Below are 72,089 nucleotides of genomic sequence, written 5' to 3'. Positions count from 1 at the left end.
TTAGTTTCAGGTGCACAGCATAGTGACTCAGTTTTACGTATTTAGACATTCTCTTTTTATATTCTTTCCATTATGGTTTATCATGGGATATTGAATATAGTTCCCTGTGCTATGCAGTAGGACCTTGTTGTTTATCCATTCTGTGTATCATAGTTTGCATCTGCTAGTCCCAAACTCCCAATCCATTCCTTTCCTACAGCCTCCCTCCACCCCTGCTTTGGCAACCACAAGTCTTTTCTCTGTCTGTAAGTCTGTTTCAGAGAAAAGATCATTTGTAGACAGTTGAGGGTTGTTAAATGAATCTTTTATTTTTAATTTTTAAAAATATTTATTTTTAAAATTTATTTGGCTATACTGGATCTTAGTTGTGGCATGTGGGATCTTCATTGCCACATGCAGGATTTTTTAGTTGCAACATGCAGGGTGTTTCGTTACAATACAAAGTATGTTTGAGTTGTAGTATGTGGGATCTTTATAGCAGCAAGTGAGATCCTTGCTGCAGCATGTGGGGTCTTTGTTGTGGCACACAGGATCACTATTTGTGCCATCTGGGATTCTTAGTTGCAGTACGTAGGATCTTTTATTTGCAACTTGGGATCTTTTAGTTGCAGAATGTGGTATTTTTGTTGTGGCATGTGGTATATTTGTTGCAGCAGGTCAGATTTTTGTTGTAGCACGTGGGATCTTCAGTTGCCACACACGGGATCTTTGTTACAGCCTGTGGAATATTTAGTTGTGGCACATGGCATCTTTCCTTATGAGTGCTGAATCTTTTAATTGCGTCATATGGGACCCTTGTTGCACCATGTGGGATCTTTAGTTGTGGCAGTGGGATCTTTTGTTGGGGCATGTGGGATCTTTGTTGAGGTATCGGAGATCTTTTAGTTGCAGCACGTGGGAACTTTCTTGCAGCAGGTGGTATCTTTAGTTGCAGTATGCAGGATCGTTGTTGGGGCATATGTAATCTTTAGTTGTGGCATGCAGGATCTTTTAGTTGTGGCATTTGAAGTATTCTTAGTTGCGTCATGTGGTATCTTTCATTGTGGCATGTGAGATCTTTGTTGAGGCATGTGGAACTTGGTTGCGGTGCTCAGGATCTTTAGTTTCGGTACGCTGGCTCTTTTTCTTGTGGCAGGTGGGATCTTTAGTTGCAGCATGTAGGCTCTTTGGTGCGGCATGTGGGAACTTTGTTGCCGCCCTCAGGATCTTTAGTTTCAGCTTGTGGCAACTTTTATTTGCAGCACGTGAGATCTTTAGTTGGGACATGCAGGATCTTTTAGTTGTGGTATGTGAGATCTTTGCTGTGGCATGTGGGATCTTTTAGTCTGGGTATGTGTGATTTTTGTTGGGGCAAGTGGTAACTTTTGTTGTGGCATTGGAATCTTTGCACCATGTGGGATTTTAATTGGGGCATATAGTATCATCTTGGTTGTGGCAAGCAGGATCTTTAGATTGTGGCATGTGGAACCTTTTATTGTGAGTATCTGGGATCTTCATTGTGGTATGTGGAATCTTCACTGCAGCATGCATGATCTTTTAGTTGTGACATGTAGGATCTTTTATTTGGGGCATGAGAGACCTTTGTATTTGCAGCATGCAGGATCTTTGTATTTGTAGCATGTGAGGTCTTTTTAGTTGCAGCATGTGGGATATTTATGTGTGGCATGCTGTATCTTTATTTGCAGCATGTGGTGTACTTGGTTGCAGCATGAGAACTCTTAGTTGTGGCATTTGGAATCTTATTTACCTGACCAGGGATTGAACCTCAGCCCCCTGCACTGGGAGCAGAGAGTCTTAGTGAGTGGACCACCAGGGGAGTCATTACACTTGAGACTTTTTTGTTAAGTTGAATAGAGCAGAACCACAGCAAGCCATCCCTACCATGTAACTTACCAGTGGCACTCCCCCAGGCTCTACACCTTTGCTTCTTGAGATCCTACTTTCCTTCCTTGCAGAGTTGTGCTTTGGGGTACTCGCAGGCTCCAAACCTCAGGATTTTTGCTCAGGCCCTAGAATTTCTCACACTTCTCTGGCTTCATATGTGGGAGCCCTTCTGCTCTGTCTTCACTCCCTTGAGAAGAACCTGAACCTGAAGCACACTCCCTGGTGGCACTGGAGGAGCACTACCCACAGAAATGGATGTGCAGGCCAGAGGGCGCAGTGCTGCTCAAGATAGGATTTTTTTGCTCCATTTGTTAGGCTCTATGGGGAGGGCACTTGAAGACACATTCTCTGCACGCTGGGTACTCACCCTATTGAGTTTGTTAAAAACTGAGCACATAATCCCTGTCTTGTCTACCTCACCTACCCAGGCCCCAGGTGCTTGGTACTCTGCCCAACAAGCCTTTAACTACTACTGCGTTTGATTGGTTTTACCTCCAGATACATTACAACTCTGCTTATCTCTCAGTTGATCATGAGCCACTGCCAGATCACTCTATGGGCATTTTCCTCCTGAATTAGTGCAACAGTGTCCCAACTTCTCTACTCCCTGATATTAGTGTTGGTCTGCCTAGTCCATTTAGCAGACTGCAGTCAGTGTGCTAAATGATATGATCTTATAAATCAAGCCTGATTATGTCAAGAACTTTTGATGACATTAACTGTCAAATAAAATCCAAATTCTTTAGATCTGAATTCTAGCATTCAGATTGATAGAGCAGGATGAGAAATGGCAATTAAATGGAAAGACAAACCACCAGGAAATCAAGGAGGCAGTTTCTTTCTATATTCCCTCTGAGCCTTCCTTTGGAAAGGGCAGCTAGTCTGTGCCCCAGAGCTTAAAGTGATAGGAATTCCACCCTGAGCCCGCAGAACAGGAGTAGTATTCTCTGGCCAAGGGTCACCCAGGAACCCTAAACCAATGACAGACAAAAGAAGGCGTACATTGAATAGAGGTTCTATAGGAGGTTGAACTAGATATGAACACTAAAGGGTTAATGATGCAAATAGCTTACATCTGTGGTGGTGAATATAGGTCTTCTGAATGTCCAGAATCTCTACCCTAAAGAGCGCATAGCTCTGAGGATTTGGCACCTATGGATAGACTGAGGGAAGACACCATGTTTGCCCTGGGAGCTACCTTGAAAAGCAAGGCCACTGCCCTGGTCCCTGAGCTTTGGAGGTGAATCACATGACTGTTGCTTTCCTTTTGTTCCATTGTTCCCTCCAGAATGTTAGAGGATAAAGTGTGGGGCACATTTTCCAAGGTGAATTTGTACCTAGGAGCTGGGAAGCTAGGATGGAGAATGCAGAGCAAGCTCCTCCTGTAGCCTTACAAGGACAGTGCTTCTAGGTTGGGTTCTTAGGGAGGAGACTGAGGGTGAGAGGGCTGAATGTGGAATAATTCAGGTGTTGAAGCACAACCAACCCCCCTTGGATGATAATGTTTGACTCAATTGGGCCAACCACCAGTGGGTGTCAAGGGAGTTGCTGCCTCACGAGTGAAACTGGTGATACTGGTGGGTGTCACAGGACACCATGCAGTCCCTCATGAATTGCCACCTCATGTTGTCCGGTATCTCAACAAATGCTGACAACAACAACGAAAAAACCCCAAGCACATTCTCCCAATGTTTTAAGCAAGAATGCATCTCAGCAGGCATCCAGAGCCAGAGGGAGGGAGCAGGGGCCAGGGTCAAAGTCTGGGGATTATCAGATGTGGATCAGTCCAGTTCAGTTGCTCAGTTGTGTCCAACTCTTTACGACCCCATGGACTGCAGCACACCAGGCTTCCGTGTCCATCATCAGCTCCCGCAGCTTGCTCAAACTCATGTCCATTGAGTCATTGATGCCGTCCAACCATCTCAACCTCTGTCGGCCCCTTCTCCTCCTGCCTTCAATCTTTCCCAGCATCAGGGTCTTTTCAAATGTGTCAGCTCTTCACATCAGGTGGACAAAGTATTAAAGTTTCAGCTTCAACATCAGTCCTTCCAATGAATATTCAGGACTGATTTCCTTTAGGTTTGACTGGTTGGATCTTTTTGCAGTCCAAGGGACTCTCAAGAGTCTTCTGCAATACCATAGTTCAAAAGCATCAATTCTTCGGCGCTCAGCTTTCTTCACAGTCCAACTCTCACATCCCTGCATGACTACTGGAAAAACCATAGCCTTGGCTAGATGGACCTTTGGCAAAGTAATGTCTCTGCTTTTTAATATGCTGTCTAGGTTGGTCATAACTTTTCTTCCAAGAAGTAAATGTCTTTTAATTTCATGGCTGCAGTCACCATCTGCAGTGATTTTGGAGCCCCCCAAAATAAAGTCAGCCACTGTTTCCCCATCTATTTACCATGAAATGATGGGACTGGATGCTATGATCTTTGTTTTCTGAATGTTGAGCTTTAAGCCAACTTTTTCACTCTCCTCTTTCACTTTCATCAAGAGGCTCTTTAGTTCTTCTTCACTTTCTGCCATAAAGGTGGTGTCATCTGCATATCTGAGGTTATTGGTATTTCTCCCTGCAATCTTGATTCCAGCTTGTGCTTCATCCAGCACAGCATTTCTCATCATGTACTCTGCATATAAGTTAAATAAGCAGGTTGGCAATATACAGCCTTGACGTGCTCCTTTTCCTGCTTGAAACCAGTCTGTTGTTCCACGACCAGTTCTAACTATTGCTACCTGACTTGCATACAGATTTCTCAAGAGGCAGGTCAGGTAGTCTGGTATTCCCATCTCTTTCAGAATTTTCCACAATTTATTGTCATCCACATAGTCAAAGGCTTTGGCATAGTCAATTAAGCAAAAATAGATGTTTTTCTGGAACTCTCTTGCTTTTTTGATGATCCAGCGGATGTTGGCAATTTGATCTCTGGTTCCTCTGCCTTTTCTAAAACCAGCTTGAACATCTGGAAGTTCACGGTTCATGTATTGTTGAAGCCTAGTTTGGAGAATTTTGAACATTACTTTACTGGCATGTGAGATGAGTGCAATTGTGTGATAGTTTGAGCATTGTTTGTCATTGCCTTTCTTTGGGATTGGAATGAAAACTGACCTTTTCTAGTCCTGTGGTCACTGCTGAGTTTTCCAAATTTGGAGTGCAGCACTTTCATAGCATCATCTTTTAGGATTTGAAATAGCTCGACTGGAATCCCATCACCTCCACTAGCTTTGTTCGTAGTGATGCTTCCTAAGGCCCACTTGACTTCACATTCCAGGATGTCTGGCTCTAGGTGAGTGATCACACCACTGTGATTATCTGGGTCATGAAGATCTTTTTTGTACAGTTCTGTGTATTCTTGCCACCTCTTCTTAACATCTTCTGCTTCTGTTAGGTCCCTGCCATTTTTGTCCTTTATTGTGCCCATCTTTGCATGAAATATTCCCTTGGTATCTCTAATTTTCTTGAAGAGATCTCTAGTCTTTCCCATTCTGTTGCTTTCCTCTATTTCTTTGCATTGATTGCTGAAGAAGGCTTTCTCATCTCTCCTTGCTATTCTTTGGAACTCTGCATTCAAATGGGTATATCTTACCTTCTCTCCTTTGCTTTTTGCTTCTCTTGTTTTCACAGCTATTTGTAAGGCCTCCCCAGACAGCCATTTTGCTTTTTTGCATTTCTTTTCCATGGGGGTGGTCTTGATCCTTGTCTCCTGTACAATGTCACGAACCTCCACCCATAGTTCATCAGGCACTCTGTCTATCATATCTAGTCCCTTAAATCTATTTCTCACTTCCACTGTATAAAACTTTAAGGGATTTGATTTAGGTCACACCTGAATGGTCTAGTGGTTTTCCCTACTTTCTTGAATTTAGTCAGAATTTGGCAATAAGGAGTTCATGATCTGAGCCACAGTCAGCTCCTGGTCTTATTTTTGCTGACTGTATAGAGCTTTTCCATCTTTGGCTGCAAAGAATATTATCAATCTGATTTTGGTATTGACCATCTGGTGATGTCCATGTGTAGAGTCTTCTCTTGTGTTGTTGGAAGAGGGTGTTTGCTATGACCAGTGTGTTCTCCTGGCAGAACTCTATTAGCCTTTTCCTGCTTCATTCTGTACTCCAAAGCCAAATTTGCCTGTTACTCCAGGTGTTTCTTGACTTCCTACTTTTGCATTCCAGTCCCCTATAATGAAAAGTACATCTTTTTTGGACATTAGTTCTAGAAGGTCATGTAGGTCTCCATAGAACCGTTCAACGTCAGCTTCTTCAGCATTACTGCTCAGGGCATGGACTTGGATTACCGTGATATTAAATGGTTTGCCTTGGAAATGAACAGAGATCATTCTGTCGTTTTTGAGATTGCATCCAAGTACTGCATTTCGTACTCTTTTGTCGACCATGATGGCTACTCCATTTCTTCTAAGGGATTCTTGCCCACAGTAGTAGATATAATGGTCATCTGAGTTAAATCAGAGGTAGATAATCTGCATTATTTCTAAGGTCCCTCACCACTGTCTTTCAGACATTGATCTTTTTACATCTGATGTCTAAGGTGGAATAGGGTGGGACGGATTACATTTTTTGTCATGTAGACCTGGTACAGGTGGGAAAAGGAGGTACCTGGATTGATATGGTCAGCTGTTCTATGAAGAGAGGAATGTAAGATAACTTCAGACTCGTTTAGACAGAAGAAGGCACAGCCAGTGCTAAGTCTGGGGCTGTCTTGTGTGTGTGTGTGTGTGTGTGTGTGTGTGTGTGTAGTGTGGAGGCCAGTAGGTGGGGCAGTTGTACTCTGAATGGAGTGTGTGGCAGCATTGGGGGAAGCAGAGAACAAAGCTGAACACTGATAGAAGTGTGTGTCCTAGGATGTAGCTTCTCTGCCTGGCCTGCAACTGCAGCATGCTCTGGAGAGGAAGGATGCTCAGTCCAGGGGAGCAGGAGAAGAGGATGGTGAGAAGCTGCAGAGGCCAGTGAGTACCGCTGGGCAAGGGTAAATTTGCTGGGGTGTCACACTGGGATAAAAGAGGACCTGGGAAGAGATTTGCAAGTTGATTCTGAAAGAGAGTGAGACTCAGTGAATCAAGGAGCAAACATTACTGGGTGTGAATTGCATTTATTTGAAAGAAGGAAGAGCATCAGGAGAATGAGAGCTGACACTGGACACAGATGAGTAGAGAAGTCAGTACAGAGAGGATGAGAGATGAGGGTAAAGTAGAACAGTGAGAATGGGAAGGAAACCACTGCCCAGATAAGTGGTAGTTTAAGACCCCTTAAAACCCCATTTAAATCATTGTCTGCTCCACAGGTAAGTTGAGCCCAAGCCCATCCCCTGGTCTTTGAGATTATCAGTGGCAAACAGGATCCAGGTAGTGTCACATGCCCATGAGAGTTTCCTGTCCTCCCCCCTCTTCCTCTCTTCAGGCAGGACTTCGGGGAATTTGTGCTTATGGCCTCAGAGTTTGGGAACTCCTAGATCTCCCTCTAATGCTTTAGACTAGGCTGAGTCAACTTTCTCTTTGTGTCTGAGGTGGAGTAGTGTCTCAGGGTTTAACTTATTCTTCCTGTTATCCACAAGTTCACAAGCAGAGGCCTTAACAACTTAGTCCTGTTTTGGTTCTTAACGTTTGTTGACAAAGAAGGGGCAATGAGAAGTGGAGGAGGAGGAGTCAGAGTAAAGTTAGCAAAGCTGCTTCCTTAGACCTGGAAGCCACAGTGTTGTGAAAAGCAGCTGCCTGAGGGCTTCACCCTATCCAGCACTTGCTATGACACAGGCACTTCCATATTGTGGAGTAAAGGAATAAATGAGACATTTTTTATTATTCCTTCATCCATCTTTCCTTTGAACACTGAAGCCATGATGAACACTGGGGAGAGAGAGAAGTTGAAGCAGTAAAGTTCAAAGAGGTAGAGCAGCGGTTACCTCCACCAGTTTTCTTGTTTCCTGAGCTCATCAGAGAAGACAGTGATGGGATATAGAGCTGAAGTCATCACTTGAAAGATTTGGTACCTTATCTGGAGGTTTCTTGTCTTAATTCTGGATGTTTTTGTTGTTTAGTGGCTAAATCACGTCCATCTCTTTGTGACCCCATGTACTGTAGCCCTCCAGGCTCCTCTGTCCATGGGATTTCCCAGGCAAGAATACTGGAGTGGGTTGCCATTTCCTTTTCCAGGGGATCCTTCCAACCCAGGGATCAAAGTAACATATCCTTCATTGGCAGTCGCATTGTTTAAAATTGTGCCACCAGGGATGCCCTACGTTTTGGCTACTATAACAAATATCTCATAGACTGAGTGGCAACAACAGATGTTTTTTCCTATACTGGAGGCTGGAAAGTCTAAAACCAAGGTGTTCACCATTTTTGCTCCTGGTGAGAGCTGTCTTCCTGGCTTGTTGATGACTGCCTTCTTCCTGTGTGCTCATATGCAAGATAGAGTTCTGATATCTCTTCATCTTCTTGTAAGGGCACTCATCCCATCATGGGGAGCCCACTGTCATGACCTCATCTAAGCCTCATTACTTCCAAAATACCATTACATGTTAGCCTTTCAGCATGCATTGTCAGGGGTACACAAACATGCAGTCCATAATAGTTTTAATTTTCCTTTAGAGATGTATGGATACTGTGGGTGCTTAGGTCTTATACTGATCACTGAAGGCACATAGGGCGTCCCCTCTGGGCAGATTAATAGAAGTGTCCCTTCTTCTGGGCTGCATCTTGGAACCAGAGCACACAGCTTGATGAGGGAAATGTGGACTGCATTTCAATTCCCATTTGCTTATTTAGCTGGGAGTCTTTGGACAGGGCTCTGTGCTGTCCCTTTAGGGTCCTCACAATTCCATCAAAAGGGATGGTCTTGCCTGAATGGTACTGAATGATCTAGAATGTAAAATATGACCCTGAGATCGCTGTGGTCCCTGACTCCCTGGCCTTGCTAGGGTTTGTTAACTGCCTTGCACAGCTTCGATTCTCTAAAGGCATGTGGGGACCTGAAAAGTTGTAATTAAGGACTTTTTTTTAATAGCAATCCCTGTCATTACATAGCACTTTGCTGGGGCTTGTTCATAATGAACCTAAATGCTGGAATCTTGGATATGAACTAACACAGATACCCATGTACTTCTAAGTTGTCATTCAGACAGTTATTCCCAATAGCTGTTTTGTTTCTGAAGCAATAGGCTTGGAGTAACTTATTTCTCTGCATCTCAGCTTCTGGGCAGTTATCCTGCAGTGAAGCCAGCAGGTTTGAGTCACGAGAATCATACGTGTTTTTATAGAAGCAGTGTGATGTAATACACAGAAGATAATGTGGCATAGCTGTACAGATGGTTATAGACAGCTTTGAGCCAATAGAGAATAAAAACTTACTTGTGCACGGTGCCTTACAATTCACCATGTGGACATGAAGTCTTGAAAAAAAACACCCAGGAGGAAAAAACACAATCACATGCTCACACATTCAGTCACAGTTACACATTTAATCTATAATATACATAAACATTCTTACACATTAACTTACACAGATACATTCACATACTGACACATTCACTCATGAACATATTTACTTATACGCTTACATTTTCACATCAACATGCTCACATATGTGGACATGCTCATACATTTTCTATGCATGAACATGCTGGTACCTTCACACACACAGAGACTCATATACTCACATTCACTGACACATGAGCATTTTCACACATGGACATACTTGAATATTCATTGAAACATATGTGCTCACACTCATACAGTCACAAATCACTCACATGTCAAGTTTACACGTTCACACAAATGATGGTACTCAAATTTACATGCATATAAACTCAATAACACACAACAGCATACTAACACATTGCCAGACACAATGACATACACTCACAAACTCAATCACTTGCACACAGACATGCTCACATACATTTACACTCACTCACACACATGAACATACTGATATCCTCTCACAAATAAACATAAAAATCATACGTTCCTTTACACTTGCATGTGAACATACCCTTATAGGCTCACAATTATTTCCAAAAACACACTCATGCATTCAGACACATACAGGAACACATTCTCACATTCATACAAATTAACACATTCACATTAACCTGCTTACATGCACAAACATGCACACACATTCATTCACACATAGATAACACTCAGATCAAATCACAGGACACTCAAACTTAGTCAAACTTAGATGTCAACATTTTCACTGACATGAACATGCTCACACACACAAAACTGCTGATAACATTCACTCACACATGAACATGTTCATATATCAATCCACACACGAATTAATCACAGAGTCATGTACATGAATGTACACATAATAAAATACATATCAATATAGTCACACATATAGTTAAATGTTTATTCACACATATACCAATATTCACACATTCACTTAATGAACATCCTCACATTTTAACATACCCAAACACTCAGAAACCTCACAAATTCATTAAAGAAAAGAAAAATTTCAAACAAATGCACATACTCTATTTAGTCACACACATAAATCCACTCAGACACCCATGGACACATGAAGACATAAACATGCTCAAATAAACATTGATATATTCACTCAAATGAACTTGCTCCCAGATTAATTCATGTACACAGACACACCCACAAATACTCACAACTTCATTTACAGTTTTACATCATGCTCACATACATGAACTTGCTTACACATTCAATTGTACACATGAAAAATAGTCATACATTACTACCTTAACACACACAAACTTGCTCGTGCCTTAATTTACATACATGGCCGTGCTCCCATACACGCACATTCCTGTAAACTCATATGAATGAACACAAATTCAATTATACACAAATTTTCACACTTGCACATTAGCATGCTCAAAATATACATGTGTTCACACTTTGATTTATTAATGCATGTATTCATGTTCACACACACAGTTACTTAGATGTTCACTCAAATGTGAACATACTTTAACATTCCCAGATGCACTAAAATGCTTATACATTCACTCACAAGTGTACACTCTATCACTCACAATCCCATATAAACACACACATTCTCACAGACTTACATATGAACGCAGTTGTACACTCACACACACTCACTCCCCATGTCCACTCACATTGACACACAGACATGTTCTCAAACTGACTTAAAAACAATATGCTAATACGCAAATTGCTCACGCATGAACAACTTCATACGTATGAACAAGTTCACATATTCACAAAGCCTATATGCTCATAAACATACATGCATGTCTATTAACACAGTCACGGACACCCCAAAAATACTCATGCACAGACATGGATATGATCACACATTCACATACAACCTCAATATACTCCCACACTAACAGATGCATATACACATGCACATGTTATCACTTCCACACAAGTGAACACACATTTAGTCACATACAAACATAATTATATTCACTCACAGAAAAGAACACACACATTAACATGCCCTTACACACAAGCATGTTTACATATTCATTAACACACACATTCACTTAAACTTTCATTTTAATTATATATACCCATATATATGTGTGTATATGCATATATGCCCATGCATTTACTGACAAACTATTTTTCTTATTTACTCAAATACAAATGTACAAAAACACAAATACAAAGCATATATTCACTCATAGTTATGAACATACATGATATGCTTACACATTCATTAAAAAACAGGAACATGATTACATATATATACTCACAAAATCATTTACACATAAACATGAACATGTTCCTATATACACACAGTGTACCTGCTCACAAACTCACCAGTACACTCATTAACACAGTCATGTACATGCATATGAACAACATTCACACATACATTCATGCATTGACTTAGAAATCGATGTAAACATTAACGAGCTTGCAGAAATGAACATGTTTACATATTCACTCACAGGTGAATGTGCTACCATCATGCACATCCTTACAAATTCTTTCACATACAGAAACCCTTACATATTGTAAATTTCACAGACACATTAACATGCTCACATACACAAGTGTGGTCACTAGTCAAATTCACAGCATAGTCTTGACATGAACACATTCATAAATTCTTTGAGATACAAGATATGCTTATATACAAGTGCACAGACCCAAATTCTGTAATATTGGAGCATATTCCCTGACTTAAAAACATATCCACACATCTACTCGTATGCTTAGACACACATATACAATCATACTCTTTCACTCACACAAAAGGCTCACGTGTCTACTAACGCATGAATGTACTTACAGATTCATTCACAGACACCCATACATGCTGACAACACTACACTCAGATTCCCTTATAAGTGCATATTAATATGTTTAGAAGCAACATTTTCATGCATTCACTTGAACAGATTTTCTCAGATGCATTACAAAGCTCATCCTTTCACACACAAATGCACTCATATAAACTCAGAAGCACATTCTCCTATGGTCTTCACAAACATTCACTCACATATGAACAAGCTTACACAAACGAACAGTTACACACTCACTCATGAAAATGTGCTTACACATGCATTCCCTCAAACTTGCTCACACATTCACTCACAAAAAATCTCCTATATGCTCCCAGTCACATACTTGTACATTTCCACAGATACAACATAATCACAAAGAGCATCATACTCATATGCTTACAGATGAATATGCTCATACTTACCATGAAGTTCACACATTTACATACACACACAGATGCTCTAGTATATTTACATGCACACGCTTGCACATTAACTCACAGAAGTATACTCCACTTTCATGTGCTCTCACATGCATTCACTCAGACACATGAATATTTTAACATTTATGCCCATGGTCACAAATGCACCGATCCATAAGAAAAGTCCCATTCACTTTCCACCTGCAAACTCATATTTGAATAGGCACCCACAGTCACTCTCACATGTGCTTATACACATGCACATGGTCAGATTCACTTGCTCAAAATATTCACACATTCATTTGCTCAAAAAACTGCTCACACATTTACTTGAATGCACTGGAAATTAAGTCATAATCATGCTTACATACATACACTTATATTCACTCACGTACACATTAACATGCTCAGAAGTAGAAATGTGTTCACATGCACCAAAAAGCTCTAAAGAGACTATCTCTTTCCCATTATTGGAATAGATAACCTCATGAAACAAGCCTAAGGCACTTATGCTACTGGTAGGCCCTGGCTAGTGGGTATGAGTTAACCTTCCTCTACCTGTGTGAGAGGTACTGAGTAAAAGTAAAGGACCGAAGGGTTATGGACTGTTATAGGTGAGTTAGTAAAAGGATACGGATCCCCACCTTTAAGTTTCCTGCTATGGCCAGTCCTCAAAGCCACTACTAGTGGGTAGAGGCTGTCTATAGACTAGAGAAAGTTAAAGAAGGCTTCTCTCTGTAGTAGAGCCCCTCTCCTGGGTATTGACATTATGGATTTCATACCTTAATGAATGACATTCGAATAATATTGGTAAATGGTTTGGAGTCCTAGACTGGGATAATGTTTTCTTTGTTAAATATGTCATAGGATAGCTGATCACAATTTGCCTTCCACCTTTGAGGATCAACAGTATACTTTTTTCCCAGATACCTGTGGGCTACATGAATACTTCTGTGATTGTAGGTTGGATTTGCCATCTGGATCTAGATGCCTGCTCTGTACCAGCGCCACCTGCAGAAATGAAGCTATGGCATTTTATTGATGTCATCTTCATCAGTGGACCTGGCCAAGACTTTGTGTCATACACCGCCACAACTGTGAGTAAATACCTCATTGAGGGGATGGGCAGTTGCTCTCCATAAGGTACAAGGCACCTCATAGTTTGTTAAATTTCTGGGCTGTAATTGAAACTCTAAAGGCTAAACTAGTCTAAATTTGGTAAAAGAAAAGCTTCTGCTTCCCCAACCTCCCATGTTAGTAAAGGAGATCCAGCATTTGGTAGGAATGTTTGGCTTCTGGTGCCAGCCTCCAATATTTGCTGGTCCCCATCTATGGAGTCACTCTTAGGGCTTCCACTTATCCGTGGGGACCCCAGCAACAACACATACTAGATAAACTAAAGAAGGCTATCATTTCCACTTTCCCACTAGTGCTCTGAGGGCAGGACTTAGAGGTAGAAGTTCAGCCACCCTAATATTCACTCTGTGAGCCACTGGACCAAATGTCCCTGGGCATTTGACATAAGCAACTCAAAGAATCAGTCCAGAGTTATTCACCAATGGAGGGGCAACGTCTGGAGTTACACTGAGCCCTTATTGAAACTCAAGTCTCGACTGGAACAGAGCTATTTACCTTATGGATTGAGATTCCTGTTATGCCCTGGGGAATAGCAGAAGCTCCCCATATGGCAACAGAAGTCTCTATTCAAATGGTAATGTATCTACTGGATGGAGCTAAACCTGAACCTATTTAAGTGTTGTAACTAGATGAGAAACAGCCACATTGCCTGCCATAAAAGTTAATTTGCCAAAACCATCCCATCTTCTTTTTATTAATGTTTAATTAATCACATGCATATAATACTGAATATTTTATACTTTTAATTGCATTTTATATTACTTAAATATATATTTTTTATTAATTTATTTAATTGGAGGCTAATTACTTTACAATATTGTAGTGGTTTTTGCCATATATTGACATGAATTCAGCCATGGGTGTACATATGTCCCCGATCCCAAGCCCCTTCCCACCTCCCTCCCCATCCCATCCCTCAGGGTTGTACCAGTGCACTGGCTTTTAGTACCCCGTTTCATGCATTGAACTTGGATTGGTGATCTAATTCACATATGGTAATATACATGTTTTTCTGGAACTCTCTTGCTTTTTCGATGATCCAGCAGATGTTGGCAATTTGATCTCTGGTTCCTCTGCCTTTTCTAAAACGGGCTTGAACATCTGGAAGCCCATGGTTCACGTATTGCTGAAGCCTGGCTTGGAGAATTTTGAGCATTACTTTACTAGCTTGTGAGATGAGTGCAATTGTGCGGTAGTTTGAGCATTCTTTGGCATTGCCTTTCTTTGGGATTGGAATGAAAATGGACCTTTTCCACTCCTGTGGCCACTGCTGAGTTTTCCAAATTTGATGGCATATTGAGTGCAGCACTTTCACAGCATCATCTTTCAGGATTTGAAATAGCTCAACTGGAATGCCATCACCTCCACTAGCTTTGTTCATAGTGATGCTTTCTAAGGCCCACTTGACTTCACATTCCAGGATGTCTGGCTCTAGGTGAGTGATCACACCATCGTGATTATCTTGGTCGTGAAGATCTTTTTTGTACAGTTCTTCTGTGTATTCCTGCCACCTCTTCTTAATATCTTCTGCTTCTGTTAGGTCCATACCATTTCTGTCCTTTATTGTGCCCATCTTTGCATGAAATATTCCCTTGGTATCTCTAATTTTCTTGAAGAGATCTCTAGTTTTTCCCATTCTGTTGTTTTCCTCTATTTCTTTGCATTGATCGCTGAGGAAGGCTTTCTTATCTCTTCTTGCTGTTCTTTGGAACTTTGCGTTCAGATGTTTATATTTTTCCTTTTCTCCTTTGCTTTTCACTTCTCTTCTTTTCACAGCTATTTGTAAGGCCTCCTCAGACAGCCATTTTGCTTTTTTGCATTTCTTTTCCATGGGGATGGTCTTGATCCCTGTCTCCTGTACAATGTCACGAACCTCATTCCATAGTTCATCAGGCACTCTATCTATCAGATCTAGTCCTTTAAATCTATTTCTCACTTCCACTGTATAATCATAAGGGATTTGATTTAGGTCATACCTGAATGGTCTAGTGGTTTTCCCTACTTTCTTCAATTTAAGTCTGAATTTGGCAATAAGGAGTTCATGATCTGAGCCACTTTCATACTTGTTAGCATTTGCCTTACATATTGTGGTGCTCCTATGTTGGGTGCATATATGTTTATAATTGTCATATCTTCTTCTTGGATTGATCCTTTGATCATTATGTAGTGTCTTTCTTTGTCTCTTTTCATGGCCTTTATTTCAAAGTCTATTTTATCTTATATGAATATTGCTACTCTTGCTCTCTTTTGGTCTCTATTTATGTGTAATATCTTTTCCCAGCCCTTTACTTTCAGTCTCTCTGTGTCCCTTGTTTTGAGGTGGGTCTCTTGTAGACCTCATATATAGGGGTCTTGTTTTTGTACCCATTCAGCCAAACTTTGTCTTTTGGTTGGGCATTCAACCCATTTACATTTAAGGTAATTATTGATAAGTATGATCCCGTTGCCATTTACTTTGTTGTTTTGGGTTAGAGTTTATAAACCTTTTCTGTGTTTCCTGTCTAGAGAAGATCCTTTATATTTGTTGAAGAGCTGGTTGGTGGTGCTGAATTCTCTCAGCTTTTGCTTGTCTGTAAAGTTTTGGTTTCTCCTTAATATCTGAATGAGATTCTTCCTGGGTATACTAGTCTGGTTTGTAGGTTTTTCTCTTTTATCACTTTAAGTATGGCCTGCCATTCCCTCCTGGTCTGAAGAGTTTCTGTTCAGCTGTTATCAGATCAGCTGTTATCCTTATGGGGATCTCCTTGTGTGTTATTTTTTGCTTTTCCCTTGCTGCTTTTAATATTTGCCCTTTGCGTTTGATTTTTGTTAATTTGATTAATATGTGTCTTGGGGTGTTTCCCCTTTGGTTTATCCTATTTGGGGCTCTCTGGATTTCTTGGACCTGAGTGAATATTTCCTTATCCATTTTAGGGAAGTTTTCAACTGTTATCTCAAGTATTTTCTCATGGCCTTTCTTTTTGTTTTCTTCCTCTGGGGTTCCTATGATTCAAATGTTGGTGTGTTTAACATTGTCCCAGAGGTTCTGAGATTTTCCTCATTTCTTTTAATTTTTTCTTTTTTCCTCTCTGCTTCATTTATTTCTACCATTCTATTTTCCACCTAACTTATCCTGTTTTCTGCCTCAGTTATTCTACGCTGCTTCCCTCTAGAGTGCTTTTGATCTCAGTTATTGCATTATTCATTATTGATTGACTCTCTTTTATTTCTTCTAGGTCCTTGTTAAACATTTCTTGCATCTTCTCAATCCTTGTCCCTAGTCTATTTATCTGTAACTCCATTTTGTTTTCAAGATTTTGGATCATCTTTATTATCATTGTTCTGAATTCTTTTTCAGGTAAAAGAACTCCCTATCTCCTCCTCTTTTGTTTGGTTTGGTAGGCATTTATCATGTTCCTTTACCTGCTGAATCTTTCTCTGCCTTTTCATTTTGTTTAGATTGCTGTGTTTGAGGTGGCCTTTCTGTAGCCTGGAAGTTTGTGGTTCCTCTTTATATTGCAGCTTGCTCTCTGTGGGTGGGGTTGGACGAGTGGCTTGTCAAGGTTTCCTGGTTAGGGGAGCTTGCGTCTGTGTTCTGGTAGGCAGAGCTGTATTTCTTTTCTCTGGAATGCAGTGAAGTCTCCAATAGTGAGTTCTAGAGTGTCTGTGGGTTTGGCATGGGTTTGGGCAGCCTGTCTTTTAATGCTCAGGGCTGTGTTCCTGCATTGCTGGAGAATTAGCATGGTATGTCTTGCTCTGGAACTTGTTGGCTCTTGGGTGGAGCTTGGTTTCAGTGTAGTTATGGAGGCTTTTGGATGAGTTCTTGTCTATTAATGTTCCATGGAATCTGGAGTTCTCTGGTGTTCTCAAGTTTTGGATTTATGCCTCTTGCCTTGGCTTTCAGCCTTATTCTTACAGTAGCCTTAAGAGTTCTCCATTCATACAGCACAGATGATAAAACATCTAGGTTAATGGTGAAAAAATTCTCCATAGTGAGCAACACCCTGAGAGGTTCACAAAGTTACATGGAGAAGAAAAGAGGGAGGAGGGAGATAGAGGTGACCAGGAGGAGAAGAGGGAGAATCAAAGGGGGAGAGAGCAATCTAGCCAGTAAACAGTTCCCTAAATGTTCTCCACAGCCCGGAACACCCAGAGAGAGTCACAGAGTTAAGTAGAGAAGAAAAGGGAGAGGGAGGAGATAGAGGTGACCTGGGGAAGAAAAGGGAGAGTCAAAAGGGGAGAGAGCCATCAAGCTAGTAATCATACCCCTAAGTGAAAATGGATACTGAAGATTAGATTCTTAAAGGTACAAAATTGATAACAAATACCAAAAAGCAAAGATTAAAAATCTAGAGTAGAGGTTAGTCTCACAAAAATACAATATTAAAAGTACAAAACAAAAGCAACCACAAAAAGTATAAAAAAATATATTTAAAAATAGGGTCTTTTTTTTCAAGGTAATAGTATGTTATAAAAATGAAAATTAAAGGAGTAATAAAGAACTTAAGAATTAAAAAATGATAATAGTCAAAATATATCTAGAAATTTCTCTGGAGCTTTTGTGGGCAGTGTGGTGTCAGTTCAGTTTCAGATAGTTCTTGTTTCAGCTTGTACTTCTTCTCAAGGTCTATAGGCCCCTTCCAATGCTTAGTCAGTGCTAACCACAGGGTTTTAAATCTGTTCCACCTGTCACTTCCAGAGAGGTTCCCTCTTCTTTGTTTATTTTGGCTTCCTCTGTTTTCAAGTCTGTTCAGTATCTAATTTCCGCCCTGACACAAGGGGTGAAGGTAGTCACTTAAATAAATAAGCTCACTTGTTCAGGTGTGTTCTGGGGAGGGAGGAACACTACAAACAAATATCACTGGCTTGTGTGGGGAGTGCTTGCAGTGTATGGATCACACTGGGTTTGACATAGCTCAAGGCGACATGTTCTTTCCAGGACTACACTGCTTAGGGTCCAGGTTGCTCTGCAGGGTTACTGTCCAAAGCAGATGCTGCGTTTTGTGCACTTCCCAAGTCTAAGCTGCTCAGATTTAGTTTCTCGGGTACTCTGCAAGGGCACAGACTCGATTGGGTGTGCGTTTTGTGCCCTTCCCAGGTCTGAGCAGCTCAGGCGACCAGGTACTTGGTGAGCACACTGTTCCAGGTGGGCCGTGGATCTTAATCACCTCACCAGTCCCAGCCACTCGCTTTCCTGGGTGTGGCACGAGAGCACCATCTCAGGTGTGCCATGTAACTCTTCTGGGGAGCTGATCTCTGGCTGTGACCGTCCTGGCAGATGTTATCAGTCCAGGATCCCAGGAAGACGTGGTTAGAAGAGGGAGCCTGCTCACAGTTTGGTGGAGGATGCTGGTCTCTGGAGCCAAGATTGCCCCTTGCCTTCCAGCTCTGACTGTTGCATGCCTGCCTCTCTGCCTCCATTGGTGGGGATGGGCCTGTATGCAACTGGCTAGCTCTTCCTTGGTGTTCACTCAGTCCTTTGTTCTGTGAGTAGGCCAGGCTGCACATGAGGTTAGAGCCTTTCACGGGAAAGTTCTCTTTTTTTTTTTTTCTCTCTCTCTCTGGCTATCCCACAGTTTCGGTTGCTCTCTTATGTTAGCTCCCTCAGATGGTCCTCAGGGCATTCAGGCCTGGTCCTTATCCTAAGCATACAGCCTGCACCTCCTTATCCAGCCCCTGCTCACTGGTGGTGGATGTGAGCATCTGGGCTACTTCTCTGTTGGGAGTTGCAGTTAGGCGTGTTTTCTGTTTTTGTTTTTGTTTTGTTTTTTTTTTTCTCCTGGTTATTTTGCTCTCTGAGATTCCAAAACTTCCCACAGACCCACCCGTGAGAGGGTTTACTGCTGTGTGGAAACTTTTCCTCTTTCACAACCCCCTCCCCAGGATGGGTCTCCGTCCCTAACTCTTTTGTCTCTCTTTTTGTCTTTTATATTTTGTCCTACCTCCTTTTGAAGGGAATGGGCTGCCTTTCTGGGTGCCTGGTGTCCTCCGCCAGCATTCAAAAGTTGTTTTGTGGACGTTGCTCAGCATTCAAATGATCTTTTGATGAATTTGTGGGAAAGAAAGTGGTCTCCCCATCCTATTCCTCCGCCATCTCGGGACTGGCCCCCTTATTTATATTTTTATTGAAGTACCATTGATTTAAAATGTTGCATTAGCTTCAGATATACAGCAAAGTGATTCAGCTATATATATGTGTATATGTATATATTCAGCTACATAAAACTGTGTGTGTGTGTGTGTATATATATATATATATCCCTTTTCAGATTCTTGTTCCTTATAGATTATTATTAAAATGTTGAGTAGTTCACTGTACTATATGGTAGGTCTTTGTTGATTGTCTACTAATATATAGTAGAGTGTATAGTTTAATCCCAAACTACTTTTTATTTAAAATTTTAGAACTCATTGTTTTAAATTCCACCTTTGTTTCTTTTATTAAATATATTTTTAATGGAGCATGATTACTTTATAATGTTGTATTGATTCCTGCCATAAAACAAGGAGAATCAGCCATAAGTATACATATATTCCTTCTCTCTTGAGCATCCCTCCTACCTTCATCACATCCCACCACTCCAGGTTGTCAAAGACCAACAGGCTGATGTGGAAGAACCTAGAACCTGTTATACAGAGTAAAGTAAGTAAGAAAGAGAAAAACAAATATATTAACACATATATATGGAATCTACTGATGAACCTATTTGCAGGGCAGGAATAGAGACAGACATAGAGAATGGACTTATGGACACAGAGCGGGAAGGGGAGGGTGAGATGATTGAAAGAGTAGGATTGATGAATATATATTAACACGTGTAAAGTAGATAGCTAGTGGGAAGCTGCTATATAGCATGGGGAGCTCAGCTTAGTGCTACTGGCCTTCTGCACAAGTTCTTCCAATAATTTATGCATGCAAGGCACTAACTTCTCCTAGTGTTACTGCAGTCTGAACAAAATAGCTTTTACAGCCTTTGGGACTGCCGTACAAGTGATACAGCCAACCCAAAGTTGCCACATCAGTGTAAAGTGATGTAAGTATGGGCATTACAAGAAAACATTGCTTGGATTTTTAGCTTTCCTGTCATCCTCTAGTGGCAGGTATCATGAAAAACATGATGGACTTTTAAGGGTTAGTGAGAGAACGTGGAGGGCAGTGGTCCTTCAAGCGGTCAAAAATACTGCCCATGGTTTAAATTATATTAAATTCATGTCCTTATGGCATAACTCAGCAATATTTAAATTTACAACAAATGAGGAGCTCAACCACAGAGACATTTCTATCTCTGTTTGTGTATATATCCACACCAGACACAACCCAATTATTGTTTTTACTAACATGGAAACCCAGGCACTGCTATGCATAGAAAAGAAACATTCACCTGGTACTTTTATCTTTCCTTTCTTCCTTATAGAAAACCCAGAGCTTAGGCACCACCTTCTTGATCCTGATAAGAACCTGATGTGGACCAATGATTCTGAAACCATCCTTAGCCCGTGTTCATCATCATCTAGTATAAGCCAAGAAAGTACCCACCACTTTCTGGAGAAAGAGGTGACCTTATATGCCATCCATGTACTTTGGTCCACTGAAGACACTGTGGAAGCCAAAAGGTGGACCTAAACCATTCCCTCAACAGGTAACACCATATGAATACCCGGGGACAAGTCAGGTCCCCTACAGCTGAGTACAAGGTGACCTCCAAGTTTAAGCCATACCTTATTATTATGCCCCGTCTCACCTGAGAATTTCCTACACTTGCCAGTGTTGACTTCATGTCTATTGGTGGTTCATCCAGGCCTAGTAATGTACACTACTGTTGACAAGGTCTGTCCGGACACTGTACCACACACATGTAACAGGGAGTCTTATAACACAAGTCAGATTGGACACAATGGGAACCATGCTGTTGTCTGTTCGGGTTGGTCAGTCCTACTATCATGACCCCAGATACCACCACTGAGGCTAGACCTTCTCCTGTCTCTTCTACTAGAGCAGCATTCATCCTGGCTAAACCAGACTCTTTGGATACAGCTTATGACTCATAGATGCTTTGTAAACCCTCAGAGCCAGTTTTGACTTAGGATCAAATGAGACAGACACACTGTTATTAAGTAGTGCCTTTAATCACATCGAGCCACTGTCTCTTGAGTCTTATTTGAGGAATGCCCAGAGATAGCATGCACCCAGTATTACAGCCAGGATGCTTGTGGTCAGTGCAATCATATTAAATGTGCAGTAATGCAGAGCCATACTAACAAAGTCTATGGGATTACAATTAGATAAAATTATAGCTCTTAGTAATCCCTGGTGTAATTGAGTCATTTCCTAGGCAGGTTGATAAGAAGTCTAAGGGTCCCCAAGCAGAGAGGGGTCTGGAATTCTCAAGGAGGAAGAAAGGACAAACTTTTTCCCCTCTAGATTCCTTAGGATTATGTATCCTGCCTGAGGACAATCTCTGGATTAAACCTTCTGGCTAATCCTGTTATCTTAAAATGTAAATTATGGGAGTAGGTTTGGTCTTTACAAGGACTTCCCTGGTGGCCCAGATGGTAAAGCACCTGTCTACAATGCGGGAGACCTGGGTTCGATACCTGGGTCAGGAAGATCCCCTGGAGAAGGAAATGGCAATCCACTCCAGTACTACTGCCTGGAAAATCCCATGGACAGAGGAGCCTGGTAGGCTACAGTCCATGGGGTCACAAAGAGTCGGATAGGACTGAGCGACTTCACTTTCACTTTCAGTGTATCCTGCCTGAGGACAGTCTCTGGATTAAAACTTCTGGCTAATTCTGTTATCTTAAAATGTAAATTATGGGAGTAGGTCTGGTGAGGTCTTTACAACCTCCAGACATTCTTTGGATTCATTGGAGAGTGTATAACTCTATTGCTAACACTAGCAAGCAGGGTACTCTTTCTACCCCCTTCTGATGTCTATGTCAGAAGCTTTCTCTATCTCCTTTATACTTTAATAAAACTTGATTACTCAAAAGCTCTGAGCAATCAAGCCTCCTCTCTGGCTCCGGATTGAATTCTTCTCCTTCGGAGGCCAAGAATCCCAGCATCTTTGCGTGGTTCAGCAACAACCTTTCATAATGATGAATATAAACCTTGCCAAAACATATACCTTTACAACTAATTGGTTTCTTTTTTTATATGTTATAATGATTTTTTTCTTTATCTAGTGCAAGTCCCATTTATTGATGCTTGCACTGGAAAAAATTGCACAAAGTGACTGAGCACAGCTTACCATGAATTTCCTTCCTGTTTGGGAACTTATATTTTAAATATATATACCCACACTTGATATATTGCATATATGTTGCATACATTCCTTTATTTATAAAGGAATATATATATTCTCTCTCTGCAAATAGGTTCATCAGTTCTCTCAGGAAAGGCATGTCTAAAGGGTCAGGCACTTCATCCAGTTTGGGAGTTCTTTCCTAACCTAACTCTTCCAATACAAACTTCCAGATTTACATCACATTCAGTGGGAGGTGGCTTTTCAACAGCTGCAGCACTTACTGCCCACAGGAAACAATCATAGCTTTTGGGTGTGACAGCAAAGACAGTTCTCATGAAAACATATTTGATTCCATGGAGAAATCTAACTACAGTTATGTGGGACTTTTTCCATTCAAAATGACGGCTGAAGTGAAGTGTTAGTCGCCCTGTCGTATCTGACTCTTTGCATCCCCATGCACTCACATTAACAAAATCACACAAATTTGCATGCATATTTATTCATACAAGGGGATGCTCAAATATTTCCTGTCTCACAGCAACATGCTCACATTCATGAACACACATATTTATCGTACACATGTTCATAAATTCATGGACACACTTAAACATATGTACTCAAAGCTTCATGTTTACATATATGACAGTGATTGTTCATTCATCTGCCAAATATAATCACATACACAAAGTCATTCACACATTATGTCAGACACTGACACACTATCATCCTCCATCACAAATATAGTTTTACATGGTCACACACATTGAGACATTCACTCACACACACACACACACACACACACACACGTATACTTGATGTTAATGTGCTCACACACTCAATAATCTTAAATACACAAACATGCTACAGATTTATTCACATACATAGCTGCTCTCACATAAAATTGTTTTTACACATGTCCATTCTCACTCTCCCATTAACATGCTCACATATACGAATACCCACCATTCATTCACTAAGATACTCAAGAATTCATACAAACACAAACTCACATATATTCACATGTTCACACAACACTCAGTTGCATGAGTTTGCTCAGGAAATCACTTACACACTGGCAGATGTTTATTTTCTTTCATGTACATGCCTACATATTCAATTATACATGTGCATTAACATACAAAAAATACATATACTGTTACTTACAAATATATTCTCACCTTATCATGCTACTCAGTGCAGTCAACCATGAATATCTTTACACATATATACACACACAAACACACTCTATCCCTCATACAAACAAATATGATCACACATTCACATATTTACACCCTCAAGTGAGGACATGCTTGTACAGTTATTCACTCTTTTTCTGAGGCAAGGAAAGCGACTTTATTCGGAAAGCAGCTGATGGATAAGATGGCAGGCTAGCACCTCCAAATAACCATCTTGTGGGTGTCTGGATGCCAGGTTCTTTTGTAGATCAGAGAGAAAGAAGCAATGAGGAACTAAAGACAAAAGGCAGAATTGAGAGTGAGAGGCAGTGAGGAAGTAAAGTGAAAGGGTCTTCAGCCATGCAAAACATCTCCAAGTGAATGGCAAGTCTTTGGAAGGGGTATGTGAATCTCTGTTTACAGATGGGAAGGGACAGATTACCTTTCTATGAACTGAACAAAAGCAGTTTAGTTTACAGTCAAGCAGAGGGACAGGGTCCTCTGAGACAAGCTATGAAGTATGATTATAATAACAAAAGCAACAAAAAGCAAGTCAAAGAAACAGTTTACAATATGGATTGAGAATTGACTTCCTCCCTGCAACACTGTCGCAGTCTCTCCCACAATCTTGTGGAAAAAAGGGGTTCTGACCATTCTGCTTAGTCAGATGGATCTTTCTGGGAGTGTCTGCCATCTTTGCCAGTGTTTCAAATATTGAGATTTGTCTTCTTTTTGTTCCTCTTTGGAAGTGTCTTATTTCACACCTGTAGACTTAGAAGTACTGAACTTCAGATCCATGAGACAGCATCTCAAGTTAAGAAATTTAGCACTTTTCTATGTATGGGAAGATGCAAAAGTCAGGTCTCACTAAAATTATTTCCTTGGTATGTACCTCAGTCATCTGGGGCCTGAAATCCTGCATTCTCAGGTTCCTCAGGGTTCACCATAGGGAGTGTTTGCAGCGTGATGACTGCCAGGTGGCAGGCATTCCCATTCACTGGGGCTCACTGGCTCACATTGAAGGACTGGCTCACATTGAAGGACACAGATTTCATGCCTCAGGTCTTCCCCTCTTGGTCATGAATGACCATTATCTGGGAAACATTATGTGATCAACCTTTGTCCCGCGGTGCTGGGAGGCTCATCCTAGTTCAGGCAAACATTCTTAATATGCCACTTCAGGTGTTAAGTTTTGGACCAGGCCCCATCAATAATTAAAAATTCTCTGGATTCTAACTACAATCTAGGAGACATTTTTCCTTGTTGCCTTTTCCCTAGAATCACACTACGGCAATTATTTTATGTTACAAATGTGATTTCCTCAAAACATTTAACCATATACGTTTTGTTGTAGGCCTAATTACACATTGGTTACTGCATGATACAATAATCTTATAAATTAAACAGGATATAAGTAATACAGACAATGACATAGTACAGCAGGGAGACCCAAGGCACAATTGGAAAACAAAGAACAAATTTAAACACTGATTAGTATAACTAGTTCTAATCCAGTTGCAGTAATCAAGTGACTAAAGGAGCCATGAGTGATTTAATGAGCTTTCTGCAGTTTCATTTTACTGGCCATGCACACTCATGCATGGCTTAATCTTTGAGACAAACATATGTTACTGGCAGGATCAACCAGGTAGAGAGAAAAAGATAAATATTCCAAACAGCATAATCTACCAAATTATTACAAGTCATATTTAGTTGAAGGGGAAGGTTTTTATTACACCTGGAAAACAGATTTCAACCAATAATCCTTTTGGATAGAAACCATAAAAATGGCAACCGTATTTACCAGTTTACTCAGTTCTATGTAACTAATCCTTTTTGTTAATAGCTTTATGAAGTCATCAAGTTTCTCAATAGAATTCTTTGATTTTTTACTCAGTTTACTATTATGTTTTGAAATTCAGAAATCTGTAAAGTCCTTTTTATAAATCTTCTTAAACAGGAGGCATTTTTACAAAGGCATCTTAAACAAATTTCCCCTCACACATAGACACATATACCCACAAACACATACTAATGCTCAACAGTCACACATATAATCTTGATCACATATATAGTCATAGTCAATATGTAAATTTATTCATATGTTAATTCCCTAGACTGCCTGGTTCCACATATGAACATACATGTTCTCTATCGAAATTATTGTGCTCACATATTACATACTCAACACATTCACTTGAGTACAAATTCACTCACATAGTCAAATATACCCATACAACAGTTATCTGACAGATAAATAATATTCATATATTGATTCATAGGCAGGAACAAAGATACCTGTATACTCTGTGACACTAATAAAATTTGTTTACCCATGTGTTCACTCAAACTGGCTCACACATTAATTTACAAGGGCATGGTTATAATAGCACTCATACATAATACATTCATATGTTACAAGTACACACACATGCTTTCATATATGCATGCACACACAAATAGAAACATGCTTACACATTCACTTGTGAATGAACATGCTTCTGTTAGGTAGGTAGAATGGGGAAAAGGAATCCAAAATGGCGGTGGCTAAAAGACAAGGAAGGTCAAAGGAAGGTCCGAGGACCAGAGTGAAGACTTCAGGCAGAACAAACAGCACTCCTGGCTAAGCCCAATTTGCATAGGGCAGGCCCAGGTGGAGGAAAAAACATATAAAAGGAGGAGCCAAAGCGCTTTCTCTCAGACTCTCTCTCCCGCGTGCATGCGCACGCTCTCTCTCTCTCTCTCTCTCTTTCTCCCTCCCCACGCACTCCTCCACTCTCTTCTCTTCGAGTCTTGGATTCTCCTGCTATCTTCTAAATAAAATAGAGCTGTAACACTGATTTGCCTAAGAGCTGTAACACGGTTTGTCCAAGACCCGAGAGCTGTGACGTGCCGAGGGCTTTAATGTCCGTTGCTCCAAATCTTTGTTGTGATGAGACAAAGAACTGAGGAACATACACTCGCATGACACTTCCAAACACACATACATTCACTCACAGAAATGCATTCTTCCATTAAGAAGCTCAAATTAATAATCACACTTGCAACATTCACTCACAGACATAAAAATGATGGAACATCTATTCACTCAAAAAAACATGATCACAAATTTTCCCAAGATAAAGACATATGCTCACTTTCACAGATCCTGCACATATATATACTCTCAAATCCTTCACACATGCAAATGAACACAAACAGAAACATACTCATTTTCATTACAAATAAACATTTTCACACTCATGAAGCTCACACACACAGAGAAGTATTTGCTCAAATGTTTACTCAAACATTAGTGAAAGGTTGTTGCTGAACCACAAAAGATGCTGGGGTTCTTGGCCTCTGGAGGAGAAAAATTGAATCCGGAGCCAGAGACGAGCCTTGATCACTCAGAGCTTTTGTGTAATAAAGTTTTATTAAAGTATAAAAGAGATAGAGAAAGCTTCTGACAGAGACATCAGAAGGGGGCAGAAAGAGTGCCCCCCTGCCAGTGTTAGCAAGGGAGTTATATACTCTCCAATTAGTTATTACAATGAATCAAAAGAATGTCTGGAGGTTGCAAAGATCTTACTAGACGCACTCCCACAGTCCACATTTCAAGATAACAGGATTAGCCAGAAGGCCCTCAGGAAGGAGAAACTGTCCTCAAGCAAGATACATTGCTGCTATATAATCCTCAGTACAGAGTCCAAACCGAGTTGTTTGTTATGTAATCATCAGTTCCAGGCTTAAAGATAAAAACGTTTTATGTGACTAAGACTAAGGAATGTAGAGGGAAAAAAAGGGAAAAAAAAGTTTGTCCTTTTCTCCTCCTTAAGAATTCCAGACCCTTCTCTCCTTGGGGACCCCGGACTTCTTATCAACCTACCTAGGAATTGACTCTGTCATCAGCAACCCCATGCAAACTAGTATGCTTACACATTAATTCATCCACACAAACAAACACCCATGTACAAATTAAAAAATTTAGTCATACACATGAATAGGTATAAATATGTATAAAGTGCTTGAATATACTAACAACACACTTAACAAGGAATGTAGCTCACTCATCAGTTTCAGGCATGCACACACATTTATTCACTGACATGATCATTCTCTTAGGTTACTCACTAATGGATACACTTATATACTCACATATGCATGTTCATTCTCTCATTCAAACAAATATACTTCAACCACCATTTACACTCATGAAATGTTCATACATTTACACACCCAAATATGGTCATATAACCACATACTCATTCACTCATATATATCAACATTCATATATGTATGTATGTGTGTTCTTCAATTTATGTTCACACACATTCACATATTCACTTAGAAACAAACATGGTTTAAAATTCACTTGAACACACTCGTTTACACATACCCTGTCCCAGATGCATACCAACATACTGCGTATATAACTTGATTACCATTCACTCATACATATATGTGTATTCAAACATACAAGTAAACTTACAAATTTACTCAAACACAAAATTGACAATATACATGCATATGCAGTGTCACTAATGATAACATTCTCACAATTCACTCACTCAAAAGGGCATATGACAGATTAACTCACAGGCACATACATAGTCTCACATATTCTCTCTTTTACACAGACATGCTTGAAAATTCACTCACATGAGCATGACAATGCATTCATTCACTCACATGAACACACTCACAAAATCACTGACACACTAGACAGTTATTTGTACTTACATGTACAGACTCACACTTCAACTTCCAAAAAATAACCTGATCATAAATGGAGTATGCTTATGTGTTCACTTGTACATGAACCTACTCATACTTACAAATGCTTATACAATCACTATATAAATACACTCACACAGGAACATGCTTATAAGATGAACCCCATTCACTCACTGAATGCTTACAAATTTACTAACACTCATGGACACACTTATATCCACATGTTCACATGTTCAATCCCACAGACTTACACACATAAATTTGCTTATGTAAATATACCCACAGATTCATTCACACACATAGAACACACTCATACATGCTCATGTTCACTCACTGATACTTTCTTTCATTAATGTATATAAACACACATACAAACAAAGACATATATTCAGTCACACATATGTGAATCCCCATTTCAACATGATTATACACTCTAGTGCTAACACATTGAATCACACACATATATTTACAAAATCATTCACATATATACTCTTACATATAATGGTTTATACAAATCACATGTCCAGTCTTAATTCTATATTTACATACTTGTGCACAAACATCTGTGTGTTCTCTCACAACACACATACCTGCTGTCACTAATGCATATGCTTACAAATTTCCTAAAACAATTCATGCATATATGAAGACATAACACATTCACTAACAGATACATCCTAAATTCTTACACACAAGTAGACACATGGATGCTACCACAAATGCACACATTCTCTCATTCACATGACTATGTTCACAAATGTATTCACAGGTAGGACACACTCAGTGTCTCACATGAACACACACATCCTTACAAATTCACTTATGAACACACAAACCCATGATTTTACATTTTCTTTCAACACACTCACACATGTGGACACACTCACATATTTCCACACATGAACATGCTGGTACTTCCACACAGAGAGACTGATATACTTACATTCACTCACACATGAATGAGCTCACACACAGACATACTTGCATATTCATTGAAACAAATGTGCTCACACATATAGTTACCATTTACCCAGATGTCAAGTTCACACATTAACATGAGTGATCATTGACCCGTGTACATGTACATTAACTCAGTCACATACAAAAACATGCTCACATGCTGTCAAACACAGTGACCCACACTCAGTCACTTGCACACAGATATGCTCACATACATTCATATCAACACATCTACTCAGATACATGAACACTCTGAAAATAGCAGTCATACATTCATTCCCACTTGTACATGGATGTACACCTACAGACAATCACTCCCACATGAACACACATGCATTCAGTCACACATCAGAGCACATTCTTACATTCATTCACACAAATGAACATGCTCACATTAACATTCTTAGATGTGAAAACATGCACACACATTCAGTCACACCTAGATACACTCACATCTAATCACAGGATGCTCACATTGTCATGTAAGCTAAGACGTTGACATTAAATGGCATGAACCTGCTCACATGAAACTGCTTCTATATTCCTTCACAGGAAAGTGTCCATATGTTAACCCATACATGACTGCCATCACATACATGACCATACCTACACATTACCACACGTTTCAGTATAGTCACACCAATACTTATATGTTCATTCAGACATAAACCATATTCAAACATGTGCCTAATGAATGTATTCATATTTTATTATGTTCAAACACACAAAAACCTCTCAAGTTTATATACACAAAGGAAAATTTGACATAAGTGTACATAATCATATTCAGTCACACACATAAACTCACTTAGATACTCATGAACAGATGAAGACTTAAATACATAAACAAACAGAAATAAACATATTGATATATTCACTCACATGAACTTGCTCACAAATGAATTCAGGTGCACAGGCACACCCACATACACTTAAAACTTCACTTAAAATTGTACATCATGCTCATGTATATAAACTTGTTTATACATTTAGTTGCACTAATGAAAAATACATTAATACCTTCATGCACACCAACTTACTCATGCCTTAATTTACACACATGAACATGCTCACATATATACAAATACACACTCACACATAAATGAACACACAAATTCATGTTTTCACAAATACAAGCTTTAACATTTGCATATTCACATGCTCAAAACACAGATGTCTTCACATTATCACTTCCACACAAGGAACACACATTTAGTCATACACAAGCATCATCACATTCACTCACAGAAAAGAACACATATATTACATACAAGCATGCTTATATACTCATTAACACACACATGATGCTATATATTCGCTTAACATTGCATTTCCATATGTACACATAGATGTGTGTATGTGTGTGTGTATACTCATGCATTTACTGACAAACTTGTTTGCACATTAGCTCAAGAAAAAATCTAGAAAAACAGAAATATAAAGCATACATTCACTCATAGTCATGAACATACATGACATGCTTACATTTTCATTCAAACACAGAAACATGATCAGATGTATATACTCACACAGTAATTTGCACACAGAGATGAACAAGGGCACATACAGTGAACCTGGTCACAAACTCACAAGTACATTCATTAACAGTCACGTACATGGATATGATCAACATTCACACATACACATACACTCATGCAATGACTCAAAAGCAGATGTACACATTAAGAATCTGACACAAATGAACATGGTTATACATTCACTCACAGGTGAACATGCTACCAGCATGAACATGCTTACAAATTCACTCATATGTATGAACACAGAAAAACACATTAACACACTGATATATGAACAGGCTCAATTCACTCTTACACAAAGAGATGCTCACATACCTCCACAGGTTACACATTCACTCAAATGAACATGCTCACAGATTTATTTCTATTCATAGACAGTCTGTGGTTCCCTGGTGTTGCAGTGGTAAAGGGCCTACCTGCCAGTGAAGAAGATGCAAGAGACACTGGTTTGATCCCTGGGTCAGGAAGATTCCCTGGAGAAGGAAATGGGAACCCACTCCAGTACTCTTACCTGGAAAATTCCATGGATCGGAGGAGCCCGGTAGGCTACATGGAGTCACAAATAGTCAGACAGGACTGAGGACTGAGCACACACACATAGATACACTGACACATGGACATATTCAAATAAAGATAGACTCAAGTTAACATGGTTATACATTCACTCACATACTCGAATATACCTCACATACACTGTGTCACTCATACATTTACTTACATGCATGAGCATACTCATCCTAAAGTTGTTCACACAGTCACATGTACAGACATTGTCACACACACAAGTATGGTTACAAATTCCTTCATACACATAGACACCCTGACATCTAATCAGTTGCACATAGACATGCTCACAGATACTTTGTGGTCACTAGTCACTCAAATCAACAGCATATTCTTCATATTTACACATTCACAGATTCACTAAGACACAAGAAACGCACATATACACGCACAACAGACCTAAATTCTCTAATATTGGAGCATATTCACAGACTGAAAACATATTCACCTATTTATTCATATGTATAGACACATTTGGTCTTCCCTCATGGTTCAAATGGTAAAGAATGTGCCTTCAATGCAGGAGACCTGGGTTCGATCCCTGGCTTGGGAATATCCCCTGGACAAGGGAATGCCTCCCCACTCCAGTATTCTAACCTGGAGAATTCCATGGACAGTGGAGCCTTGTGGGCCACAGTCCAAGGGGTCAGAAAGAGTCAGATGCCTCTGAGCAACTAACACATTCACTTTCATAACGTGCTCCCTCATTTACTTTCATAGACACACTCATGTAGCCATACACATTCCCTTATACAAAATGTTCACATGTCCACTAAGACATCAACATGCTTACAAATTCATTCACAGACACATATATGCTCACAACAGTATACTCAGGTGCCCTTATATGTGCATATTAATATATTTAGAAAGAGGAGCATTTTCATGTATTTATATGAATACAAATTTTCTCACAGGCATCACAAAGCTTATACCTACACACACAGATGACTCACATAAAAACACAAACTCATATCGTTTTCACAAAAATACTCACACATTAACAAGCTTACACAAATGAACAGTTACATACTCACTCATGAAAATGTCGTTACACATACATTCCCTCAAACTAGCTCACACATTCACTTACACACATTCAAATATGATCCCAGTCATATACAATTCCCCATGTAGAAGATACAAGCAGCATCATACTTACATTCTCACAGGTGAATATGCTCACACTTACTATGAAGTTCCCACATTTACACACGTAGAGGTATTCAAGTGTACTCATATGCACACACTTGGACATTAACTCACAGAAATATACTCCACTTTCACATGATCAAAAACAGACATTCATCTCACATACATGAATATGCTAATATTCATGCCCATGGTCACACATTCACTCATCCATATGAAAAGTCCATTTACTTCAACACACAAACTCATATTTAAATAGGCTCCCATGCTCATTCTTACACATGTGGTTATAGACATGCACAAGGTCACATTGACTGGCACAAACATGCTCTCACACTTGTTCACTCATAATAACTGCTCACACATTCACTTGAATGTGATAACAAATTAAATCAGTTATACTTACATCCATATACTCATAGTCACTCACATACACATTAACATGCCCAGAAGTAGGAATGTGCTCACACTCACCAAGACACTCTCACATTCACTCACAATCACACAAAATTCATTCAAGTATTCTGGGGTTCTGACCATCCATGTGAATCTGAATATATTTAACATATAATCTACCATCACAATATAATGTTTCTGTGAATCCAGGGTTTTGCATGCATGGATTCAACTAATCATATATTGTGTAGTACTGTAGTATTTGCTATTGAAGAAATCTGCATATAAGTGGACCTGCACTGTTCAAACCCTATTGTTTAAGAGTCAGATGTACTTTTAAAATATCATACAGGGGAATTCTTTGGTAGTCCAGTGGTTAGTACTCAGCAGTATCACTGCTGTGGCCCCATGTTCCTTACCTGGTTGGGGAACTAAGATCCTGCAACCTGCACAACATATGTGTGAAAGTTGCTCTGCTGCTGCTGCTGCTAAGTCGCTTCAGTCATGTCCGACTCTGTGCAACCCCATAGATGGCAGCCCAGTAGGTTCCCCTGTCCCTGGGATTCTCCAGGCAAGAGTACTGGAGTGGGGTGCCATTGCCTTCTCTGGTGAAAGTCGCTCAGTTGAGTCTGATTCTTTGCGACCCCATGAACTGTAGCCCTTCAGGCTCCTCTGTCCACTGGATTTTCCAGGCAGGAGTACTGGAGTGGGTTGCCATTTCCTTCTCCAGGGGATCTTCCTGACCCAGGGATCAAACCCAAGTCTTGCACATTGCAGGCAGACTCTTTAACAGTAAGCCACCAGGGAAGCCCAACATGCCCTCCCCTCCCCCCCCCCCCCCCAAATATCAGACAAGCGAACAGGCTTAAATTTTTACACTCACACACAAACATGGTAATATCCATGGATATGTTAGTTGTTCACTCATGCATGCACAAACATTTCTTTAATCACACAGATATATTCCTATTAACACACTTACACTTGAAGAGGCTCACCCATTCATTTTCCCACACAGACACTGCTATATAAAGGAACCAAAGATGGCCTCATTTTACTTCTTTACAGCAGGCTGTAACCCATTAGCTGAAAAGCCAGTGAGCACCAAACTCAGTTTTTACATACCAGTTGGTTTAAACATTGGGTTGGGTCAAAGAATTTGTTTGGATTTTCCATAACATCTTGCAGAAAAATCTGAACAAACTTTTTGGCCAGTCCAATGTATTCCAAAAAAGCAGATTTTAATCCATTTAGAGTACTTCTATGGTGGTTCAGTGGTAAAGAATCCGCCTGCTAGTGCAGGAGATGCAAGAGACTCAGGTTCGATCACTGAGTTGGAAAGATCGCCAGAGAGGGAAATGAGAAGCCACTTCAGTAGTCTGCCTGGGAAAGCCCATGGACAGAGAAGCTGGGTAGACTACAGTCCATGGGGTTGCAAAAGAGAGTGACACAACTTAGCAACTAAAGGAGAACAACAATGAAAACGTGAGGCTTTTTTCTCTACGTGTTGGGGCCAGAACACTGGAGCATTAGGAGTGTGCTGCTCTCCAGGGGCTAATTGCCCTCAAGATCTGATGCACTGAACTGTGCCTTCTTTTCCCCTTCTATGATGCCAGCCAAGAGCCCTCACTTTACCTTTGCCTCCCTTAGCTAAGGGAGGGAGGTAGTCTGGGAGCCCAGTTTTCCATCCTGATGAGGCTCCAGAGCCCTATCATAAAATGCATTGGCTAACCCTCTTCCACCACTTTCAGAGGAGAGGCACTCTGGTTTATCTCAAAGGTGTCCAGGTCTTTCACAATTACCTTGGCAGTAAATTTGCTTGTTTCAACCCACAAAGCAAGCTTTGGGGCATAAGTTCTTTAAAGGAAAAAGTAGATTTTGCGTTTTTTACAGACGGTAGTTGCAGGATGAGGTGCCCCACACTGCCAACCCCTCTCCCAGTTCTCCAGCTGCCACAGACCTGGAGCTGGGGCTGAGCCAGGGATGACGGCAGAGGCCAGAATGAGCAGAGAGTTTGGCAGTACCCAAACCATAATAGGCAGGACCTATCTTTTTGATTGGTTCCTGGCATTTGTGGGATTTGCTTACCTCATGATTCCATCAGGGTAGGCGGGGCCAGTTGTGCACAGGGTTTTTGATTCCTAGCTGGCAGCTGGAAGTGCATCCTACCTAGTGCTCTTAGAATCCAGGGATTCCTTCGCAGCATGCTTTGTGGAGTACTCTACTCTCCGCACCCAGGCTCAGGGACCCTGATTGATTCTCACCTTCCCTGCCTCCCTTGCCAAGATGGTCTTAGCTTAGTATCATATCTGCAGAAAAACAAGCTTCCCGCCACACCTCGTGGTTAGCCCGCTCACCCCCTCCTCTGTCTTCTGCCAGGTCTGTAGCAGTCTCCAGTGTTCAGAGCAATGGAGTCCGGATGAGAAGCAAGTCCCTGTGCATCTATGGCTCACCAGGATCCAGCTCTTGAAGGGTGACGACCACAATTCCACCTGAAAATTCCACTTTGACATCTAACCTCTCCTCTGATGTTCCTGACTTCGCTCTGCACTTCTTTAATTGGTAAGCAGGAGTGAGAGAGTCGATTCCTAGGCAGATTGATAAGAAGTCCAGGGGTCCCCAAGGAGAGAGGAGTCTGGAATTCTCAAGGAGGAAGAAAGGACAAACATCTTTTTTTCCTTTACATTCCTTAGTCTGTAAGTTTTTTTCTTTAAGCCCAGAACTGAGATTACACAACCAACAACTAAGTTTAAACTCTGTACTAAAGATTATATAACAATAATGTATCCTGCTTGAGGACAGTTTGTCCTTCCTGAACACCTTCTGACTAATCCTGATATCTTAAAATATATATAATGGGAGTGGGTCTGGTAGGATCTTTCTGTGGTTAAGTTCTAATCCTGTTATCTTAAAATGTAATTGTGGGAGTGGGTCTGGTAAAATGTTCACAAACTTGAGACATTCTTTTGAATTATTATAATAATTTATTAAAAAGTATGTAATTCCCTTGCTAAAGACTAGCAAGGGAGGTATTCTCCATCCCCTCTTCTGATGTCTCTGTCAGAAGCTTTCTCTGTCCCTTTTCTTACTTTAATAAAACTCTGCTACACAAAAGCTCTTGAGTAATCAAGCCTGGTCCCCTGTCCCGAAGCTGAATCTTCTTCCTTGGAGATCACGAATCCGACATCATTCACTGTAAGCTATCAGGAGTTGCCAGGCTGCCAGGGGCTTGGGGGCCGTGGGTGAGTAGACAACCTTTTAGAAGGAGACAGCTGGGGAAGATGTCAGCCTGGGCTTTTAAACCCTTGCCCATGCACCCTGCCTGGTTGCCAGTCCTAGAGGAATTGGTGGTAGGGATGGGGATGTGCACTTGAGATGGAGCCCCCTTGTTTCATTGCCTACATCACTGTGTTAGCTAACAGTGACCAAATCACAGGGGTTGGAGAACTGTTGCCAACAGGTCCATGTATCCACGTCCAGGGACTAAGTTCTCCTCATCCTCAGTCTTGTGTAATGTTTCCTGTGTGTGTACTTATGCACACACCGATGGGCACTTGTTACAGGGAGTGGCCAGTGTTGGGGTGAGGCCTAAGTTGCTGAGTTGATATCTGGTATAATTGAGAGGACCTTAAATGGCCTAATCTCAAGTTTCTTTCCTTGCTCTGCTCCACCAGATAGTGTCCTCTTCAGACTCTCCTTATTAAATGCACCAGATGCATTCCTGCATATTCTTCCTGAATAGTGTTTCCTTGTTAGCCAGCAGAATTATTCAGAGAACCCAGTCACATCTGGCTCAGGAATCAGGGGCTACCTGACCCACTTAATACTGCAAAACCCTCTTCCCACAGACCCTTCTGATTCATCCTGTTCCAGAATGCAACCCCCACATGTCCTACATTGTCCTGTAATGCCCGCCCTTCCTGGGCTACCCAATAGAGGAGTCACTGGATCTCTGAATCTTTCCCCATAACCACCCAGAAGGTCTGGACCATTCGTGATTAAATAAAGATAAAATTCAAAGGTGTAAATTTGTACTGCTTGACATCTAAAATATTGTGAGAGATTTTGTACAGATAGAAAAGACCAAAAAAAAAAAAAAAAAGATTTCAATGCAACCTAAGTGGCAGCACCATACCAGAATATGGTTTCAGTAGACCCCTCTCTGGCTTGGGGACCCAGCAATCTTCTGCTGTGCCACTCTGTTACCTATGTCTCTTTTGAAGTAAAAGTCCTGATCATTCTAGGTATAGTGAAAAAGGATCACTGCACTTTTGTGACACAGTGATGAAATAAATTCAAACCCAATTTAAGCCAGAGTGCTTAAAACTTGTTACACAACCATTGTCATAAGGGAGGCCGCTATCCCTAATGAACCTGAGTTGAGGCTCTCTGAAGGAAGAAATGCATAAATATGAGTAGTGTAGAGAGGATCCCTTCTCCATCACACACACACAAAGTATATCCAGTGACAAGCAAAAAGGATGAGAGAGAAAGAAATTAGAAAACTTGAATACAGAAGGAGGAAAGAATTTAAACTGATACAAAGGACCACAGTTTAGTCCAGTTGGAAATCTAGAATTTGCTAGAAGAATTTCTACCCAGGTAACATCTTTGTCCTTGGCAGACAGGTGTCAATTACTGTGTCTTCACACGGCCTTTTCTTTTTTTAGTGTTGGTAGTGAGCAAGAGCTCTGTGATATCGCTTCCTCTTCTTATAAGGATACCCTCCTGTTGGATTACACCTCCATGCTTATGATGTCATTTAATCTTAATTAGCCATTAAAGTCCATATCTCGAAATATAGTCACATTGAGGATTAGAGTTTCAGCATACCCATTTTGAAAGAATAGGATTCACTGGCTCAGGGTCTCTGGGTACCTTTATTTTGAGGATGGCCCAATATATGGGCGATGGTTGCCACTCTATAATCATTTGTAGTACAGGGCCAAGAAGTGTAGTTTTTGCACTAGTGCCCTATGGGCAACTTATAGGTGTCATGGGTGGTCCAGAGATGCTGGGAGGTGCGTAACAGAGATTACTAGAGCCTCAACAATGAAGAAATCTCTGGAGACACTAATGGAAGTGTCCATTGATTTAGATCTGGACAGATTCTAGAGGCTTTTGTTGTAAGATTTGTTAATATAAATCGGTATAGTAAATTCTGGTTTTTTAATTGGATTAACTTGTAACTTTATAGACAGTAATAGAAAACAAGTTTATATATTGATTGATTGATGAAAATATTGTGACCAGAGGCTCATAGGAACCTAACCCATCATTTCCCCTGGGATTAATGTTTTAGTAGTCACTAATTCATTACTTGTATTGACTTTAAGAATATATAGAATATAGAGTGAAAAGACACAAACACATTGCAGGGACTGATATTCCTTGGTCATCGTTTGTAAGTACCATAGGATCACAGTGCTGCTCAGCAACTCTTCCTGTCTCTCTGCCCTTTTGGAAAAAACATCCCTGCTTAAGGTCAGATATCTTGGGTGAGCAGGTCAGAAAGCTTTGGAAAGGCCAACTCTCTGCAGGGCTTAGGCTGGGTACTTGTGTTTACTCATTGAAGACATCTCCAGTCTCAAAGCACATGATTAACAAGAGAAATGCTTGCTTGCTTGCTCCCAGAATGAATGTCTTTGAGAAGACACCATTGAGGCCTAAGAATCTGAAATGATTTTGCTGGTAAGGGCCAGAAAGTTCTTTCTCAGTGTCCAGCCATTTCCTGGCCCTAAAAATAGGTATACAAGAGCAAGGTTGATATGGATGTTACAACAAAATGTTAGTCCCAGCTCAGATAACGTGACTTTGTGCTGGAGAATGTAGACTGGTTACCTCAGCTCAGCAGGACACTGAGGGTGGAAGATTACTTTTCCCATGGTAATCAGCTGCCCCTGGATGAATCCCCACCAACATGGAAAGCTGTGTCCATGCTGATTCCAAGATCAGGCTCTTTAGGGGACGGACTTAATGCTTTTTTTCTGTGGACTGCCCCCTGTATGCTTCCTCTATTCTCCACTTGCCTGAATGCCTGCTCCCTGTAGCCCAGCCCCTCATTCTGGCTGTTGACATGGACCCAGTCCTTGGATAAAAGCTGGGGAGGAGGAGGAGGCTTCCTCACCATATGCTTCTGGCGGGCTCACCGTGGGGATAGAAGGGGATGGGGTAAAGAATGTGTACAGGTATGACTAGATACGTCAACATCTGTGCCATAGAAGGCATGACCCTGGAAAGGTGACAGCTGGGGTGTTCTCTGTTGTTTGTTCTCTGGGAAATAATGTGACATTTACTGATGACCAGGGACTTCTTTGTTTCAGCAACAACTATGCAAATGAAAACGATTGTGAAGGTTTTGGTCGGACAGGGTGCTGACAGCACATTGTGTCCATCTGAATCCGTATGTTGGAGGTAAGCTGCTTCTACACACTTGAGGGTTTTCCTTTTTATTGAAGTATAGCAGTGTTATATTAGTTTCAGGTATACAACATACTGACTCGGTTATACATATTTAGACATCTTTTTATATTCTTTTCCACTATGGTTTACCACACGATATTGAATATAGTTCCCTGTGCTGCAATAGGACCTTGTTGTTTATCCATTCTGTGTATCATAGTTTGCATCTGCTAGTCCCCAAATCCCAATCCATTCCTTTCCTATAACCTCCCCCTACCTCCACCTTGGTATCAAGAAGTCTGTTCTCTGTGATGTGTAATCTGTTTTTGTTTCATAGATATGTTCATTTGTAGCCAGGTGAAGGTTTATAAATGAATCTTTTTTTATATTGAATTGTTAAATATTTGTTTAATATATTTGGTTATGTTGGTCTTAGTTGTGGCACGTGTGATCTTCATTGGCACTTGCAGGAACTTTAGTTAAAGCACAAGGGATCATCTAATTGTGGTATGCAGGACCTTTGTTCAGCATATGGGTCTTCAGTTGCAGCACGGGGGATCTTTGATGCACCATGTGGGATCTATAGTTGTGGCATGGTGATCTGTTTTGCAGTATGTATGATCTTTAGTTTCAGCATGCAAGATCCTCTAGTTGTGGTACGTGGGATCTTTGTAGTGGTGTGTGGGATATTTTGTTGTAGCATGTGAGTTCCTTAGTTGTTTACTCACAGCATGCAGGATCCTTCAGTTGGGGCATGTGGGATCATTGTTGCAGCTTGTAGGATCATTTTGTTTTGACATACAGGATCCATTATTTGTGGTATGCCGGGTATTTGCTGCAGTATGAGGAATCTTTGTTTCACGGTTGTGGGATCTTCAGTTGTTTACATAATGGAATGGGGCATCTTTTAGTTATGGTACGCAGGATCTTTGTTGTGGCATGTGAGATCTTTGTTGAAGTATGTAGGATCTTAATTGTGGCATGGGAGATCTTTAAATTGTGGCATGGGGGTCAATGTGAGTTCTTTTTAGTTGAGGCATGCAGGATATGTTAGTTGCAGCATATGAGATCTTTTTTGTTGAGACTTTCGTATTAAGTTTAATAGAGCTGAAACACAGCAAACACACCCTACCATGTGTACTTACCAGTGGCATTACCCAAGCTCTACATTTTGCCTCCCGAGATTGCAATTTCCTGACTTGCAGAGACCTGCAATTGGGTACTCCCAGGTTCCCAAACTCTAGACTTTTTGCTCTGATCCTGCAATTTCTCATACTTCTCTGGCCTCCTAGGCCAGAGGCCTCTGTTCTTTCTATACTCCCTTGAGAAGGGCCAACACCTGAAGTATACTTCCTGGTGTGACTGAAGGAGCACTATCCACAGAAATGGGTGTACAGGCCAGAGGGCGCTATGCTGCTCAAGACTGACTTTTCTGCTCCATCTTGCACACTCCGTGGTGAGGGCTCCTGAGCACACATTCACTACACCCTGGCTTCTTACTCTATTGAGTTTGCTAAAAACTGAGTCTTGTCTACCTCACATTCCCCAACCCAGTTGACATGACTTAGTGACTAAACAAGAACAAAAACAAAAATGTCAGGCTTTTTTCTCTACATGTTGGGGCCAAAACGCTGGAGCCTTAGAGTGGCCTCATCTCCAGGGGCCAATTGCCCTGAAGATCTGATACACTGACCTTTGCCTTCTTTTCCCCTTCTATGATGGCAGCCAAGAATCCTCACTTCACCTTTGCCTCCCTTAGCTAAGGGAGGGGGCAGTCTGAGAGCCCAGTTTCTGTCCTGATGAGGCGCCAGAGCCCTATCATAAAATGCATTGACTGACCCCCTTCTACCCCTTCCAGAGGCAAGACACTCTGGTTTACTGGAAGCCCAAGGGTCTGGAAGTGACCCCCAGCCAACTATCTCCTGATCTCTCAAAGGTGTCCAGATCTTTCATAATTCAACCTGGGCAGTCAAATGACTCCTTTCACCACACAAAAAAAATTCTTGGGCATAAGCTGTTTTAAGCATAAAGCAGGTTTTGCATTCTTACAGACGGTAGGTGCAGGGCGAGATGCCCTGGTCCCCCAACCCCCTGACCCCTCTCCAGCTTCCAGGGAGCTCAAGCTGAAGCTGAGCCAGCAACGACTGCAAGGACCAGAATGAGCAGAGGGCTGGGTAGTGCCCAAACCATGATAGGAAGCAGGATCTGGCATCTTTTTGAATGAATCTTGCCACCTGCAGGATTTGCGAACCTCACTACGGCATCACGGTGGTCGTAGCCAGTTGTGCACCAGGCTTCCTCCTCCCTATTTGGCAGCCGGATGTGCGTTAGACCCATTGCTCTTGGAAGCCAAAGGATTGGTTCACAGCATGCTTCATGGCGTCGAGCTGCTGGGCTGCTTCTCTTCTCGCCACTCTCAGGCTTGGTGCCCCTGATCAATTCCCACCTTCCCTTTCCAAGATGTTCTCACCTGAGAGGTGAGTCTTTGTGGAAGAACAAGCTCCCCGTCCCACCTCGTGGTTAGCCTGCTCACCTCCTGCTCTCTGCTCTGTATTCCACCAGGTTTCCAGCGGTGACACCTCCCCCATTACAGACACACAAGGTATATCCAGTGACAAAGAAGCAAAAAGGATCCAAGAGAAAGAAATCAGAAAATTTGAATACAGAGGGAGGAAAGAATTTAAGTTGTTACAAAGGCCCACAGTTTAATCCAGTTGGAAATCTAGAATTTGGTAAAAGAATTTATACTCTGGTAAGACCTTTTTCCTTGACTGACAGCTGTCTTATTACTGTGTCCTCACATGGTATTTACTTTGTTTGGTGTGGGGAGAGAGTGAGAGCTCTGTGGAATCTCTTACTCTTCTTATAAGGATGCCCTCCAGTTGGATTACAGCTGCATACTTATGACCTCATTTAATCTTAGTTACACCTTAAAGGCAGTATCTCGAAATATAGTCACATTGGGGGTTAGGGTTTCAACATACCCATTTTGAGAGAATAGGATTCACTGGCTCAGGGTCTCTGAGTACCTCTATTTTGAGGATGGCCCAGTATGTGGCTGACAGTTGCCACTCTATAATCATATGTAATACAGGGTCAAGAAGGGTAGTTTCTTGCCTCAGTGGCCTGTGAGCAACTTTTAAATGTCATGGGTGGTCAGAGATGCCACTGGGGCATAACAGAGGTACTAATTCCTCAACAATGAAGGAACCTCTGGAGATAGTAATGGAAGTGTCCATTGATTTAGACTTGGACAGATTCTAGAGTCTTTTGTCAGAAAGTTTTATCATTTTGTTAATATAAATGGTTTTACAAATTCTGGGTTTCTGATTAAATTGTATCTTTAGATGGAAACAGCTATAAAACAAGTTAATAAATTGATTGATTGATGAAAATGTTGTGACCGGAGGCTCACAGGAACCTAACCCTTTATTTCCTTTGGGAGCAATGTTTTAGTAAGTCACTAATTCATTACTTGTATTGACCTTATAGAATATAGTGTGAACAGACGCAAGTACATTGGAGGGCTTTGCCATCGTCTGAAAGTACTATAGGATCACAGTGATGCTCAGGGACTGTTCCCATTCGCATGCCCTTTGGGAGGAATTATCCCTGCTGAAGGTCTCACGTATCTTGGGTGAGCATGTCAGAAAGCTTTGGAAAGGCCAACTCTCTGCAGGGTTCAGACTGGGTACTTGCCTGTCCTCATCCAAGACACCTCCAGTCTGAAAGCATGTGATTAACAAGAGAAACGCTTGCTTCCAGAATGAATGTCTTTGAGATGACACTCTTGAGGCCTCAGAATCTGAAATGATTTTGTTGCTCGATGGCCAGATGGCTCTCAGTGTCAAGCCATTTGCTAGCCCTAAAAAGAGTTGTATACCAGATCAAGGTTGATGTAGTGACAGTCCCAGCTTAGGTGGGAAAATGTGACTTTGTGCTGGCGAATGTAGACTGGTTAGCTCAGCTCAGGAGGGCACTGAATGTGGAAGATTGCTTTTTCCAAGGCAATCAGCTGCCCCTGTTTGGATCCCCACCAAAATGGAGAGCTGTGTCCACGCTGACTCCAAGATGGGGCTCTTTAGGGGATTGAACTAATCTTTTTTCTGTGGGCTGCCTGCTGCCTGCCTCCCCTCCTCTCCACTTGCCAGAATGCCTGCCCCTTCTACTCCAGCCCTTCATCCTGCTTGATAGCATGGACCCAGTGTTTGTACCCCATCGCCTGGATAAAAGCTGGGGAAGAAGAGGAGGCTTCCTCACCGCGTTCTTCTGGCTCACTCACTGTAGGAAGAGAAGGGAGCAGGGGAAAGAACGTGTACACTCACTACTGTGTGTCTACATGTGTGCTGGAGAAGGCACAGCCTCGGAAAGGTGACAGCCAGGGTCTTCTCTGTTGTTTGTCGTCTGCGAAATAACGTGACACTTACTGATGACCAGTGACTTGTCTGTTTCAGCAAAAACTATATGAGAATGGTTCTGAAGGTTTCAGACAGGGTGCTGACATCACATCGTGTACATCTGATGCTTCTACACACTTGAGGGTTTTTTAATTGAAGTATAGATGATAGAGTGTTGTGCTCGTTTTAGGTGCACAGCATAGTGACTCAGTTTTACATATTTAGACATTCTCTCTTTTCTTTTCCATTATGGTTTACCACAGGTTAGTGAATATAGTTCCCTGTGCTATACAGTAAGACCTTGTTTATCCGTTCTGTGTACAATAGTTTGCATCTGCTAGTCCCAAACACCCAATCCATTCCTCTCCTACAACCTCCCCCCAACCCAGCCTCAGTAACCAGAAGTTTGCTGTCTGTGCCTGTAATCTGTTTTTGTTTCAAAGATATGTTCATTTGTAGCCAGGTGAAGGTTTTTAAATGAATCTTTGTATATTTAATATTTAAATATTTGTTTAATTTATTTGGCTATGTTGGGCTTAGTTGTGACACGTGGGATCTTCATTGCCACACGCAGGAACTTTAGTTAGAGCACAAGGGGTTTTTCCGTTGTGGTAGGTGGGATCTTTGAGTTATACCATGCGGGTCTTTAGTTGTTTAGTTGCAGCATGTGGAATATTTGGTTGTGGCATGTGGGATCTTTATTTGGGGCATCTGGGACCTTTAATTGAGGCATGCGAACTCTTAGTTGTGATTCTAAATCATCTCGATTTGGATTTTAGGTGCCTGACCAGGGATCAAACCTAGGCACCCTATATAGGGAGTACATACTCTTTTTTTTTTTTTAATTTTATTTTTAAACTTTACAATATTGTATTAGTTTTGCCAAACATCAAAATGAATCCGCCACAGGTATACCTGTGCTCCCCATCCTGAACCCTCCTCCCTCCTCCCTCCCCATACCCTCCCTCTGGGTCGTCCCAGTGCACCAGCCCCAAGCATCCAGTATCATGCATCGAACCTGGACTGGCAACTAGTTTCATACATGATATTATACATGTTTCAATGCCATTCTCCCAAATCTCCCCACCCTCTCCCTTTCCCTCTCCCACATAGTCCATAAGACTGATCTATACATCAGTGTCTCTTTTGCTGTCTCGTACACAGGATCATTGTTACCATCTTTCTAAATTCCATATATATGTTAGTATACTGTATTGGTGTTTTTCTTTCTGGCTTACTTCACTCTGTATAATAGGTTCCAGTTTCATCCACCTCATTAGAACTGATTCAAATGTATTCTTTTTAATGGCTGAGTAATACTCCATTGTGTATATGTACCACAGCTTTCTTATCCATTCATCTGCTGATGGGCATCTAGGTTGCTTCCATGTCCTGGCTATTATAAACAGTGCTGCGATGAACATTGGGGTACACGTGTCTCTTTCCCTTCTGGTTTCCTCAGTGTGTATGCCTGGCAGTGGGATTGCTGGGTCATAAGGCAGTTCTATTTCCAGTTTTTGAAGGAATCTCCACACTGTTCTCCATAGTGGCTGTACTAGTTTGCATTCCCACCAACAGTAGTGGACCACCAGAAGTCATGACACTTGACACTTTTGTGTTAACTTGAATAGAACTGAAACAGAGCAAACCTGCCCCACCATGTACAGTGGTACTCCCTCAGGCTCCACACTTTTTCCTCTTGAGATCCCAACTTCCTGACTTGCAGAGATGAGCAGTGGGGTACTCCCAGGCTTCTAACCACCAGGCTTTTTGTTCTGATCCTGGAATTTCTCCCACTCCTCTGGTTTCACATGCCAGAGGCCTTCTGCTCTCTGTACACTCCCTTGAGAAGGAGCTACACCTGAAGCACACACCCTGGTGTGACTGCAGGAGCACTACCCACAGAAATGGGTATTCAGGCCAAGGGTTCTATGCTGCCCAAGGTAAAATTTTCTGCTCCATCAGTCAGGCTCTATAGGGAAGGCTCCTGTACCCTGGCTTCTTACTCTATTGAGTTTGTTAAAAACTGAGCACATGATCTCTGTCTTGTCTACCTCACCTACCCAGACCCAGTTGCTTGCCTGTTGGTTCAACCTCCAGCAAACATCCCACCTCTGTACTCATCTCTGCATTGATCATAAGCCACTCCCAGGGCAGCCCTTTGACATCTGCCTCCCGAATTACTGCAACAACATCCCAACTTCTTTACTCTCTGTTATTAGTGTTGGTCCCTCTAGTCTGTTCAACACACTGCAGTCAGCATGATCTTTATAAATCAAGCCTGATTATGTCAAGAACTGGTAATCACATTAGCTGTCAAATAAAATCCAAACTAGCCTAGCATTGAGATTTCTAGATCAGACATGAGAAATGGTGAGGAAACATAAACACAAGCCACCATGACGCTAATGAGTCAGTTTATTTCCGTATTCACTCTGAGCCTTCCCCTTGGAAAGGGCAGGTAGCCTGGACCACACAGCTCGATGTGACAGGAAACCCACCCTGATTCCACAGAATAGTAGTATTCTCTTGCCCAGGGCCCACCTGGAACCATAAATCAATGACAAAAAAAGGGTACATTGAATAGAGGTTGTATAGAAGGTTGAACCGGAGAAGGCAATGGCACCCCACTCCAGTACTCTTGCCTGGAAAATCCAATGGATGGAAGAGCCTGGTAGGCTGCAGTCCATGGGATCGCTCAGAGTTGGACACGACTGAGCGACTTCACTTTCACTTTTCACTTTCATGCACTGGAGAAGGAAATGGCAACCCACTCCAGTGTTCTTGCCTGGAGAATCCCAGGGACGGGGGAGCCTGGTAGGTTGCCGTCTATGGGGTCGCACAGAGTCGGACATGACTGAAGCGACTTAGCAGAAGGTTGAACAAAGGATTCCCAGATGGTGCTAGTGATAAAGAACCCTCCTGCCAATGCAGGAGATATAAGAGAGGCAAGTTCAATCCTGGATTGGGAGGATTCCCTGGAGGAGGGCATGGCAACCCACTCCAGTATTTTTGCTTGGAGAATCGCATGAACAGACCAACCTGGTGGTCTACAGTCCATGGAGTTGCAGACTCAGACATGACTGAAGCAACTTAGCATACATACACACACACACACACACACACACACACACACACAGAGGAGGTTGAACTACATATGAAATCTATGAGGTTAATGAATGCAAATACCGAATTTCCAGGGACTCTACCCTAAAGAGCACACAACTGTGAGGATTTGGCACCTATGTTTAAACCAGTGAGGGTAACATGTTTGCCCCGGGAGCTTCCTTGAAAACCAAGGTCACTGCCATGGGCCCTGAGTTTTGGAGGTGAATCAGGTGACTATTGCTTTCCTTTTGTTCCATTGTTCCCTCCAGAAGGTGAGGGGATAAGGTGTGGGGCACATGTTCCAGGGTGAGTGTGTACCTATGGGCTGGGATGCTGACATGGAGAAGGCAGAGAGCAAGATCCTGTACCTTACCTTATAAAGACAGTACTTCTAGGTGGGGCCCCTAGGGAGGAGACTGAGGGCCAGAGGACTGGGTATAGGAGAATTCAGGTGTTGGAGCACAGACAATTCCCCTTGCTTGATAACTTTTGGGTGAGTTGGGCCAAGCACTGGTGCGTGTCAGGAGATTTGCTCCCTCATGGGAGTCTTAGATGTCATGGGAGTTGCTACTTCATGACTTGCTACCTCATGTTCTCCTGTATTTCAGAAAAGGCTAACAGCAGCAATTTAAAAACAGTAAGCACATTTTCCCATTGTTTTCAGCAAGATAGTATGTCAGTAGGCATCTAGGGTCAGAGGGAGGGAGCATGGACCTAGGTCAAAGCCTGAGGATTGTCAGATGTAGATAATACACATTATCTCTGAGGCACTTCACCGGTGTCTTTCAGATTCTGATCTGTTTACACCTGATACCTTAGTTGGGAGAGGGTAGGATACATTATCCTTTTTTGTCATTCAGATCAGGGGCATATGAGAAAAAGGTGGTCCCTGGATTGATTTGGCCAAGCCTTGGGTGAAGGCTTGGCCACCCAGCTTATATTGTCACCCTGATTATTTAACTTATTTGCAGAGTACATCATGAGAAACACTGGGCTGGATGAAGCACAAGCTGGAATCAAGATTGCTGGGAGAAAAATTAATAACCTCAGATATGCAGATGACACCACCCTTATGGCAGAAAGCGAAGAATTAAAGAGCCTCTTGATGAAAGTGAAAGAGGAGAGTGAAAAAGTTAAAGCTCAACATTCAGAAAACTAAGATCATGGCATCTGGCCCATCATTTCATGGCAAATAGATGGGGAAACAGTGAGAGACTTTATTTTTGTGGGCTCCAAAATCACTGCAAATGGTGACTGCAGCCATGAAATTAAAAGACGCTTGCTCCTTGGAAGAAAAGCTATGACAAACCCACACAGCTTATTAAAAAGCAGAGGCATTACTTTGCCAACAAAGGTCCGTCTAGTCAAAGCTATGATTTTTCCAGTAGTCATGTATGGATGTGAGAGTTGGACTATAAAGAAAGCTGAGCACAGAAGAATCGATGCTTTTGAACTGTGGTGTTGGAGAAGACTCTTGAGAGTCCCTTGGACTGCAAGGAGATCGAACCAGTCAATCCTAAAGGAAATCAGTCCTGAAAATTCATTGGAAGGACTTATGCTGAACTGAAACTCCGATACTTTGGCTACCTGATGTGAAGAACTGACTCATTTGAAAAGACCCTGATGTTGGGAAAGATTGAAGGCAGGAGGAGAAGGGGAAAAGGGGACAACAGAGGATGAGATGGTTGGATGGCATCAGCGACTCAATGGACGTGAGTCTGAGTAAACTCCGGGAGTTGGTGACAGAAAGGGAGGCCTGGCGTGCTGCAGTCCATGGGGTCAAAAAAGAGTCGGACATGACTAACTGAACTGAACTGAACTGGATGAAGAAGGAAATGCAAGAACACCTTTAGACTTTGTTTAGACAGAACACAGCATAGCAGGCACTAAGTCTCAAGCTGTTGTTGTTGTGTGTGTGTGTGTGTGTGTGTGTGTGTGTGTGTTGGGGAGGCCAGTAGGTGGGACAGTTGCATATGAATGGAGTGTGTGGCAGGTTTGGGGAAAGCAGAGAACAAACATGAACACTCTGGTACAGGTATCCTAGGACGTAGGTTCTCTGCCTGGCCTACAACTGCAGCATCATCTGGAGAGGAAGGATGCTCAGCCCCAAAGAGCAGGAGAAGAGGATGGCCAGCATCTGCCAGGGGCCTGTAAGTACTGCAAGGGCAAGGTTAAAATTGCCGGGGTGTCACTCTGGGATAAAAGAGGACCTGAGAAGATATTCGCAACTTGAATGTGAAAGAGAGTGAGGCTCTAGGATTCAAGGAGTGAGCATTACTGGGTTACATTGTGAATTGCATTTAATGGAAGAAAGTGAGAGGCAGCAGGAGAATGAGAGCTGAAACTGGACACAGATGAGTAGAGTAGTAAGGAGAAAGGATGAGGGATGAGGATAAAGAACAGTGAGAATGTGAAAGAAAGTGCTGCCAAGAAAAGTGGTAGTTTCATGTCAACAGTCCTTGAAACCCATTCAAACCAGTGCATACTCCACAGGCAAGTTGAGCCCAAGCCCATCCCCTGGTCTGTGAGGTAATCAGTGGCAAGAAGGATCCAGGCAGTGGCACTTACCCCGTGAGAGTCACCTCTCCTCCCACCTCTCCCTCTCTTCAGGCAGGACTTTGGGGAATTTGGTTCAACGGCCTCAGAGTTTGGGGACTCCTAGATCTCCCTGTGCATGCTCACACCAGACTGAATCGAGTCTTTGTGTCAGAGGTGAAGTAGTGTCTAAGACTAATCCATTCTTCCTCTTCCCCAACAAGTTCACCAGCAGACGCCTTAACAACTTTGTCCCATTCAGGTTCAGTTAGCACATTTAATGTTCTTTGAGAAGGGGCAGTGAGAAGAAGAGGAGGAGGTGCCAGGGTGAAGCTTGCACAGCTTCTTCCCACTGGGCCAGAGACCTGGAAGCCAGAGTGTTGTGAACAGCAGCTGCTTGAGGGCTTATACTTTGCATGTAAGTTAAATAAGCAGGCTGACAACATAAGCAGGGTCAAATCAATCCAGGGACTATCTTTTTCTCATATGTCTCAGATCTGCATGACAAAAAAGGATAATGTATCCCATCCTCTCCCAACTAAGATATCAAGTGTGAAACAGATCAGAATGTGAAAGATACTGGTGAAGTGCCTCAGAGATAATGTGTATTATCTACATCTGACAATCCCCAGACTTTGACCTTGGTCCATGCTCCCTCCCTCTGACCCCATATGCCTATTGACAAGCTCAAGAACTGACTCATTTGAAATGACCCTGATGCTGCAAAAGATTGAAGGCAGGAGGAGAAGGGGACGGCAGAGGATGAGATGGTTGGATGGCATCACTAACTCAATGGACATGAGTTTGAGTAAACTCCAGAAGTTGGTGATGGATCGGGAGGCCTGGTGTGCTGCAGTCCATGGGGTCACAAATAGTCGGACACAACTGAACAACTGAACTAAACACATTCACTCAATAAAATGCATGCTTATACATGCATTCCCTCAAACCTTCTCACATTCACACACACACACACACACACATTCTATATGTTCCTGATCACATATTCATACATTTCCCCAGGTACAACATACTCACAAAGAACATTGTATTCATATGCTTACAGATGAATATGCTCACACTTAACATGAAGTTCACACATTTACACACACACACACAGATGCTCTAATACACTCACATGCACACACTTGCACATTAGCTCACAGAAATATACTCTGCTTTCACATGCTCATACACATATTCATTCACATACACACGAATATGGTAACATTCATGTCCATGGTCACAAATTCACTCATCCATAGGAAAAGTCCCATTCACTTTACAAATGTAAACTCATATTTGAATAGGCACCACGGTCACTCTCACATGTGCTTATATACATGTACAAGGTCACATTCACTTGCACAGACATGGTCATACACTTATTTGCTCACAGTAACTACTAATACATTCACATCAATGTGCTGGGAAAATCAGTCATTGTCATGCTTACATTCTACATTCATACTCACATATACATTAACATGCTCAGAAATAGGAATGTGTTCACATGCACAAAGAAGCTCACGCATTTACTCATATACACTCTCACAAATTCATTCACTCAAATATACTAATGTCATTGACCCTTGTGTGATGCAGGGGTTAGGGGTACGGACCCTCCATGTGCACTTAAATATATATAATATATGGTTTACTCTTTGAATATCAGGTTCCTGTGAATCCAGGATTTTACCTCACAGCTAATACATATTGTGTAGTACTTGCTATTGAACAAATTTGCATTTATGTGGATCTGCACTGTTAAAACCTTTGTTGTTTTAGGGTCAGAAGTGCTTTTAAAATATCATATGGAAATTCCCTGGAAGTCCAGTAGTTAGTACTCTACACGTTCACTGCTGTGGCCCTGGGTTCAATCCCTGGTCCAGAAACTAAGTGCCATGAGGCACATGGCATGGGCAGAAAAAAAAGTGAGACAAATAAGCATGCTTGCATTTTCACTTACATACACAAGCATGCTAATATCCCTGTATGTTATCACCTGTTCACTTACATGCATGAACTTGCACATTTATTTAATGACACAAGCATATTCCTATGAACACACTCATACTTGGAAAAAACACACCAATTTATTTTCCAACACAGACATTGTTATATGACGGGGCCAAAGATGGTCTCTCTTTATGTCTTCACAACAAGCTGGAATCCATTAGCCAAAAAGCCAGCCAGCACCAAACTCAATTTTCACACATTCAGTTGCTTTAAATATTGGCTTGCCCAAACAGTTTGTTTGGACTTTTCCCTAACATCTTATGGCAAAACCCAAAAGAGCATTTTGGCCAACCCAAAATATTCCAGATAAGCAGATTTTAATTCATTTAGAAGGCTTCCCTGATGGCTCAGTGGTAAACAATGCCTGCCAGTACAGGAGATACAAAAGATGTTGGTTCGATCCCTGGGTCAGGAAGATCACCTGATTGGGACAAATACACAGAAAAACTAGCCTTTTGGGTGGATGACTGTCAGTTAAGTGTTGGCTTCTGAGCTCCAAGCAGACCTACGGCTTAGTCACAGGGATATTCTCAGATCGGATGTAAGATACAGCAAAGATGATGAGGATGAAGATGATGAAACCCAAGGGTTTCTTGTCAAGACTGTTTTTGGGATCCTAGATCAAGTCTGTGTGAAGGCTTGCTCTAGGATCTTGTGCTAGGCTTGGAGGAAATGAAGGGAGAGAGTTGGAAAATGAACAGAACTAGGAGGCCTGAGTCTCATTTGCTGACCACCTGGCCTCTTGGCTTGAATTCCCAGACCTCACCATGGGAAGAGGGAGAACCTGAATGGCACCTGTATTAATCTCAGTGGTTGCCAGAATGGCACCTGAGATGGAGGAAGAACAGGTAGTATCTATTAGGAACAAAGTGGATACACTGACCATACAGTGTCATTTCCTAAACGATGGGTCAGAAGCAGCTTCCATGTTTACTGTGACATAGGCAGCAGAGTGAGCTCAGTGTGTAATGGGTAAATTTCCTGAAAACTAAATGTCTGTCAATAAAAGAATAAGGTTCATGGAGTTCAGAAAAGTAATGCACACCTATTCAAAACAACTAGGTAAATTAATTTGTATTGAGAATGACATGTGCAGGGTATTAATGAGTAAAGTAAATAAGCAAAAACAGTTATCTGCAAGATCCACTTATTAGCTCCTCTACTCCTGCCAGCTCCTTTCTGTCCCCATGCACACCTAGCACTTCCTTCTGAGGCTACTCAAGTTTCATCCCAGACGTGATGAATAAAGCCTGCACCATTTCCTGCTGCTCCTGGGAGAGGGTGTGCGTGGAACTGGAGGTGAGTGTAGGTACTGGGATGGAGAATGCAGATGCTGAGCCTCACTGGGACTGGCTTTGCTCACAAACAGCTCGTCATTCACTATACAAACACTGGGGAGAAAATGCATATTTGGACAACTGATGGATAAACCACCCACACCCCCAGTCTTGACTGCTCCCACTGCCAGTCAGCAACCAGATTCCTTCCATCCCCCTCCTGTGTCTGTCCACAGGCTCCTTGACTGTTACTCTGCCCCTTGCATAGAGCCCACCTTCGGAGAGATTGTCTACCAGCTTCACTCAGTGGATAGGCTGATCCCCAACCCAGGAACAACTTTACAATTACCCTGAACAGTAGCCCAGTACACTCCAGTAGAAGAGTGTACAGTCTGATCCCCATTTTCAGAAGAAGACACTGAGTCACAGACAGATCATATGACTTGACCAAGGTCACACAGTGAGTGTTGAGTCAAGGAAAGAGCCTATATGCCGATTCCAGAGCCCATACTCTTCCTAACCACTAGGCTAGACTGGTCCTTGGCTCTCCCTGCTGACTTTCCATAATACTGAGTAAACCTAAGGTCTGCATCCACATACCCAGGACCCTGAGCCCAGGCTGGATGGGGATTTCTGCCCAGAACACGGCTCTCACCTGGAAGGGCTGGCAGGGGTAGCAATGAAGGTCCGGGTGAAGGCACGCACACAGCCAGGAGACGTTCCTTCCACTTCAACAACAAAGAGAGTACCCCTTACAGCCCCCACATAATTTACAGGCTCCCATGTCATTCCCCAGTCAGGGTCTGACTTGACAGTTAGGCTGAGGGGACAGTTGTTCCCTTGGGGAGCCAGGGTGTTGGGAATGGGGAGGGCAACTGTAGGAGCCGTCTGCTCCCAATAACATGTTCCATGACAAAAGCTTCACAAGTTCATGCGATGCATTTTTCACACCTGCCCAAGAGGTGCACATTATGACTCCATTTTGCAAATGAGGAAACTATAATGGCCCAAGTTCTCAATGTAAGGATCTGGGATGGGAGCCACTAAACTCGACATCCTATGTCACCAATGCCCAGGCTAGAAAGGGCAGGCACGGACGCACTTCAAACCTGAACTGTGGGAAGACTTGAGGGCTGGAGGGGAGCAGAGGAGAGGAAAGGGGAGTGGAGAGGAGTGGACTGGAGGGAAACTGGAAGGGTTTTGGTGGAGGGGGTCCATGATGGGGGGAAGGATCTACACATACCTTCCTTGAACACCCCGTTGACAGAGAAGCAGAGCATCATTTCCTGAGAGAGACCAACCTAGTTACTCAGCTACCCCTAAACATCTTCCCTACGATGTGCTTCCTGTCCCGCCCCCCCGCCCAACACCAAGGGAGGAGCACCTGCTCACCATCTGAAAACACATGTCCACCACGAAGGAGCTGAAGTCATGCTGAGTTTTGGGCAACGCACAGAGGGTATGCACAATGTCATGTTTTGTGTGTTTCATCATCTGGACACGCAGGTCTGTGGGGGAGGGGAAGAAAGCAAAGGTCATGTCTGCCATGCCATGGACCCTATGATTGGCCCCCTTACCACCCTTTCTGGCCCAGTCTTCCCACCACACACTCACTGGGGTCCTTGAGTATCTTCATATTCCTGTTGTCCAAGAAGTAAGCACACGTGCTGCTTCTAGGAGACAGAGAGGAACAGTAGGTGGTGGTCCGGCCACCATAGGTGTCAGCAGGAGCTGGCCTGCATCTACTGGGGAACCACATGGCCTGGGGGAAGAGTCTAGGCTGTGATACTCACAGAGCTGGGTCCTTGGGTTGGAATGGAATGGCCAGGGAGAAGCAGGCCTCCTCATGATAAGCACCCAGGAGTCCCTGGCGGTCCCCATAGTCATGGATCAAGTAATACCTGAGGGGAAGCAGTGAAGACAGTACATCTGTGTGGTCTGGAGCTTTGGTGGCCTCCCCTGTCCTAGCCCTCCCCTTGCTCAGATTCTCAGGAGTACTTACTGCTGCAGGAATTTCAGGATTAGACTCTTCAACTCTTCAGATCCAAAGAAGCTTCCCTAGAATCAAAACAGTCCTCAGGACCAGGGCTGACACCTCCTCATGTACCACCTAGAACCCTGCTGGATCCTCTGTGCTCACCTTGCACATTGGTAAGCACTTGGGGGCTTCCACAGCACATTTAGAACCTGAGAGTGTCTCCTGGCCATCCTAGGGGAGGGAAGAGGAAGTCAGCAGTGCAGTCCAGGATGTGGTGGTGGATAGTCAGGGAAAAGGATGGGCCCAGGATGGGCTGGGGGTAGGGAAGAAAGTGTCCCTGGAAATGCCGGAGGCAGGACTACATGTTCTGTCATCACCATGGGTCCCCGAAGCCTGTGGAGAACATGGCTGAAGATCCAGAGCCTTTTCAGGTGCCCACAGAGAATGGTACACCCCCCTCCCACAGGACATTTAAGGGCCAGGCTAAAAAACGGAACTTGGACAGGTCCTAACGGGTTTCCGAGTAGTTTCAGGGCACTGTCAGTACTAGTTAGAGGCGTCTGATCAAGGAATGCACGTACCAAGCTTAGTAACCTGGGGAACAACTCCAGGAGGGTGCTGCCAAAATCAAGACAAAAGAAAAATGTCAGTGAAACTATGGACGCGACCCTCCTCATGGGAGCAAGTCACTTACAGTAATCACAGCACCCTCACACCTCAGTATCCTAGCATTCAAGGGCCCTGGTCACCACTCTATGATGGACCAAGAGGGAGACTGTCCCCTCCACCCCTTCCTTGAACCTCCTCCTCCATTTCCTTTCCTCTGCGTAGCTCCCAGCCAGACTGTTCTGACTCCCTTCTGCAGTGCCACAGGGACCGGCACTTCAAATCCAGTCTGCAGGCCTTACTCCCCTCCATCCCTTCCTTCCTTCCTCCAGGGCCCAGTGAAGGCTGTAGAGAAAAGAAGATATGGGAGGATGGGAGCCCGGGGCTTTGCTACCTCACTTGGGAGTCCAGCATGCTGTCAAGTCAGGACACACCTCAGGGATGACCAGGTGCTATGGCAGGGAGGTGATTGAGGGGGGACTCAGGAGGTAGGGAGGGGAATAAAGACAGAAAGGGAGTGGAGGGAGGAGGGGAGAGATGAGAGAGACATAGGGGTGTAGAGACAAGGCAGAGGAAGACCTCATGTTGGTTGACTCATCACGGAAGGTGGTGCACACAGCGCTTCTGTCTGCACACATCCTTTCTGGTTCCAGCTGATGACCCTTGTCCATCTCCCCTGCAATCTTCACCTAGAATTATAGGGAACACCCACATGGACCAAATGGCTCTGCACCCACACCCTTCCTTTCCCTACAAATCCACTTTCCTTTGTTTGTCGCCACCCATAAGGCCTCCCACATTCCTTTCGAAGGAGGATCTGGGTGCCCCACCTCACCTCAGTGTTGGAGAGATTCAAGTTCTTCGTGGTGGAAGCAATCTCCTTAATGGTGGACAGGCCATGCACCAAGTAGGGTTTCTTGTTGCTCAAGTACAAAGATGAAAGCTAGAATGAGGAAACAGAGTGAGGACTCCAAAGGGAATACCTGAGACATATCTGCCTCTTCTACCCAATGTCTCCCTCCCTCACCATTGGTCCCAACATTGGGGCTAGGTCCTCACCATGGGCCTGATCCCTGGATGGATGTTCAGGGAGGTAGCTGTGCTATTTCTACGGTTCCATGTCGTTCCAATATCACACGGTATAAAGTCTCCAGGAAACCAGAAGGAGGGAAACACAGGCTGAGAGGGTCCCAGCTGGAACACCTCCAGCACCAAGCCCAAGCCCTCCCCATGATACCATCTCTGAGTGCTCTACTCAGACAGACCCTCTACCCTCACCTGCCCTGCAGTCACTACTGTAGCCATACCAGGGCCAAAGCGGAGTCTCTGGATGTCAAGAGCTTGCTGGCAGGCATCGTATGGTTTGTTCATGGTGAGCTGCAGAGTTAGGGATGGGGTCCAGCGAGCCTGAGTCTGAGGGTGAGTGGGGGGAAGAGGTGGGTCTGGCTATGAGGGCACAGCTTGTGTTGAGTCTGCATTACCTTTATCTGCTCCAACTTTTCAGATGTCAGTGTCTTCTGCACAGACTGGGGTGCATCACAGGGCTCAACAAAGATAGATATCTGTAGAGAACACAAGAAGGGCTGGGTAAGCTCCAGGAAATCTGTGCATGGGATCAAGCAAGACCATGCCGCTCTCCTGCCCTCTTGCCCTTAGTCAGCCCTTGACACACACCTTTTCATTATCCTCATTGCAAATCTTGCCGCTGACATTCTTCAATGCACAGGCAACGTTGGCATTCTCTACAAAGAACTGGGCCTGCATTTTCTCATAGTGAAACTGTAGGGAGAGTGACAGGAGAAGCAGAACATGAGACCAGTGCCATTTCTCTGGGCCCGCAATCTACCCCAGTTTGTCGCATCATCTCCATGTCCTGTCTTACTTCGACTGCAGTAAAGGGGACACTGCACTTCTTCTGAATCAAATTCATCAGCCACTTCTCATCATATTTTATACCAAAGGGAATCTAGGAATCAGAGAACAAATGGGAAAGAGAATGGATACAATGGAATCCAAGATTAAGGTAAGACCCAACTGTGTCTTGCTTTAGGGCCGTTTTTCAGGTTTTAAATAATTTCTTAAGATAAAACAATATCTGTTATCACTAACTTTGGTATGAGAAGGATTTTCTATATACACTTTCTTTGCATTCAGATACGCTTCCTGAAAAAAAAAATTGACTTAATATGTTTCACATGTACTTCCTTTTACAAAGTTCCAGGAGATCCACATGAGGTACACCTGGCCTGTCACTCTTGTCACGGACAGACAGAGTGACAGTCAGAGACTGTCTGACTCAACCTCCTCCCACACCCGGCTCAAGCCAAACTTCGTCATCTGGTATGAAATGCTCCATCCCCATGGCAGTAGGCTTCCTCCTTTGCTTTCAGTCAACCTCTCCCATGCTCCTCCTTGCAGTCAGTCTGTTTCCTTCATACCGCTTCTCTGCACCTGCCCTTAGATGATCTAAGAAGATACCTCCTAGTAATATCAAGACAGATTACCAACACCACTGCCCCAGAAAAGTTCCCAGCATCTCTACACAGATCCAACACGACTCTGTCATCTTCTACGTATTAGGTTCATTTAGCCAGGATACTCACAATAATCTTGAACCAGCTCCCCAAGGTCTCATCTTGTCTGTTTGTTTTCATTGTTCTCTCTGGAGGCTTTTGCTCTGTCTCCATGTTAACATGCATTTGGTCTATTCTCTGAAAACTACTTCTCCAGTGATGGGATGGAATGGCATACGGAGCACTGTGGGGAAGTGGAAAGAAAAAAGTGGTCCATATAGGCTTAGAAAGTCTTCTCTACATTCTCCCAAATGATACCAACGTTATAATAAAGAGTGCTCAAACATTAACCTGATCCAATCATTTTTTACTCTGGCAAGTTGGAGAGAAGAATGACATATTTAACTGCAAGGTTTTGTTGTTCATTGGTTGGTACATGTCAGCCATGGTGACTGGTCACTTACTATCTTCCTTGGATGTCCATACGAGCATCACTTTCTTTTGAATCTCTGTCTTGCTGCTGCTGGGAAGTGACCGGTTCAGACCAACAGGCGTATTGCCTTTGGGTAATACCCGAGCTTCGTGCTCTTCTTTGTAAAGGGTTCACTTTATCAGTGTGCCCTAAAATTGACAACAACATATCAGTGGTCCCAGTATCAGAAGTAGTCCTGAGTAAATATCATGACTAATGAAGAAGCATCATTCTTTATAATCTAAACATACATGCATCATAGAGCTAAAACATGGCTGAGAGACCTCACCATGGCTCCACTTTTCATGAAATGAGAGGTAGGGAGCAGTCACAGACAAGAAACCAGGGAAAGGGTCTGGATGTAGAGTGCAGTCTGTGATGTTAGGCTGTGTTCTACTTGGTTCAGGTTAGGTGACCTGGGACAAGTGGCTTTTTATCCCCAAGTCTCACTTCTCTGCTCTGCTCTATGAGTACAATAAACCCTACCCTGAAATCTACCCTGATGTGACAGTTCAAGGGTCAAAGGTGATCTGCCTCCCTGAAGGAAGAATTAGAGAAATGAAAGGTAAGTCTTATGAAAAGATCCAAGATGGAACCTGGAGAGATATAATATGGAGAATACCCTCCCCCTAAAAAGAGAATTAAAGGTGATACAATGAGTATACCTAATACATGGTTAATGTGAGCCCCATAGAGAAGGAAAGTGAACAGGGGAGAAGTGGTATTTGAAGAGAACTTGGCTGAGAAGTTTCCAAATGTACCAAGATATCAACTTAGGATAACAATATTAATAGGAGGACTTCCTTTGTGGTTCAGTGATTAAGAATCCACCTGCCAATGCAGGGGACACCAGGGTCCCTGGTCTGCGAAGATTCCACATGCCTCAGGACAACTTAGGCCCTGTGCCACAGAAACGGAACCTGTGTTTTAGAGCCTATGAGCCAAAACTACTGAAGCACATGTGCCCTAGAACCCGTGCTCTGCAACAAGAGTGCAACAAGAGAAGCCATGGTAATGAGAATCCTGTGCATTGCAACTAGATAGTAGTCCCTGCTCATTGCAACTAGAGAAATCCCTCACCCAGCAACAAGTCCCAGCACAGCCAAAAATAAATAAATAAATATATTTTTAAAAGACCAACATTAATAGGACAAAAAATGTGCTTTAAGGAAAAACGTCCTTAAAAGAAAAGACATGCATTTCCACATCATGTAACAAAAACTCAGAAAATTTCTGACCTAAAGATCCAAACTAAAGAAATATTATAGGCTCTTCTTTGGGCAGAAGAAATATCACCCTAGGTGGAGCCACACAGATACAGGAAAGAAAGACGAATGACATTTGTGAATATGGAGGAAAATTTAAATGAGTATTGACTATATAACACAATGATAATAATTTCCTTCGGGGATTTATATATAGAGAGAATGAAAATGCATGACAATAAATGTGGAAGGAGTTTATGGAATCAAAGTGTCTCAAAGCCCCATAACTGAGCAGTTTTAGGAACTAATTAACTAATATTAGACTGTGAAAAGGCAAAAATGTACATTGTAATCTGAAGGGCGAACACTACAAGAATAGCAAAAGAATGTTTACCTAGAAAACCATGCAAAATAATGATGTGATAGTTAAAAGATATTCACCATATCAAAGGAAAAGAAAGGAAAAGGAACTTAGAAAAGGCAAAAATAAATACAGAATATGATATACACAAACCAAATTATATCTATTTTTATTTTAGAAGATTCAGACGAAATACTCCAAATAGAAAGACAGATTGTATCAGACTGGACAAGAAACCTTTCTTCAAATACTCCTGAAAAGAGATATATGCAAAATTTAATCATCAGGAAAATTAGAAAATAAGAAAATTGCAAAATGTACACCTTTTCACATTAACCTCAGAAAACTGGTATAACCATATCAGTAAAAGAAAAGGTGCACTTTAAAAGGGAAATTCCTTTATGATAACAGGTTCAGTGCAATAAGAAGATAGTAATATAAATTCTAAATTTGTATGCCTCTTAAAGCCAGCATACAAAGCAAAAACTGACAGAAATAATGGACAAATCCACAGTCACAGTGGGAAATTTTAACACATCCCACTGAGTGACACATAAAATGACAGACCAAAATCTCAGCTAGAGGGAGAGGATTTTAAAATCTGACTTAAACAAATTTATTTAATTGACGTAGGACAATGCACATGACTACTCATCAAACATTCCAGAATATATCACATGCCCGGCAATAAAGCCTCAAGAAGCTTCGAGGGGCTAATACAATTTACCCTAACTGTTAATGTAATATCCAGTAGTAACGGTCGGGTTTCTGACCCTCCACCACCTCTAGTATAAATCCAAAGAATATTAGTTTATATAATCCTACCCTCCACCTAGGTGACCCTCGCCACTCTCCAAACCCTAGACCTGAGAAGATAACATGACTCATGCCTTTTCCTTAGCCAGAGAAAAATTCAAGTCAGCAACGGCCATTTTCGTCGGAGGGGAGGTTTACCACATGGAATCGAGATGGGTGTGTCAGAGCCCGCTTGGCCCATCTCCTCAAGAGACCGGAAAATAGTCAGTCTGGGCTCTCTCCCCGCTTTCCCTGAAGAACAGTCAACTGGTTGGGGGTCCTGTGCTTTGGGGTGTGGGAGGGAACCCAGAACCTTTCCTGCTTTGGGGGGCTCTGAAGAGAAGGTCTCACACAGACCACTCACCCATAGGGTGGCCTGAAGGCAGAGATCTGTCACCACCGTCCTCACAGGCTGCCCTGGAAGAGAATCTGTGGGTCTGGAGCTGGAAGCTTGTAGAATAGAAGCTTGTAGAAGCTTCAAGAAAACTGCTGAGGTAGGAAGAGCGCAAGCCCCAAACACCTTCCTCACAGCCACACAAACAAGATGGCGTCCTAACAGGAAGTCCTTTCCCCAAGGTCATAGAGGAGGAGAGTCTTGGGGGCCAGAGGAGACTTAACTTCCTGTACTTACTGCCCTCTGAGTTTGCTACCAGCATAACATCCAAGGAACTCTTTCCAACGGTACCACCCCTGCAGAGGAGGCCAGCTAGAATCAGGAGGCTTAGGGATCTTGGCGATGGCACCCCACTCCAGTACTCTTGCCTGGAAAATCCCATGGACGGAGGAGCCTGGTAGGCTGCAGTCCATGGGGTCGCTAAGAGTCGGACACGACTGAGGGACTTCCCTTTCACTTTTCACTTTCCTGCATTGGAGAAGGAAATGGCAACCCACTCCAGTGTTCTTGCCTGGAGAATCCCAGGGACGGGGGAGCCTGGTGGGCTGCCGTCTCTGGGGTCGCACAGAGTCGGACATGACTGAAGCGACTTAGCAGCAGCAGCAGCAGTGCATTACAATCATTAATGTTTTTGATGTTCAAATTGTTCTGTCTTTGGCCAATGCGAGCCCCTCCAGTTATGATTCTTTTTGATATAATTTCTGTTATGAGAGTTCAGTCCACACTCACCTTGTAAAATCCTTACCTAGACCAGAAATCAGGCATTTCTCCAGTAAGCCTGGTTCCTTTCAGTGGGAAATGTGTTTAGAGAATTCAGTGCAGAGACTACAGTTGCTGATTGTTACTGGATTTGTCAGTGTTTCTTGCCCTTTTCAGTGAATAGAGCCAGTAAACATAAGTCTCATATTTAGAGACTCTACATCATTGTCATGCATCCTAGGCTGCTCTTCTGTCCTCTTATAGGTACACATTTTTATCATCGTTTGTATAACTATACAGTTTAGAAAATATAAGAAAAGATAACACAGATTTGTTTTCACCCCCTTTCATATGTAAAAATTGTTATATTTTACTTCAGAGCTATCCAATAGAAATTTCTGTGGATTTGGGAACATTCTGTATTCTGCTCTTCAACACAGCAACCATTAACTAACAGAGGCTTATTCATGAATTGAATATTTAGCTACTAAAATGTGGCAACTGTGACTGATTTGTAATTTTAATTTAATTTACTGTAAGTAGTTACTTGAGGCTAGTAGCTACCCTATTGGACAGCAGCAGCTCTGTACACTTTTTTACACCTGTTTTTTTATATCACTGAACATTTTATCCTGGTGATGACTCCATAGCAATACAGAAAGAGAGTCTTACTGGTTTTTATAGCTGCATAGGTCTTTTGGATGTAGATGGACTGCAGTTTATTCAACCAGCCCCCTGTTGGTGTATATATCTTGTTTCTTATATTAAAATCTTATGAATTGTTCTGGCAGGAATGACTTTGTGATTATGTCTTTTTTTCTTTTTGCATTGTTAATTTAGGGTAGATTCTTAGAAAAGGCACTGCTGATTCCAAGGGTAAGTACTCCGGTAATTTCATTACATCATAACAAATACCCTGGTTAGGAATTGTACCATGTCACATTACCACCAGCAAAAATGTACATGTCTCCCTATTTCTTCACAGACTATGTAAATGATGAGAAGAGGCATCCTGATTTTTTCCTCTTTGCATCTCTTAAGAGTTAGGTTGAACAGTTTTTAACATGTTGAAGGAACATTTTTTCGGGAAGTACTTCTTTGTATCTAGTGTGCTTTCTCTTTCAGAATGTTCTCATTGGCCTTTTCTTTTTCATAATCTTTCTACTACAAGTAGATAAACTTTGTTAGTTACATAAGTTGTATACTTTCCCCAATGTGTAACTTTTCATTTTACTTTGCTTGTGAGATTTTTCACCATGCAATTTTTAATGGAATCAAGTGTTACCAGGGTTTTCTCTTACTGCCTCTGGATTTGAAGTCATCTTTGGAAAACTTTTCCCGAGTATTAGCTTATAGAGGAATTTACTGTGGGTGTACATTTGTAGCCAGGAGAGAGAGAAAGGGATCATATTAGAGTGTCAGGTGTAAGAGGAACCCAGAAAACAAGTGACCATCGTGTGAGAAATCTGGGAAAACCATTTCACTAAGTCAAGAGAGTTGGGCATTTGGACCAGAGTCTTCATGCTGTGTTTGTCTTAATAGCTCAGTCTCTACTCTTTGCCATCTCTCATGGATACATACCAGGCTCCCCCCGACTGGCAGAGAACATCTTCATGAAGCAGGAATTCTGTGTCATCTCAAATGGACCTGTCAGATGACTAAATGGATAGAACCACCCTCTTATCTTCTTAGAGAGAAGACATATGAAACCAATTCCGAAGTGTATCATTCTGACAGAACAAAAGACTAAGAGAAAGGGATACCTCCAGCTGGATCTGGTGAGAAGAAGCAAAACTGAAACCAACTTTGATCATCTCATCCTTGACTCTCTGAGTGATGTCCTGTCAGGAAAGGTAATAGACAGCTTATTAGTCCTATGCCAAAGGATGGGGGTTTGAGTTAGGAGGTGCCACAGTCTCTTGTGTTACAAGCTCTTCCACTCAGCTACATCATTTCTTATTTCCATGATGGTTTCCAGGAGTCAAAGTCAAGCTCAGACTCATTTTGCTTAGAATGGAGCCTGAGGTCATACCCCAGGGATGGCCACTAACATCCATCTTGTTTCCTGTGGGCATTTCCAGGTACGCAGGTCTGCAGATAAGAGAGAGGCTGAGATGCAGATAAGGAATTGGACTGACAGTTCCTGGCAGATAGTACTCACACAGTACACATAATACCTCAGTGAGAAGCAGGATAGAAACTACACACATATCCTGTTAGCCTTTTTACACACGTCTGAATTTTCAAAGAAAGTTAAGGTCCCGTTGTACCTACTTTTGTCTTTTGGGAAACTTTTTACTTTGAAAAAATGATGTCTTTTCGTTGAGGGAGAGAAAGAAAAATATGTAGAAAATGGAGAGTGCTGCCACCTGGTGAACAGAGTCAGAACTGCAGGTGTGAATGTCTGAACTGGTGGCTGGCAAAGGATGGGGGATGGAAAAGAGCCGTGGTATTGGTGTGGAGTTGAACGGATTCCCCTCCACAGGCCAAGATTTCTAGACTTCACACTGGCAGCAGTCCTTCTGTGTTTATGCCCATGCTGGGATCTTCAAGCCCGGGGACTGGAAATCCAGCCTCCTAGTGAATTGAGTAGAAAGCTGCACGAATTAGTGTATGGATAATTGATATAAACAATTTGAGACAAAAAACACATATAAATACACACACATATAGAAAACTGTCAAATACATTGTTTTCAATGCCTTCTGAAACAATGAATATATGAATGTTGTATCTTTATCAGGGTGCAATTTTTTGTATTTTCAACATTTTATTCAGTAAATTACATATTGAAAACACCCTAGAAATGTAACGTTATAAAATTAAAACATCCTCTATCTTTGACAATGCATATTCACCAAATAATCATTACAGAGATCTGTTTAATACCTAAGTCAATGAATGTATTTCTACACTATTGTGACTCAGCTGTTGATAAACCTGTTTTACAAAGTTTCTCTTAATATGCTAAGTCACCAATTAATACTTCTCTTTGTTTAACACATACGAAAAAAATAGAGACATGGGTTTCTCTTAACTTCTGGGTGCCTACTTTTCAGATTTTTCTCTGCATGTAATGCACTAACATATTTAATCACGCTCATACACCCATGCTGATATATATTCTTTGCAAAAAAAAGCATCATATTTTTGGTACATCATGACAATCCTGTTCACTTAATATGATTTAGTTCTTACTTATTTACATAGTTTTTTTTTCTTTTCAAGTGTTTTGTGTGCTCTTGATATCATTGACCTACTCTATAGTTTAAGAAATCTATATGTGAATATATCTTCCTTGGAAGAAAAGTTATGACCAACCTAGAGAGCATATTGAAAAGCAGAGACATTACTTTGCCAACAAAGGTCCATCTAGAAAGGCTACGGTTTTTCCAGTGGTCATGTATGGATTTGAGAGTTGGACTGTCAAGAAAGCTGAGTGCTGAAGAATTGATGCTTTTGAACTGTGGTGTTGGAGAAGACTCTTGAGAGTCCCCTCGACTGCAAGGAGATCCAACCAGTCCATTCTGAAGGAGATCAGCCCTGGGATTTCATTCGAAGGAATGATGCTAAAGCTGAAACTCCAGTACTTTGGCCAACTCATGCGAAGAGTTGACTCATTGGAAAAGACTCTGATGCTGGGAGGGATTGGGGGCAGGAGGAGAAGGGGACGCCAGAGGATGAGATGGCTGGATGGCATCACTGACTCGATGCATGTGAGTCTGAGTGAACTCTGGGAGTTGGTGATGGACAGGGAGGCCTGGCGTGCTGCGATTCACGGGGTCGCAGAGTCGGACACGACTGAGCGACTGAACTGAACTGAACTGAATATCCCCTAGGTGTTTGCTGCTGCGGCTAAGTCACTACAGTCGTGTCCGACTCTGTGCGACCCCATAGATGGAAGCCCACCAGGCTCCCCCATCCCCGGGATTCTCCAGGCAAGAACACTGGAGTGGGTTGCCATTTCCTTCTCCAATGCGTGAAAGTGAAAAGTGAAAGTGAAGTCGCTCAGTCGTGTACGACTCTTAGCGACCACATGGACTGCAGCCTACCAGGCTCCTCTGTCCATGGGATTTTCCAGGCAAGAGTACTGGAGTGGGGTGCCATTGCCTTCTCCAGGTGTTTACACATGTTTTAATGTTGTTATGCAGAGGGTATCCAATACTTTGTAATGAGTTTTAGTGTTTTGCATGTTCTTCACATTGTTTTGAAAAGAACAACTGAATAATGATGCTTCCTGGGATGTCGAATGTCAGTTAAAGTATAAAATGGGAAATGCTGAATCATTTTTGTAACTCCCGTTTATGAATCCTGAAGTAGTAGTTAATAATGCTGTTTCCTAGGTCATGTTACTTAACTTTTACATTCTGTTCCCTGAAATGAACTGAGCAAGGTAGCAGGATAGAAGATTAATCTATAGGAATCTATTGCATTCCATTACACTAATAAAGAAATATCAGAAAGAGATTGCAAAAAAACAAACAAACAAAACAAAACAGCAATCCCATTTAAAATGCCATCAAAAATACCTAAGAATAAACTTAACCAAGACATAAAATCACTAAAACCTTGATAAAATAATTGGAAGAAAATTCGAAGAATTTAAAAGATATCCCATGATCTTAGATCAGATCACTTAATATTATAAACATGTCTATACCTCCCAAAGATATCAACAGATTCAATGCAATCCTTATCAAAACAACCTATGACATTTCCACAGAACTAGAACAAATATTTCAAAAATTTATATGGAACTACAAAAAGACCCAGAATTACCAAGGCAATCCTGAGTTAAGGAACAAAGCTTGAGGCATAACCCTCCCAGACTTCAGGCTATACTAGGAAACTACAGTCATCAAAGCAACTTGACACTGGAACAAAAGCAGACATATGTATCAGTGTCAGAGTAGAGAGTCCAGACATAATCCCACGAGTGTGTGCCTGCGTGCAAAGTCACTTTAGTCGTGTCTGACTCTTTGCAACCCCATGGACTGTAGCCCACCAGGCTCCTCTGTCCATGGATTCTCCAGGCAAGAATACTGGAGTGGGTTGCCATGCCCTCTGCCAGGGCATCTTCCTGACCCAGGGAAGGAACCCACGTCTCCTGCACTGCAGGAGGATTCTTCACCTCTAGTGCCACCCGGCAAGCCCAAACCCATGCACCTATGGTCAATTAATCTTCAACAAAGGAGGCAAGAATGTACAATGGAGAAAAGACAGTTTCTCCAACAAGTGGTGCTGGGAAAACTGGACAGCTACATGTAAATCAGTGAAATTAGAACACCCCCTCGCACCATATACAAAATAAACTCAAAATGGTTTAAAGACCTAAATATAAACTCTTAGAATTCTGAGACCAGAAGCAACAAACACTCTGACAAAACAATCATAGTAATATCTTCTTAGATCAGTCTCCCAAGGCAAAATAAATTAAAACAAAGATAAACAAATGGAACCTAACTAAACCTAAAAGGGTTTGCACAGCAAAGGAAGTCATCAGCAAAATGAAATGACAACTTATGGGATGAGAGAAAAATATTTGAAATGTCGTGGCTGTCAAGGATTTAATATCCAAAATGCACAACTCTGTAACAAAAGGTAAACAACAAAATGAAAAAATGGGGAGAAGATCTAAATATTTTTCCAAAGAGATGCAGATCTCCAAGAGGAACTGGAAAAGAGGCTCAACATAAGTAAATATTAGGGAAATGCAAATCAGAAGCACAATGAGGTTATGCCTCACATGGGTCAGACTGGCTATCATCAGAAAGTCTACAAATAATAAGTCCTGGAGAGGGTGTGGAGAAAAGGGACCTTGATACACTGCGGGTGGGAATTAAATTGGTGCAGCCACTATGGAGATTGGTATGGAAGTACTTGAGGAAGCTACAAATATAGCTACCATAGGATCCAGCATTTCCACTTCTGGGAACATAGCCAGAAGAAGAGAAACTGTCATTCATAGCAGCACCATTTACAGTAATCAAGACACTCAAACAACACAAGTACCCATCAACAGATGACTAGCTTAAGAAGATGTGATATGATACACACACACACACACACACAGTCACCCAAACAGTGGACCATCACTCAGCCATAAAAGGATGAAATATTACCATTTGCAGCAACATAGACAGACCTAGTGAATATTATAGTTAGTTAAGTCAGTCAGAAAGAGAAAGTAACTATGATATGATATCATTTATATGTTGAATCTTAAAAATCATACAAATGAATCTATATTCAATACAGAAACAGACTCACAGACAGACAAACTGAGCTTATGATTACCAAAGGGGATAGGGAGTGGAGAGGGACAGGAATTAATAGGAATTTGGGGTTAACAGATACAAACTTTTATCACAAAAAGGGTAACCAATAAGGAATTACAGTAAGGTACAGACATTATGCTGATTAATTTATAATAATATATGGATAATATTCTGAAATACATATATATATATATATATATATATCCAAATTGCTTTACTGTACACCTGAAAATAATGCCCTACATCAGCTGTATCTCAATTTAAAAATTCACACACAAAAACTCTCTTTCTCACTGTTTGTGAGTGCATATTGGCCTTGAAAAGAGATTAGGGCTGAATGAGATAAAATGTAAAACAGGTTTCATATAGTAGCTGTGAACATGTTCAGTTCAGTTCAGTTCAGTCGGTCAGTCGTGTCCGACTCTTTGCGACCCCACGAATCACAGCACGCCAGGCCTCCCTATCCATCACCAACTCCCGGAGTTCACTCAGACTCACATGCATCGAGTCAGTGATGCCATCCAGCCATCTCATCCTCTGGCGTCCCCTTCTCTTCTTGCCCCCAATCCCTCCCAGCATCAGAGTCTTTTCCAATGAGTCAACTCTTCACATGAGTTGGCCAAAGTACTGGAGTTTCAGCTTTAGCACCATTCCTTTGAATGAAACCCAGGGCTGATCTCCTTCAGAATGGACTGGTTGGATCTCCTTGCAGTCGAGGGGACTCTCAAGAGTCATCTCCAACACCACAGTTCAAAAGCATCAATGCTTCGGCACTCAGCCTTCTTCACAGTTCAACTCTCACATCCATACATGACCACAGGAAAAACCATAGCCTTGACTAGCTGAACCTTTGTTGGCAAAGTAATGTCTCTGCTTCTGAATATGCTCTCTAGGTTGGTCATAACTTTCCTTCCAAGCAGTAAGCGTCTTTTAATTTCATGGCTGCAGTCACCATCTGCAGTGATTTGGGAGCCCAGAAAAATAAAGTCTGACACTGTTTCCCCATCTATTTCCCATGAAGTGATGGGACCAGATACCATGACTTTGTTTTCTGAATGTTGAGCTTTAAGCCAACTTTTTCACTCTCCTCTTTCACTTTCATCAAGAGGCTTTTTAGTTCCTCTTCACTTTCTGCCATAAGGGTGGTGTCATCTGCATATCTGAGGTTATTGATATTTGTCCGGGCAATCTTGATTCCAGCTTGTGTTTCTTCCAGTCCAGCGTTTCTCTTGATGTACCCTGCATATAAGTTAAATAAACAGGATGACGATATACAGCCTTGACGAACTCCTTTTCCTATTTGGAACCAGTCTGTTGTTCCATGTCCAGTTCTAACTGTTGCTTCCTGACCTGCATACAAATTTCTCAAGAGGCAGATCAGGTGGTCTGGTATTCCCATCTCTTGAAGAACTTTCCACAGTTTATTGTGATCCACACAGTCAAAGGCTTTGGCATAGTCAATAAAGCAGAAATAGATGTTTTTATGGAACTCTCTTGCTTTTTCCATGATCCAGTGGATGTTGGCAAATTGATCTCTGGTTCCTCTGCCTTTTCTAAAACCAGCTTGAACATCAGAAAGTTCACGGTTCACATATTGCTGAAGCCTGGCTTGGAGAATTTTGAGCATTACTCTACTAGCGTGTGAGATGAGTGCAACTGTGTGGTAGTTTGAGCATTCTTTGGCACTGTGTTTCTTTGGGATTGGAATGAAAACTGACCTTTTCCAGTCCTGTGGCCACTGTTGAGTTTTCCAAATTTGCTGGCATATGGAGGGCAGCACTTTCACAGCATCATCTTTCAGGATTTGGAATAGCTCAACTGGAATTCTATCACCTCCACTAGCTTTGTTCGTAGTGATGCTTTCTAAGGCCCACTTGACTTCACATTCCAGGATGTCTGGCTCTAGGTCAGTGATCACACCATCGTGATTATCTGGGTCGTGAAGCTCTTTTTTGTACAGTTCTGTGTATTCTTGCCATCTCTTCTTAATATCTTCTGCTTCTGTTAGGTCCATACCATTTCTGTCCTTTATCGAGCCCATCTTTGCATGGAATGTTCCTTTGGTATCTCTGATTTTCTTGAAGAGATCTCTAGTCTTTCCCATTCTGTTGTTTTCCTCTATTTCTTTGCATTGGTCGCTGAAGAAGGCTTTCTTATCTCTTCTTGCTATTCTTTGGAACTCTGCATTCAGATGTTTATATCTTTCCTTTTCTCCTTTGCTTTTCGCTTCTCTTTTTCACAGCTATTTGTAAGGCCTCCCCAGACAGCCATTTTGCTTTTTTGCATTTCTTTTCCATGGGGATGGTCTTGATCCCTGTCTCCTGTACAATGTCACGAACCTCATTCCATAGTTCATCAGGCACTCTATCTATCAGATCTAGGCCCTTAAATCTATTTCTCACTTCCACTGTATAATCATAAGGGATTTGATTTAGGTCATACCTGAATGGTCTAGTGGTTTTCCCTACTTTCTTCAATTTAAGTCTGAATTTGGCAATAAGGAGTTCATGGTCTGAGCCACAGTCAGCTCCTGGTCTTGTTTTTGCTGACTGTATAGAGCTTCTCCATTTTTGGCTGCAAAGAATATAATCAAGCTGATTTTGGTGTTGACCATCTGGTGATGTCCATGTGTAGTCTTCTCTTGTGTTGTTGGAAGAGGGTGTTTGTTATGACCAGTGTATTTTCTTGGCAAAACTGTATTAGTCTTTGCCCTGCTTCATTGTGTATTCCAAGGCCAAATTTGCCTGTTACTCCAGGTGTTTCTTGACTTCCTACTTTTGCATTCCAGTCCCCTATAATGAAAAGGACATCTTTTTTGGGTGTTAGTTCTAAAAGGTCTTGTAGGTCTTCATAGAACCGTCCAACTTCAGCTTCTTCAGCGTTACTGGTTGGGGCATAGACTTGGATTACTGTGATATTGAATGGTTTGCCTTGGAAATGAACAGAGATCATTCTGTCGTTTTTGAGATTGCATCCAAGTACTGCATTTCAAACTCTTTTGTTGACCATGATGGCTACTCCATTTCTTCCGAGGGATTCCTGCCTGCAGTAGGAGATATAATGGTCATCTGAGTTAAATTCACCCATTCCAGTCCATTTGAGTTCACTGATTCCTAGAATGTCGACATTCACACTTGCCATCTCCTGTTTGACCACTTCCAATTTGCCTTGATTCGTGGACCTGACATTCCAAGTTCCTATGCCATATTGCTCTTTACAGCATTGGACCTTTCTTCTATCACCAGTCACATCCACAGCTGGGTATTCTTTTGGCTTTGGCTCCATCCCTTCATTCTTTCTGGAGTTATTTTCCACTGATCTGCAGTAGCATATTGGGCACCTAATGACCTAGGGAGTTTCTCTTTCTGTATCCTATCATTTTGCCTTTTCATTACTGTTCATGGGGTTCTCAAGGCAAGAATACTGAAGTGGTTTGCCATTCCCTTCTCCAGTGGACCACATTCTGTCAGATCTCTCCACCATGACCCCACAATCTTGCGAGGCCACACGGGCACGGCATAGTTTCATTGAGTTAGACAAGGCTGTGGTCCTAGTGTGATTAGATTGACTAGTTTTCTGTGAGTATGGTTTCAGTGTGTTTGCCCTCTGACGCCCTCTTGC

At 42.1% G+C, this 72,089-nt stretch overlaps 1 protein-coding gene and 2 long non-coding RNA genes across 4 annotated transcripts in view; 2 read left to right on the top strand and 1 right to left on the bottom strand.

Annotated features, from left to right (window-relative positions):
- The window catches only part of LOC139181177 (uncharacterized), a 16,561-nt gene extending 9,390 nt beyond the window's left edge, over positions 1–7,171 (top strand). Inside the window, exon 3 of the long non-coding RNA XR_011565255.1 lies at positions 6,744–7,171. This is a non-coding gene — a long non-coding RNA (uncharacterized lncRNA). The remainder of the gene's footprint in view (positions 1–6,743) is intronic.
- A 13,357-nt stretch (positions 7,172–20,528) lies between these two features.
- On the top strand, positions 20,529–49,875 carry LOC139180865 (uncharacterized). 2 transcript variants are annotated; one of them, XR_011565084.1, is made up of 4 exons: positions 20,529–21,320; positions 35,809–35,991; positions 39,753–39,843; positions 42,394–43,340. It is a non-coding gene; the product is annotated as an uncharacterized lncRNA (long non-coding RNA). The 2 variants fall into 2 exon arrangements; XR_011565083.1 differs by lacking the exon at positions 42,394–43,340 and adding an exon at positions 48,308–49,875 and having other exon boundaries at positions 20,530–21,320.
- Positions 49,876–53,071: 3,196 nt separating this feature from the next.
- On the bottom strand, positions 53,072–62,019 carry LOC139180863 (nuclear RNA export factor 3-like). Its single transcript, XM_070783430.1, has 19 exons — positions 61,462–62,019; positions 58,729–58,885; positions 58,355–58,508; positions 57,634–57,717; positions 57,426–57,530; positions 57,233–57,313; positions 57,059–57,128; positions 56,811–56,899; positions 56,587–56,694; positions 56,331–56,440; positions 55,727–55,763; positions 55,308–55,376; positions 55,170–55,225; positions 54,961–55,068; positions 54,782–54,840; positions 54,560–54,675; positions 54,411–54,453; positions 53,823–53,895; positions 53,072–53,281 (listed from the first exon to the last, which is right to left on the bottom strand). The coding sequence occupies exons 1-19, from the start codon at positions 61,871–61,873 to the stop codon at positions 53,116–53,118; spliced, it is 2,097 nt and encodes a 698-aa protein (XP_070639531.1). The 5' UTR covers positions 61,874–62,019; the 3' UTR covers positions 53,072–53,115.
- Positions 62,020–72,089: the final 10,070 nt, after the last annotated feature.

The sequence above is a fragment of the Bos indicus genome, chromosome X, assembly GCF_029378745.1.
Source record: "Bos indicus isolate NIAB-ARS_2022 breed Sahiwal x Tharparkar chromosome X, NIAB-ARS_B.indTharparkar_mat_pri_1.0, whole genome shotgun sequence".
Classification (NCBI taxonomy): domain Eukaryota; kingdom Metazoa; phylum Chordata; class Mammalia; order Artiodactyla; family Bovidae; genus Bos; species Bos indicus.
Note: the sequence above shows the minus strand (reverse complement) of the source record. Positions and strands in the feature narration are given on the sequence as shown.

Coding starts and splice junctions, on each gene's coding strand:
- LOC139180863 (XM_070783430.1), bottom strand. CDS start 61,873: ATGGGATTTTCCAGGCAAGAGTACTGGAGTGGGGTGCCATCGCCAAGA. Junction 56,900..57,058: donor GAGACTCCGCTTTGGCCCTG/GTATGGCTACAG, acceptor GGTTTCCTGGAG/ACTTTATACCGTGTGATATT. Junction 55,764..56,330: donor GATGAGTCAACCAACATGAG/GTCTTCCTCTGC, acceptor TGATTTTGGCAG/CACCCTCCTGGAGTTGTTCC.